The sequence below is a fragment of the Mesoplodon mirus genome (assembly GCF_964341445.2).
Source record: "Mesoplodon mirus genome assembly, contig: HAP1_SCAFFOLD_34, whole genome shotgun sequence".
In the NCBI taxonomy this organism is placed as follows: Eukaryota; Metazoa; Chordata; class Mammalia; order Artiodactyla; family Ziphiidae; genus Mesoplodon; species Mesoplodon mirus.
In genome coordinates this window covers 3,395,336-3,467,424 of record NW_028295813.1, presented here as the reverse complement: position 1 = coordinate 3,467,424, position 72,089 = coordinate 3,395,336, and positions in this window count along the sequence as shown.

Genomic DNA, 72,089 nt, shown 5'->3' with positions numbered 1-72,089 from the left:
ATGCCCTTGTAATCACAATGCTCCATGCTCCTTGAAATCAAAATGATCCATGACCTCTGTCCTCACAATGCTCCTAACCCTTGTGATCAAAATGTTCCATAACACTTGTCATCACAACGCTCCATGATGCCTGTCATCACAATACTCCATGCACTTTTATCAGAATGCTCCATGACCTTTGTCATCACAATTCTCAATACACTTGTCATCACAATGCTCCCTGACACTTGTCATCAAAATGCTCCTTGAACCCTGTCACGAAAATGCTCCATGCCTTTTTCATCACAATGCCCTATGCCGTTTTCATCACAATGCTCCATGCCACTGTAATCAAAATACTCCACAAGCTTGTCATGAGAATGCTCCATGACACTTGTCATCACAATTCGCCATGCACTTGTCATCACAAGCCTCCATGACCCTTCTCATCACAATGATCCAAGACCCCGTAATCACAATGCTCCATGCCCATTTTTCATCTCAATGATCCATGAACCCTGTCATCACAATGCACCATGCCCATCATCATAATGCTTCATGCTATTGTCATCACAATGAAATCAAAATGCTCCATGACCTCTGTCATAACAATGCTCCAAACCCTTGTGATCACAATATTCCATAACACTTGTCATCACAGTGCCCCATGACACTCGTCATCACAATTATCCATGGTCTTCTCATCACAATGCTCCATGACCTTTGTCATCACAATGCTCAATACACTTGTCATCAAAATGCTCCCTGACACTTGTTGTCTGTATGCTCCTTGAACCCTGTCATGACAAGGCTCCATGCCTTTTTCATCACAATGATCCATGCCCTTTTCCTCACAATGCTCCAAGACCCCTTTAAACACAATGCTCCATGCCCTTGTCATCACAAAGCTCAATGAAACATGCCTTCATATGCTCCTTGGCCTTCTCCTCACAATGCTCCAAGCCCATGTCATCACGATGTTCCAAGACCCCTGTAATCACAATGGTCCATGCCCCTTTTCATCAGTATGCTCCATGAGATTTATCATCACAAGTCTCTATGGATTTCTCATCACAATGCTCCAGGACCTTGTCATCACAATTCTTCACGACCTTGTTCTGAACATTCTCAATGGCCCTTGTCATCATAATGCTCCAAGCCCTAGTCATCACAATGCTCCATTATATTTGTCATCAAAATCCTCCATTACATTTGGCATCACAATGCTCCCTGCCATTGTCATTGCAATGGACCATGACATATGTCATCACAATGCTCACTGACACCTGTCTTCACAATACTCCATGACCTTCTCATCACAATGATCCATGCCCTTGTCATCACAATGCACCATGTCCAATGTCATCACAATAATCTATGAAACTTGTCAGACCAATGCTCCATGCCCCTGTCACCACAATGCTCCATGCCCTTGTCATCACAATGCTCCATGACCCCTGTCATCACAATGCTCCGTGACTCCAGTCATCACAATGCTTCATAACATTTCTCATCACAATGGTCCATGCCCGGGTCATCACAAGGCTCTGTGACCTTTATAAACACAATGCTCCATGAACTTTTCATCACAATGCTCCATGACCCTTGTCATCAAAATGCTCCATGCGTTTGTCAGAAAAATGCTCCATGACCCTTGTCATCACAATGTGCTACGTGATTTTCATCAAAACGATCCAAAAATTTGTCATGGTAATGCTCCATAAACCTTGTAATCACAATGCTCCATGCCCTTCTCATCACAATGCTCCATTACGCCTGTCATAACAATGCTCCATGACCCCTGCCATCACAATATTCCACGGCCTTGTCATCACAAGGCTCCATGACACTTGTCATCACAATGCTCCAAGACCCCTGTAATCACAATGCTCCATGCCCTTGTCATCACAAAGCTCCATGACACATGCCATCAGAATGTTCCATGTCCTTCTCATCAAAATGCTCCATGCCCTTGTCATCACAGTGCTCCAAGATCCCAGTAATCACAATGCTCCATGCCCCATTTCATCTCAATGCTCCATGAAACCTGTCATCACAATGCACCATGCCCATCATCATAATGCTTCCGGCTATTGTCAGCACAATGAAATCAAAATTCTCCATGACCTCAGTCATCACAATGCTCCATGACCCCTGTCATCACAATACTCCATGAACATTTTCAGCCCAATGTTCCATGAACCTTGTCATCACAATGATCCATGCCCTTGTCATCCCAATGCTCCATGACCCCTGTATGCACAATGCTCCGTGACGCTTTTCATCACAGTGCTCCATGACACCAGTCATCATAATGCTCCATGCCCTTGTCATCCCAATGCTCCATGACCCCTGTATTCACAATGCTCCGTGACGCTTGTCATCACAGTGCTCCATGACACCTGTCATCACAATGTTCCATACCTTTGTCAGCAAAATGCTACATGACTTTGTCATTACCATGCTCTATGCGCTTGTCATCACAATACTCCATTACCATTGTCATCACAATCCTCCATGAATCTTGGGATCACATTGTTACATGCCCTTGTCATCACAATGCTCCATGCTCCTTGAAATCAAAATGATCCATGACCACTGTCATCACAATGCTCCAAACACTTGTGATCACAGTGTTCCATAAAACTTGTCATCACAACGCTCCATGATGCCTGTCATCACAATACTGCATGCACTTTTCATCACAATGCTCCATGACCTTTGCCATCACAATTCTCAATACACATGTCATCACAATGCTCCCTGACACTTGTCGCCAGAATGCTCCTTGAACCCTGTCACGAAAAGGCTCCATGACTTTACAACACAATGCCCCATGCCGTTTTCATCACAATGCTCCACGCCACTGTCAGCAAAAAACTCCACAAGCTTATCATGAGAAAGTTCCATGACCCTTGTCATCACAATTCTCCATGCACTTTTCAGCACAATGCTCCCAGACCTTGTCATCTCAATGCTCCAAGCCACTGTCAGCACAATGCACCATTACCTTTGTCATCAGAATCCTCCATGACACCTGGCATCACAATGCTCCATGCGATTGTCATCACAATGGGCCATTATATATGTTATCACAATGCTCCCTGATACCTCTCTTCACAATACTGCATGAACTGGTCATCACAATGCTCCATGCCCTTGTCCCCACAATGCACCATTCCAACAGTCATCGCAATAATCCATGAAACTTATTAGACCAATGCTCAATGCCCTTGTCATCACAATGCACCATGACCCTTGTAATCACAATGCTCCATGAACTTTTCATCACAGTGCTCTTTGATCCTTGTCATCACAATGCTCTATGTCTTTCTCAGCGCAATGCTACGTGACCCTTGTCATCACAGTGCTCCATGCGCTTGTCAGCACGATGCTCCATGACACATGTCATCATAATGCACCATGCGCTTGTCATCACAGTGCTCCACAAGCTTGTCATCACAATGCTCCATAAACCTTGTCATCACAATGCTCCATGCACTTCTCATCAAAATGCTCTCTCACCACAGATATCACAATGTTACATCACTATTCATCACAATACTCACTCACCCCTGTTATCACAGTGTTCCATGACTGCTGTCATCACAATGCTACATGCACTTATCATCACAATGTTCGATGACCCATGACATCACAATGCTCCATAACCCCTGTCATCAAATTGTTCCATGACCCTTTTCATCAAATTGCTCCATGACCCTGTCATCACAATGCTCCCTGCCCTTCTCATCACAATGCACAACGCCCTTGTCATCAAAATCCTCCATGACCTTTGTCATCACAAAGATCCATGACCCTTGGCATCACAATGCTCCATGTCATTGTCATCACAATCCTCCATGAACACTCTCATCACATTGCTCCATGTCCTTGTCATCACATAGCTCCATGACACATGTCATCAGAATGCTCCATGGCCTTCTCATCACAATTCTCCATGCCCTTGCAGTCACAATGCTCCATTACCCCTGTCATAACAATGCTCCATGATCCCTGCCATCACGATGTTCGGTGGCCTTGTCATCACAGTGCTCCATGACACCTGTCATCACAATGCTCCATGACTTTGTCAGCAAAATGCTACATGACCTTGTCATTACAATGCTCTATGCGCTTGTCATCACAATACTCCATTTCCATTGTCATCACAATCCTCCATGAACCTTGAGAGCACATTGCTTCCTGCCCTTGTCATCACAATGCTCCATGCTCCTTGAAATCAAAATGATCCATGTCCTCTGTCATCACAATGCTCCAAACCCTTGTGATCCCAGTGTTCCATAACACTTGTCATCACAATGCTCAGTACACTTGTCATCACAATGCTCCCTGACACTTGTCATCAGAATGCTCTTTGAACCCTGTCACGAAAAGGCTCCATGCCTTTTTCATCACAATTCCCCATTCCGTTTTCATCACAATGCTCCGTGACCATTTTCATCAAAATGCTCCATGACTTTGTCTGAAAAATGTTCCATGACCCTTGTCATCACAATGTGCCATTCGCTTTTCATCACAACGGTCCAGAAAATTGTCATTGCAATGCTCCATAAACCTTGTAATCACAATGCGCCATACAGTTCTCTTCAAAATGCTCTCTCACCAGAGATATCACAGTGTTCCATCACTAGTTGTCACAATACTCCCTCACTACTGTAATCACAATGTCCCATGACCCCTGTCATCACAATGCTACATCCCTTTATCATCACAATGTTCCATGACCCCTGACATCACAATATTCTATAACCCCTGTCATCAAAATGTTCCAATACACTTTCCATCATATTGCTGCATGACCCTGTCATCAAAATACTCCCTGCCCTTATCATCACAATGCACCATGCACTTGTCTTCAAAATGCTCCATGACATTGGTTATCACAAAGCGCCATGACCCTTGGCATCACAATACTCCTTGTCATTGTCATCACAGTGCTCCATGAACCCTCTCATCACATTGCTCCATGCCCTTGTCATCACAAAGCTCCATGACACTTGCCATCAAAATGCTCTGTGCCCTTCTCATCACAATGCCCCATGACCTTGTCATTATAATCCTTCATGACCCATGTATCACAGTGTTCCATGCCCTTATCATCACAATGCTCTATGCCCACTCTCATCACAATAATCCATGAAACTTATTAGACCAATGCTCCATTCCCTTGTCATCACAATGCTCCATGCCCTTGTTATCACAACGGTCCATGACCCCTGTCATCACAATGCTCCATGCCTCCATTCATCACAATGCTTCATGACCTTTGTCATCACAATGGTCCATGCCCTCGTCATCAGCAGTCTCTGTGACATATTTAACCACAATGCTCCATGAAATTTTCATCACAATGCTCTTTGACCCTTGTCATCACAATGCTCTATGCCTTTCTCAGCACAATGCTCCATGACCCTTGTCATCACAATGCTCCATGCGCTTGTCAGCACAATGCTCCATGATCCATGTCATCACAATGCACCCTGCACTTTTCATCACAGTGCTCCACAATCTTGTCACCACAATGCTCCATAAAACTTGTCATCACAATTCTCCATGCACTTCTCCTCAAAATGCTCTCTCAACACTGATATCACAATGTTACATCACAATTCATCACAATACTCCCTCACCCCTGTCATCACAATATTCCATGACTTCTGTCTTTGCAATGCTACATGCACATATCATCACAAAGTTCGATGACCCCTGACATCACAATGTTCCATAACCCCTGTCATCAAAATGCTCCATAACAATTTTCCTCAAAATGCTCAATGACCCCTGACATCACAATGTTCCATAACACCTGTCATCAAAATATTCCATGACCCTTTTCATCAAATTGCTCTATAACCCTGTCATCACAATACTCCCTGCCCTTCTCATCACAATGTACCACGCCCTTGTCATCAAAATGCTCCATGACCTTTGTCATCACAAGGATCCATGACCCTTGGCATTTCAATGCTCCATGCCATTGTCATCACAATGCTCCGTGAACCCTCTAATCACAATGCTCCATGCACATTTGCATCTCAATGCTCCATGAACCCTGTCATCAAAATGCACCATGCCCATCATCATAATGCTTCAGGCTATTGTTATCACAATGAAATCAAAATATTTGATGATCTATCTCATCACAATGCTCCAAAACCTTGTGATCACAATGTTCCAACACTTATCCTCACAATGTCCCATGACGCTCATCATCACAATTATCCATGGTCTTCTCATCACAGTGCTCCATGACCTTTGTCATCACAGTGCTCTATACACTTGTCATCACAATGCTCCCTGACACTTGTCATCAGTATGCTCCTGGAACCCTGTCATGACAAAGCTCCATACCATTTTCATAACAATGATCCGTGCCAATTTCATCACAATGCTCCAAGACACCAGTAATCACAAGGCTCCATGCCCTTGTCATCACAATGCCCCAAGACCCCTGTAATCACAATACTTCAAGCCCCTTTTCATCAGAATGCTCCATGAAACATGTTATTACAAGGCTCCATGGTCTTCTCATCACAATTCTCCAGGAACTTTTCATCCCAGTGCTCCATTCCCTTGTCATCAAAATCCTCCATGACCTTTGTCATCACAAAGATCCATGACCCTTGGCATCACAATGCTCCATGTCATTGTCATCACAATCCTCCATGAACACTCTCATCACATTGCTCCATGTCCTTGTCATCACATAGCTCCATGACACATGTCATCAGAATGCTCCATGGCCTTCTCATCACAATTCTCCATGCCCTTGCCGTCACAATGCTCCATTACCCCTGTCATAACAATGCTCCATGATCCCTGCCATCACGATGTTCGGTGGCCTTGTCATCACAGTGCTCCATGACACCTGTCATCACAATGCTCCATGACTTTGTCAGCAAAATGCTACATGACCTTGTCATTACAATGCTCTATGCGCTTGTCATCACAATACTCCATTTCCATTGTCATCACAATCCTCCATGAACCTTGAGAGCACATTGCTTCCTGCCCTTGTCATCACAATGCTCCATGCTCCTTGAAATCAAAATGATCCATGTCCTCTGTCATCACAATGCTCCAAACCCTTGTGATCCCAGTGTTCCATAACACTTGTCATCACAATGCTCAGTACACTTGTCATCACAATGCTCCCTGACACTTGTCATCAGAATGCTCTTTGAACCCTGTCACGAAAAGGCTCCATGCCTTTTTCATCACAATTCCCCATTCCGTTTTCATCACAATGCTCCGTGACCATTTTCATCAAAATGCTCCATGACTTTGTCTGAAAAATGTTCCATGACCCTTGTCATCACAATGTGCCATTCGCTTTTCATCACAACGGTCCAGAAAATTGTCATTGCAATGCTCCATAAACCTTGTAATCACAATGCGCCATACAGTTCTCTTCAAAATGCTCTCTCACCAGAGATATCACAGTGTTCCATCACTAGTTGTCACAATACTCCCTCACTACTGTAATCACAATGTCCCATGACCCCTGTCATCACAATGCTACATCCCTTTATCATCACAATGTTCCATGACCCCTGACATCACAATATTCTATAACCCCTGTCATCAAAATGTTCCAATACACTTTCCATCATATTGCTGCATGACCCTGTCATCAAAATACTCCCTGCCCTTATCATCACAATGCACCATGCACTTGTCTTCAAAATGCTCCATGACATTGGTTATCACAAAGCGCCATGACCCTTGGCATCACAATACTCCATGTCACTGTCATCACAATGCTCCCTGAACCCTCTCATCACATTGCTCGATGTCCTTGTCATCACAAAGCTCCATGACACTTGTCATCACAATGCTCGATGCCCTTCTCATCACAATGCTCCATGCCTTGTCATTACAATCCAGCATGACCCATGTATCATAGTGTTCCGTACCCTTGTCATCAGAAGGCTCCATGCCCACTCTCATCACAATCATCCACGAAATATTTCAGACCAATGTTCCATGCCCTTATCATCCCAATGCTCCATGACCCCTGTATTCACAATGCTCCGTGACGCTTGTCATCACAGTGCTCCATGACACATGTCATCACAATGCTCCATGCATTTGTCAGCAAAATACTACATGACCTTGTCATTACAATGCTTTGTGCGCTTGTCATCACAATACTCCATGACCCTTGTCATCACAATGTGCCACGGGCTTTTCATCATAATGATCCACAACCTTGTCATCGTTCTCCGCCATAAACCTTGTAATCACAATGCTCCATTCACTTCTCATCCAAATGCTCTCTCACCTGAGATATCACAATGTTCCGTCACCAGTTATCACAATCCTCGCTCTCCCCGGTAATCACAATGTTCCATGACCACAGTCATCACAATGCTACATCCCCATATCAGCACAATGTTCCATAACCCCTGACATCACAATCTTCCATAACCCCTGTAATCAAAATGCTCCATGACCCTTTTCATCCCAAAGCTCCATGACCCCTGGCATCAAAATGTTCTATAACCCCTGTCATCAAAATGTTCCATTACACTTTTCATCAAAATGCTGCATGACCCTGTCATCAAAATGCTCCCTGCCCTTCTCATCACAATGCAAAACACCCTTGTCATCAAAATGTTCTATGACCTTTGTCATCACAAAGCTCCATGACCATTGGCATCACATTGCTCCATGTCATTGTCATCACAGTGCTCCATAAACGCTCTCATCACATTGCTCCATGCCCTTGTCATTACAAAGCTCCATGAGACTTGTCATCACAATGCTCGATGCCCTTCTCATCACAATGCTCCATTCCCTTGTCATTACAATCCTCCATGACCCATGTATCACAGTGTTCCGTGCCCTTGTCATCACAATGCTCCATGCCCACTCTCATCACAATAATCCTTGAAACATTTCAGACCAATGCTCAATGCCCTTCTCATCAAAATGCTCCATTACCTCTGTCATAACAATGCTCCATGACCACTGCCATCACAATGTTCCATTACACTTTTCATCAAATTGCTGCATGACCCGGTCATCAAAATGCTTCCTGCCCTTGTCATCACAATGCACCATGCCCTTGTCAACAAAATGCTCCATGATTTGTCATCACAAAGCTCCATGACAACTGTCATCACAATGCTCCATGCATTTGTCAGCAAAATTCTACATGAACTTGTCATTAGAAAGCTCTATGCGCTTGTCATTACAATGCTCCAAGAACTCTGTAATCACAATGCTCCATGCCCCTTTTCATCTCAATGCTCCATGAACCGTGTCATCACAATGCACCATGCCCATCATCATAATGCTTCAGGCTATTGTCATCAAAATGAAATCAAAATTCTCCAGGAACTCTGTCATCATAATGCTCCAAACCCTTGTGATCACAATGTTTCATAACACTTATCATCACAACACCGCATGACGATCATCATCACAGTTATCCATGGTCTTCTCATCACAATGCTCCATGATCTTTGTCATCACAATGCTCAATACACTTGTCATCACAATGCTCCCTGACACTTGTCGTCAGTATGCTCCTTGAACCCTGTCATGACAAGGCTCCATGCCTTTTTCATCACAGTGATCCATTCCCTTTTCATCACAATGCTCCAAGACCCCTGTAATCACAAAGCTCTATGCCCTTGTCATCACAAAGCTCCATGACGCAAGACATCAGAATGCTCCATGGCCTTCTCCTCACAACGCTCGATGTCATTGTCATCACAGTGCTCCATGAACCCTCTCATCACATTGCTTCTTGCCCTTGACATTACAATCCTCCATGACCCATGTATCACAGTGTTCCGTGCCCTTTTCATCACAATGCTCCATGCCCAATCTCATCACAATAATCCATGAAATATTTCAGACCAATGCTCAATTCACTTCTCATAAAAATGCTCCATTATCTCTGTCATAACAATGCTCCATGACCATTGCCATCACAATGTTCCACGGCCTTGTCATCACAAGGCTCCATTACCCATGTCTTCTAAATGCTCCAAGACACCTGTAATCAAAATGCTCCATGACCTTATCATAACAAAGCTCCATGACGCATGTCATCAGTAGGTTCCATGGCCTTCTCTTCACAATGATCCATGCCCTTGTCATCACAGTGTTCCAAGACCCCTGTAATCACAATGCTCCATGCCCCTTTTCATCTCAATGATCCATGAACCCTGTCATCACAATGCACCATGCCCATCATCATAATGCTTCATGCTATTGTCATCACAATGAAATCAAAATGCTCCATGACCTCTGTCATAACAATGCTCCAAACCCTTGTGATCACAATATTCCATAACACTTGTCATCACAGTGCCCCATGACACTCGTCATCACAATTATCCATGGTCTTCTCATCACAATGCTCCATGACCTTTGTCATCACAATGCTCAATACACTTGTCATCAAAATGCTCCCTGACACTTGTTGTCTGTATGCTCCTTGAACCCTGTCATGACAAGGCTCCATGCCTTTTTCATCACAATGATCCATGCCCTTTTCCTCACAATGCTCCAAGACCCATTTAAACACAATGCTCCATGTCATTGTCATCACAAAGCTCAATGAAATATGTCTTCAGAATGCTCCTTGGCCTTCTCCTCACAATGCTCCAAGCCCATGTCATCACAATGTTCCAAGACCCCTGTAATCACAATGGTCCATGCCCCTTTTCATCAGTATGCTCCATGAGATTTATCATCACAAGTCTCTATGGATTTCTCATCACAATGCTCCAGGACCTTGTCATCACAATGCTTCACGACCTTGTTCTGAACATTCTCAATGGCCCTTGTCATCATAATGCTCCAAGCCCTAGTCATCACAATGCTCCATTATATTTGTCATCAAAATCCTCCATTACATTTGGCATCACAATGCTCCCTGCCATTGTCATTGCAATGGACCATGACATATGTCATCACAATGCTCCCTGACACTTGTCTTCACAATACTCCATGACCTTCTCATCACAATGATCCATGCCCTTTTCATCACAATGCTCCAAGACCCATGTATTCACAATGCTCCATGCCCTTGTCATCACAAAACTCAATGATGCTTGCCATCAGGATTCTCCTTTGTCTTCTACTCACTATGCTCCATGCCCTTGTCATCACAATGTTCCAAGACCCCTGTAATCACAATACTCCATGCCCCTTTTCTTCAGTATGCTCCATGAGACTTGTCATCACAAGGATCCATGGTTTTGTCATCACAATGCTCCAGGACATTGTCATCACAATGCTTCACGACCTTGTCATGAAAATTTCCAATGGCCCTTGTCATCATAATGCTCCAAGCCCTAATCATCACAATGCTCTATTATATTTGTCATCACAATTCTCCATTATATTTGGCATCACAATGCTCCATGCCATTTTCATCGCAATGGCCCATGACATATGTCATCACAATGCTCCCTGACACCTGTCTTCACACTACTCCATGACCTTCTCATCACAATGCTCCATGCCCTTGTCATCACAATGCACCATGTCCGCTCTCATCACAATAATCTATGAAACGTCTCAGACCAATGCTCCATGCCCGTGTCATCACAATCGTCCATGACCCCTGTCATCACAATGCTCCGTGACTCCAGTCATCACAATGCTTCATAACGTTTGTCATCACAATGGTCCATGCCCGTGTCATCACAAGGCTCTGTGACCTTTGTAACCACAATGCTCCATGAAATTTTCATCACGATTCTCTGTGACACTTGTCATCACAGTGCTCCATGTCTTTGTCAGAACAATGCTCCATGACGATTTTCATCACAATGTGCCACGCGCATTTCATCACAACGGTCCACAAACTTGTCATTGCAATGCTCCATAAACGTTGTAATAACAATGGTCCATGCACTTCTCATCAAAATGCTCTCTCACCAGAGATATCACAATGTTCCATCACTAGTCATTACAATACTCGCTCACCCCTGTAATCACAAGGTTCCATGACACTGTCATCACAATGCTACATCCCCTTATCATCACAAAGTTCCATGACCCCTGCCATCACAATGTTCCATAACCCCTGTCATCAAAATGCTCCCTGACCCTTTCCACCCCAAAGCTCCAAGTCCCCTGACATCACAAAGGTCTATAAACCCTGCCATCAAAATGTTCCATTACACTTTTTATCAAATTGCTGCATGACCCGGTCATCAAAATGCTCCCTGCCCTTCTCATTACAATGCACCATGCCCTTGTCATCAAAATGCTCCATGACTTGTCATCACAAGGCTCCATGACCCTTGGCATCACAATGCTCCATGTCATTGTCATCACAATGCTCCATGAACACTCTCATCACATTGCTCCATGCCCTTGTCATCACAAAGATCCATGACACTTGTCATCACAATGCTCGATGCCATTCTCATCACAATGCTCCATTCCCTTGTCATTACAATCCTGCATGACCCATGTATCACAGTGTTCCTTGCCCTTGTCATCACAATGCTCCATGCCCACTCTCATCACAATAATCCATGAAACATTTCAGACCAAAGTTCCATACCCTTCTCATCACAATGATCCATTACTCCTGTCATAACAATGCACCATGACCCCTGCCATCACAATCTTCCATGGCCTAGTCATCACAAGGTTCCATGACACTTCTCATCACAATGCTCAAAACCCCTGAAATCACAATGCTCCATGCCCTTGTCATCACAAAGCTCCATGACGCATGTCATCAGAGTATTCCATGGCCTTCTCATCACAATGTTCCATGCCCTTGTCAGCACAATGCTACAAGACCCTTGTAATCACAATTCTCCATGCCACTTTTCCTCTCAATGCCCCATGAACCCTGTAATCACAATGCACCATGCACATCATCATAATGCTTCAGGCTATTGTCATCACAATGAAATCAATATTCTGCATGTCCTCTGTCATCATAATGCTCCAAACCCTTGTGATCACAATTTTGCATAACACAAATCATCACAACACCCCATGATGCTCATCATCACAATTATCCATGGTCTTCTCATCACAATGCTCCATGATCTTTGTCATCACAATGCTCAATACACTTGTCATCACAATGCTCCCTGACACTTGTCGTCAGTATGCTCCTTGAACCCTGTCATGACAAGGCTCCATGCCTTTTTCATCACAATGATCCATGCCCTTTTCATCACAATGCTCCAAGATCCCTCTAATCACAATGCTCCATGCCCTTGTCATCACAAAACGCCATGACACATGTCATCAGAATGCTCCATGGCCTTCTCATCACAATGCTCCATGCCCTAGTCTTCACAATGCTCCAAGACCCCTGTAATCACAATGCTCCATGCCCCTTTTCATCAGAATGCTCCATAAGATTTGTCATCACAAGTCTCCATGGTCTTCTCATCACAATGCTCCAGGACCTCGTCATCACCATGCTTCATTTACTTGTCATCACAATGCTCCAGGACCCCTATCATCACAATACTCCATGCACATTTTCAGCCCAATGCTCCACGACCTACTCATCACAATGCTCCATGGCCAATATCATCCCAATGCTCCATGACCACTGTCATCACAGCATTCCATGACACCTCACAACACAATGATCCGGGATTCTTGTCATCACAGTGATCCATGCCCTTATCATCCCAATGCTCCATGACCCCTGTATTCACAATGCTCCGTGACGCTTGTCATCACAGTGCTCCATGACACATGTCATCACAATGCTCCATGCCTTTGTCAGCAAAATGCTACATGACCTTGTCATTACAATGCTTTGTGCGCTTGTCATCACAATACTCCATTTCCATTGTCATCACAATACTCCATGAACCTTGGGATCACATTGCTTCATGCCCTTGTTATCACAATGCTCCATGCTCCTTGAAATCAAAATGATCCATGACCTCTGTCATCACAATGCTCCAAATCCTTGTGATCACATTGTTCCATAACACTTGTCATCACAATGCTCCATGATGCCTGTCATCACAATACTCCATGGACTTTACATCACAATGCTCCATGACCTTTGTCATCACAATTCTCAATATACATGTCATCACAATGCTCCCTGACACTTGTCATCAGAATGTTCCTTGAACCCTGTCACAAAAAGTCTCCATGCCTTTTTCATCACAAAGCCCCATACCGTTTTCATCACAATGCTCCATGCCATTGTCATCAAAATACTCCACAAGCTTGTCATCAGAATGCTCCATGACCCTTGTCATCACAATTCTCCATGCACTTGTCAGCTCAGTGCTCCCTGACCCTTGTCATCACAATGCTCCAAGCCATTGTCATCACAATGCTCCATTACCTTTGTCATCAGAATCCTCCATGACACTTGGCATCACAATGCTCCATGCCATTGTCATCACAATGGGCCATTACATATGTCATCACAATGCTCCCTGACAACTGTCTTCACAATACTGCATGATCTGGTCAACACAATGCTCCATGCCATTGTCAGCACAATGCGCCATTCCAACTGTCATCGCAATAATCCATGAAACTTATTAGACCAATGTTCCATGCCCTTGTCATCACAATGCTCCATGCCCTTGTTATCACAATGCTCCATGACCCCTGTCATCACAATGCTCCGTGACTCCAGTCATCACAATGCTTCATGACCTTTGTCATCACAATTGTCCATGCCTTCGTCATCAACAGTCTTTGTGACATTTTTATCCACAATGCTCCAAGAACTTTTCATCACAATGCTCTTTGACCCTTGTCATCACAATGCTCTATGCTTTTCTCAGCACAATGCTCCATGACCCTTGTCATCACAATATTCCAAGCCTTTCTCATCACAATGCTCCATTATATTTGTCATCAGAATCCTCCATGACACTTGTCATCACAATGCTCTTTGACAATTGTGATCAGACTCCTCCATGATACCTGGCATCACAATGCTCCATGCCATTTTCATCACAATGGGCCATTACATATGTCATCACAATGCTCCCTGACACCTGTCTTCACAATATTGCATGACCTGGTCATCACAATGCTCCATGCCCTTGTCATCACAATGCGCCATTCCATCTGTCATCACAATAATCCATGAAACGTATTAGACCAATGCTCCATGCCTTTGTCATCACAATGCTCCATGCACTTGTTATCACAATGTTTCAAGACCCCTGTAATCAGAATGTTCCATGCCCCTTTTCATCAGTATGCTCCATGAGACTTGTCTTCACAAGGCTCCATGGTTTTCTAATCACAAAGCTCCAGGACCTTGTCATCACAATGCTCTTCGACCTTGTCATGAAAATTCTCAATGGCCCTTGTCATCATAATGCTCCAAGCCCTAGTCATCACAATGCTCCATTATATTTGTCATCACAATCCTCCATTACATTTGGCATCTCAATGCTCCCTGACATTGTCATCGAAGTGGACCATGACATATGTCATCACAATGCTCCCTGACACCTGTCTTTACAGTACTCCATGAACTTCTCATCACAATGATCCATGCCCTTGTCATCCCAATGCTCCATGACCCGTGTATTCACAATGCTCCATGACCCTTGTCATCACAGTGCTCCATGACACCTGTCTTCACAATAATCCATGACCTTCTCATCACAATGCTCCATGCCCTTGTCATCACAATGCACCATGTCCACTGTCATCACAGTAATCTATGAAATTGTCAGACTAATGCTCCATGTCCCTGTCATCGCAATGCTCCATGCCCTTGTCATCACACTGCTCCATTACCCCTGTCATCACAATGCTCCCTGAATCCAGTCATCACAATTCTTCATAACGTTTGTCAACACAACGGTCCATGCTCGCGTCCTCAAAAGGCTCTGTGTCCTTTGTAACCTCAATGCTCCATGAAACTTTCATCACAATGCTCCGTGACCCTTGTCATCACAATGCTCCATGCCTTTGTCAGAACAATACTCCATGGCCCTTGTCATCACAATGTGCCACGCGCTTTTCATCACAATGATCCACAACCTTCTCATCGCTATCCGCCATACTCCTTGTAATCACAATGCTCCATGCACTTCTCATCCAAATGCTCTCTCACCTGAGATATCAAAATGTTCCGTCACCAGTTATCACAATCCTCCCTCACCCCGGTAATCACAATGTTCCATGACCCCAGTCATCACAATGCTTCATCCCCTTATCAGAACAATGTCCCATAACCCCTGACATCACAATCTTCCATAACCCCTGTCATCAAAATGCTCCATGACCCTTTTCATCCCAAAGCTCCATGACCCCTGGCATCAAAATGTTCTATAACCCCTGTCATCAAAATGTTCCATTACACTTTTCATCAAATTGCTGCATGACCCTGTCATCAAAATGCTCCCTGCCCTTCTCATCACAATGCACCACACACTTGTCATCAAAATGTTCTATGACCTTTGTCATCACAAAGCTCCATGACCATTGGCATCACATTGCTCCATGTCATTGTCATCACAGTGCTCCATAAACGCTCTCATCACATTGCTCCATGCCCTTGTCATTACAAAGCTCCATGACACTTGTCATCACAATGCTCGATGCCCTTCTCATCACAATGCTCCATGCTCTTGTCATTACAATCCTCCATGACCCATGTATCACAGTGTTCCGTGCCCTTGTCATCACAATGCTCCATGCCCACTCTCATCACAATAATCCTTGAAACATTTCAGACCAATGCTCAATGCCCTTCTCATCAAAATGCTCCATTACCTCTGTCATAACAATGCTCCATGACCACTGCCATCACAATGTTCCATTACACTTTTCATCAAATTGCTGCATGACCCGGTCATCAAAATGCTTCCTGCCCTTGTCATCACAATGCACCATGCCCTTGTCATCAAAATGCTCCATGACTTGTCATCACAAAGCTCCATGACACCTGTCATCACAATGCTCCATGCATTTGTCAGCAAAATTCTACATGACCTTGGCATTAGAAAGCTCTATGTGCTTGTCATTACAATGCTCCAAGAACTCTGTAATCACAATGCTCCATGCCCTTTTTCATCTCAATGCTCCATGAACCGTGTCATCACAATGCACCATGCCCATCATCATAATGCTTCAGGCTATTGTCATCACAATGAAATCAAAATTCTCCATGAACTCTGTCATCATAATGCTCCAAACCCTTGTGATCACAATGTTTCATAACACTTATCATCACAACACCGCATGACGATCATCATCACAATTATCCATGGTCTTCTCATCACAATGCTCCATGATCTTTGTCATCACAATGCTCAATACACTTGTCATCACAATGCTCCCTGACACTTGTCGTCAGTATGCTCCTTGAACCCTGTCATGACAAGGCTCCATGCCTTTTTCATCACAGTGATCCATTCCCTTTTCATCACAATGCTCCAAGACCCCTGCAATCACAAAGCTCTATGCCCTTGTCATCACAAAGCTCCATGACGCAAGACATCAGAATGCTCCATGGCCTTCTCCTCACAACGCTCGATGTCATTGTCATCACAGTGCTCCATGAACCCTCTCATCACATTGCTTCTTGCCCTTGACATTACAATCCTCCATGACCCATGTATCACAGTGTTCCGTGCCCTTTTCATCACAATGCTCCATGCCCAATCTCATCACAATAATCCATGAAATATTTCAGACCAATGCTCAATTCCCTTCTCATAACAATGCTCCATTACCTCTGTCATAACAATGCTCCATGACCATTGCCATCACAATGTACCACGGCCTTGTCATCACAAGGCTCCATTACCCATGTCTTTGCAATGCTCCAAGACACCTGTAATCAAAATGCTCCATGAACTTGTCATAACAAAGCTCCATGACGCATGTCATCAGTAGGTTCCATGGCCTTCTCTTCACAATGTTCCATGCCCTTGTCATCACAGTGTTCCAAGACCCCTGTAATCACAATGCTCCATGCCCTTTTCATCTCAATGATCCATGAACCCTGTCATCACAATGCACCATGCCCATCATCATAATGCTTCATGCTATTGTCATCACAATGAAATCAAAATGCTCCATGACCTCTGTCATAACAATGCTCCAAACCCTTGTGATCACAATATTCCATAACACTTGTCATCACAGTGCCCCATGACACTCGTCATCACAATTATCCATGGTCTTCTCATCACAATGCTCCATGACCTTTGTCATCACAATGCTCAATACACTTGTCATCAAAATGCTCCCTGACACTTGTTGTCTGTATGCTCCTTGAACCCTGTCATGACAAGGCTCCATGCATTTTTCATCACAATGATCAATGCCCTTTTCATCACAATGCTCCAAGAACCCTTTAAACACAATGCTCCATGCCCTTGTCATCACAAAGCTCAATGAAACATGTCTTCAGAATGCTCCTTGGAATTCTCCTCACAATGCTCCATGCCCATGTCATCACAATGTTCCAAGACCCCTGTAATCACAATGGTCCATGCCCCTTTTCATCAGTATGCAACATGAGATTTATCATCACAAGTCTCTATGGATTTCTCATCACAATGCTCTAGGACCTTGTCATCACAATGCTTCACGACCTTGTTCTGAAAATTCTCAATGGCCCTTGTCATCATAATGCTCCAAGCCCTAGTCATCACAATGCTCCATTATATTTGTCATGACAATCCTCCATTACATTTGGCATCACAATGCTCCATGCCATTGTCATTGCAATGGACCATGACATATATCATCACAATGCTCCCTGACACCTGTCTTCACAATACTCCATGACCTTCTCATCACAATGATCCATGCCCTTGTCATCACAATGCACCATGTCCAATGTCATCACAATAATCTATGAAACTTGTCAGACAAATGCTCCATGCCCCTGTCACCACAATGATCCATGCCCTTGTCATCACAATGCTCCATGACCCCTGTCATCACAATGCTCGGTGACTCCAGTCATCACAATGCTTCATAACATTTGTCATCACAATGGTCCATGCCCGCATCATCACAAGGCTCTGTGACCTTTATAACCACAATGCTCCATGAACTTTTCATCACAATGCTCCGTGACCCTTGTCATCAAAATGCTCCATGCGTTTGTCAGAAAAATGCTCCATGACCCTTGTCATCACAACGTGCTACGCAATTTTGATCACAACGGTCCACAAATTTGTCATTGTAATGCTCCATAAACCTTGTAATCACAATGCTCCATGCACTTCTCATCACAATGCTCCATTTCCCCTGTCATAACAATGCTCCATGACCCCTGCCATCACAATATTCCACGGCCTTGTCATCACAAGGCTCCATGACACTTGTCATCACAATGCTCCAAGACCCCTGTAATCACAATGCTCCATGCCCTTGTCATCACAAAGCTCCATGACACATGCCATCAGAATGTTCCATGTCCTTCTCATCAAAATGCTCCATGTCCTTGTCATCACAGTGCTCCCAGACCCCTGTAATCACAATTCTCCATTCCCCTTTTCATCTCAATGCTCCGTGAACCCTGTCATCACAATGCACCATGCCCATCATCATAATGCTTCCGGCTATTGTCAGCACAATGAAATCAAAATTCTCCATGACCTCTGTCATCACAATGCTCCATGACCCCTGTCATCACAATACTCCATGAACATTTTCAGCCCAATGCTCCATGACCCTTGTCATCACAGTGATCCATGACCTTGTCATCCCAATGCTCCATGACCCCTTTATTCACAATGCTCCGTGACGCTTGTCATCTCAGTGCTCCATGACACCTGTCATCACAATGCTCCATGCCTTTGTCAGCAAAATGCTACATGAACTTGTCATTACCATGCTCTATGCGCTTGTCATCACAATACTCCACTACCATTGTCATCACAATCCTCCATGAACCTTGGGATCACATTGCTTCATGCCCTTGTAATCACAATGCTCCATGCTCCTTGAAATCAAAATGATCCATGACCTCTGTCCTCACAATGCTCCTAACCCTTGTGATCAAAATGTTCCATAACACTTGTCATCACAACGCTCCATGATGCCTGTCATCACAATACTCCATGCACTTTTATCAGAATGCTCCATGACCTTTGTCATCACAATTCTCAATACACTTGTCATCACAATGCTCCCTGACACTTGTCATCAAAATGCTCCTTGAAACCTGTCACGAAAATGCTCCATGCCTTTTTCATCACAATGCCCTATGCCGTTTTCATCACAATGCTCCATGCCACTGTAATCAAAATACTCCACAAGCTTGTCATGAGAATGCTCCATGACACTTGTCATCACAATTCGCCATGCACTTGTCATCACAAGCCTCCATGACCCTTCTCATCACAGTGATCCAAGACCCCGTAATCACAATGCTCCATGCCCATTTTTCATCTCAATGATCCATGAACCCTGTCATCACAATGCACCATGCCCATCATCATAATGCTTCATGCTATTGTCATCACAATGAAATCAAAATGCTCCATGACCTCTGTCATAACAATGCTCCAAACCCTTGTGATCACAATATTCCATAACACTCGTCATCACAGTGCCCCATGACACTCGTCATCACAATTATCCATGGTCTTCTCATCACAATGCTCCATGACCTTTGTCATCACAATGCTCAATACACTTGTCATCAAAATGCTCCCTGACACTTGTTGTCTGTATGCTCCTTGAACCCTGTCATGACAAGGCTCCATGCCTTTTTCATCACAATGATCCATGCCCTTTTCCTCACAATGCTCCAAGACCCCTTTAAACACAATGCTCCATGCCCTTGTCATCACAAAGCTCAATGAAACATGCCTTCATATGCTCCTTGGCCTTCTCCTCACAATGCTCCATGCCCATGTCATCACAATGTTCCAAGACCCCTGTAATCACAATGGTCCATGCCCCTTTTCATCAGTATGCTCCATGAGATTTATCATCACAAGTCTCTATGGATTTCTCATCACAATGCTCCAGGACCTTGTCATCACAATTCTTCACGACCTTGTTCTGAACATTCTCAATGGCCCTTGTCATCATAATGCTCCAAGCCCTAGTCATCACAATGCTCCATTATATTTGTCATCAAAATCCTCCATTACATTTGGCATCACAATGCTCCCTGCCATTGTCATTGCAATGGACCATGACATATGTCATCACAATGCTCACTGACACCTGTCTTCACAATACTCCATGACCTTCTCATCACAATGATCCATGCCCTTGTCATCACAATGCACCATGTCCAATGTCATCACAATAATCTATGAAACTTGTCAGACCAATGCTCCATGCCCCTGTCACCACAATGCTCCATGCCCTTGTCATCACAATGCTCCATGACCCCTGTCATCACAATGCTCCGTGACTCCAGTCATCACAATGCTTCATAACATTTCTCATCACAATGGTCCATGCCCGGGTCATCACAAGGCTCTGTGACCTTTATAAACACAATGCTCCATGAACTTTTCATCACAATGCTCCATGACCCTTGTCATCAAAATGCTCCATGCGTTTGTCAGAAAAATGCTCCATGACCCTTGTCATCACAATGTGCTACGTGATTTTCATCAAAACGATCCAAAAATTTGTCATGGTAATGCTCCATAAACCTTGTAATCACAATGCTCCATGCCCTTCTCATCACAATGCTCCATTACGCCTGTCATAACAATGCTCCATGACCCCTGCCATCACAATATTCCACGGCCTTGTCATCACAAGGCTCCATGACACTTGTCATCACAATGCTCCAAGACCCCTGTAATCACAATGCTCCATGCCCTTGTCATCACAAAGCTCCATGACACATGCCATCAGAATGTTCCATGTCCTTCTCATCAAAATGCTCCATGCCCTTGTCATCACAGTGCTCCAAGATCCCAGTAATCACAATGCTCCATGCCCCATTTCATCTCAATGCTCCATGAAACCTGTCATCACAATGCACCATGCCCATCATCATAATGCTTCCGGCTATTGTCAGCACAATGAAATCAAAATTCTCCATGACCTCAGTCATCACAATGCTCCATGACCCCTGTCATCACAATACTCCATGAACATTTTCAGCCCAATGTTCCATGAACCTTGTCATCACAATGATCCATGCCCTTGTCATCCCAATGCTCCATGACCCCTGTATGCACAATGCTCCGTGACGCTTTTCATCACAGTGCTCCATGACACCAGTCATCATAATGCTCCATGCCCTTGTCATCCCAATGCTCCATGACCCCTGTATTCACAATGCTCCGTGACGCTTGTCATCACAGTGCTCCATGACACCTGTCATCACAATGTTCCATGCCTTTGTCAGCAAAATGCTACATGACTTTGTCATTACCATGCTCTATGCGCTTGTCATCACAATACTCCATTACCATTGTCATCACAATCCTCCATGAATCTTGGGATCACATTGTTACATGCCCTTGTCATCACAATGCTCCATGCTCCTTGAAATCAAAATGATCCATGACCACTGTCATCACAATGCTCCAAACACTTGTGATCACAATGTTCCATAAAACTTGTCATCACAACGCTCCATGATGCCTGTCATCACAATACTGCATGCACTTTTCATCACAATGCTCCATGACCTTTGCCATCACAATTCTCAATACACATGTCATCACAATGCTCCCTGACACTTGTCGCCAGAATGCTCCTTGAACCCTGTCACGAAAAGGCTCCATGACTTTACAACACAATGCCCCATGCCGTTTTCATCACAATGCTCCACGCCACTGTCAGCAAAAAACTCCACAAGCTTATCATGAGAAAGTTCCATGACCCTTGTCATCACAATTCTCCATGCACTTTTCAGCACAATGCTCCCAGACCTTGTCATCTCAATGCTCCAAGCCACTGTCAGCACAATGCACCATTACCTTTGTCATCAGAATCCTCCATGACACCTGGCATCACAATGCTCCATGCGATTGTCATCACAATGGGCCATTATATATGTTATCACAATGCTCCCTGATACCTCTCTTCACAATACTGCATGAACTGGTCATCACAATGCTCCATGCCCTTGTCCCCACAATGCACCATTCCAACAGTCATCGCAATAATCCATGAAACTTATTAGACCAATGCTCAATGCCCTTGTCATCACAATGCACCATGACCCTTGTAATCACAATGCTCCATGAACTTTTCATCACAGTGCTCTTTGATCCTTGTCATCACAATGCTCTATGTCTTTCTCAGCGCAATGCTACGTGACCCTTGTCATCACAGTGCTCCATGCGCTTGTCAGCACGATGCTCCATGACACATGTCATCATAATGCACCATGCGCTTGTCATCACAGTGCTCCACAAGCTTGTCATCACAATGCTCCATAAACCTTGTCATCACAATGCTCCATGCACTTCTCATCAAAATGCTCTCTCACCACAGATATCACAATGTTACATCACTATTCATCACAATACTCACTCACCCCTGTTATCACAGTGTTCCATGACTGCTGTCATCACAATGCTACATGCACTTATCATCACAATGTTCGATGACCCATGACATCACAATGCTCCATAACCCCTGTCATCAAAATGTTCCATGACCCTTTTCATCAAATTGCTCCATGACCCTGTCATCACAATGCTCCCTGCCCTTCTCATCACAATGCACAACGCCCTTGTCATCAAAATCCTCCATGACCTTTGTCATCACAAAGATCCATGACCCTTGGCATCACAATGCTCCATGTCATTGTCATCACAATCCTCCATGAACACTCTCATCACATTGCTCCATGTCCTTGTCATCACATAGCTCCATGACACATGTCATCAGAATGCTCCATGGCCTTCTCATCACAATTCTCCATGCCCTTGCAGTCACAATGCTCCATTACCCCTGTCATAACAATGCTCCATGATCCCTGCCATCACGATGTTCGGTGGCCTTGTCATCACAGTGCTCCATGACACCTGTCATCACAATGCTCCATGACTTTGTCAGCAAAATGCTACATGACCTTGTCATTACAATGCTCTATGCGCTTGTCATCACAATACTCCATTTCCATTGTCATCACAATCCTCCATGAACCTTGAGAGCACATTGCTTCCTGCCCTTGTCATCACAATGCTCCATGCTCCTTGAAATCAAAATGATCCATGTCCTCTGTCATCACAATGCTCCAAACCCTTGTGATCCCAGTGTTCCATAACACTTGTCATCACAATGCTCAGTACACTTGTCATCACAATGCTCCCTGACACTTGTCATCAGAATGCTCTTTGAACCCTGTCACGAAAAGGCTCCATGCCTTTTTCATCACAATTCCCCATTCCGTTTTCATCACAATGCTCCGTGACCATTTTCATCAAAATGCTCCATGACTTTGTCTGAAAAATGTTCCATGACCCTTGTCATCACAATGTGCCATTCGCTTTTCATCACAACGGTCCAGAAAATTGTCATTGCAATGCTCCATAAACCTTGTAATCACAATGCGCCATACAGTTCTCTTCAAAATGCTCTCTCACCAGAGATATCACAGTGTTCCATCACTAGTTGTCACAATACTCCCTCACTACTGTAATCACAATGTCCCATGACCCCTGTCATCACAATGCTACATCCCTTTATCATCACAATGTTCCATGACCCCTGACATCACAATATTCTATAACCCCTGTCATCAAAATGTTCCAATACACTTTCCATCATATTGCTGCATGACCCTGTCATCAAAATACTCCCTGCCCTTATCATCACAATGCACCATGCACTTGTCTTCAAAATGCTCCATGACATTGGTTATCACAAAGCGCCATGACCCTTGGCATCACAATACTCCTTGTCATTGTCATCACAGTGCTCCATGAACCCTCTCATCACATTGCTCCATGCCCTTGTCATCACAAAGCTCCATGACACTTGCCATCAAAATGCTCTGTGCCCTTCTCATCACAATGCCCCATGACCTTGTCATTATAATCCTTCATGACCCATGTATCACAGTGTTCCATGCCCTTATCATCACAATGCTCTATGCCCACTCTCATCACAATAATCCATGAAACTTATTAGACCAATGCTCCATTCCCTTGTCATCACAATGCTCCATGCCCTTGTTATCACAACGGTCCATGACCCCTGTCATCACAATGCTCCATGCCTCCATTCATCACAATGCTTCATGACCTTTGTCATCACAATGGTCCATGCCCTCGTCATCAGCAGTCTCTGTGACATATTTAACCACAATGCTCCATGAAATTTTCATCACAATGCTCTTTGACCCTTGTCATCACAATGCTCTATGCCTTTCTCAGCACAATGCTCCATGACCCTTGTCATCACAATGCTCCATGCGCTTGTCAGCACAATGCTCCATGATCCATGTCATCACAATGCACCCTGCACTTTTCATCACAGTGCTCCACAATCTTGTCACCACAATGCTCCATAAAACTTGTCATCACAATTCTCCATGCACTTCTCCTCAAAATGCTCTCTCAACACTGATATCACAATGTTACATCACAATTCATCACAATACTCCCTCACCCCTGTCATCACAATATTCCATGACTTCTGTCTTTGCAATGCTACATGCACATATCATCACAAAGTTCGATGACCCCTGACATCACAATGTTCCATAACCCCTGTCATCAAAATGCTCCATAACAATTTTCCTCAAAATGCTCAATGACCCCTGACATCACAATGTTCCATAACACCTGTCATCAAAATATTCCATGACCCTTTTCATCAAATTGCTCTATAACCCTGTCATCACAATACTCCCTGCCCTTCTCATCACAATGTACCACGCCCTTGTCATCAAAATGCTCCATGACCTTTGTCATCACAAGGATCCATGACCCTTGGCATTTCAATGCTCCATGCCATTGTCATCACAATGCTCCGTGAACCCTCTAATCACAATGCTCCATGCACATTTGCATCTCAATGCTCCATGAACCCTGTCATCAAAATGCACCATGCCCATCATCATAATGCTTCAGGCTATTGTTATCACAATGAAATCAAAATATTTGATGATCTATCTCATCACAATGCTCCAAAACCTTGTGATCACAATGTTCCAACACTTATCCTCACAATGTCCCATGACGCTCATCATCACAATTATCCATGGTCTTCTCATCACAGTGCTCCATGACCTTTGTCATCACAGTGCTCTATACACTTGTCATCACAATGCTCCCTGACACTTGTCATCAGTATGCTCCTGGAACCCTGTCATGACAAAGCTCCATACCATTTTCATAACAATGATCCATGCCAATTTCATCACAATGCTCCAAGACACCAGTAATCACAAGGCTCCATGCCCTTGTCATCACAATGCCCCAAGACCCCTGTAATCACAATACTTCAAGCCCCTTTTCATCAGAATGCTCCATGAAACATGTTATTACAAGGCTCCATGGTCTTCTCATCACAATTCTCCAGGAACTTTTCATCCCAGTGCTCCATTCCCTTGTCATCAAAATCCTCCATGACCTTTGTCATCACAAAGATCCATGACCCTTGGCATCACAATGCTCCATGTCATTGTCATCACAATCCTCCATGAACACTCTCATCACATTGCTCCATGTCCTTGTCATCACATAGCTCCATGACACATGTCATCAGAATGCTCCATGGCCTTCTCATCACAATTCTCCATGCCCTTGCCGTCACAATGCTCCATTACCCCTGTCATAACAATGCTCCATGATCCCTGCCATCACGATGTTCGGTGGCCTTGTCATCACAGTGCTCCATGACACCTGTCATCACAATGCTCCATGACTTTGTCAGCAAAATGCTACATGACCTTGTCATTACAATGCTCTATGCGCTTGTCATCACAATACTCCATTTCCATTGTCATCACAATCCTCCATGAACCTTGAGAGCACATTGCTTCCTGCCCTTGTCATCACAATGCTCCATGCTCCTTGAAATCAAAATGATCCATGTCCTCTGTCATCACAATGCTCCAAACCCTTGTGATCCCAGTGTTCCATAACACTTGTCATCACAATGCTCAGTACACTTGTCATCACAATGCTCCCTGACACTTGTCATCAGAATGCTCTTTGAACCCTGTCACGAAAAGGCTCCATGCCTTTTTCATCACAATTCCCCATTCCGTTTTCATCACAATGCTCCGTGACCATTTTCATCAAAATGCTCCATGACTTTGTCTGAAAAATGTTCCATGACCCTTGTCATCACAATGTGCCATTCGCTTTTCATCACAACGGTCCAGAAAATTGTCATTGCAATGCTCCATAAACCTTGTAATCACAATGTGCCATACAGTTCTCTTCAAAATGCTCTCTCACCAGAGATATCACAGTGTTCCATCACTAGTTGTCACAATACTCCCTCACTACTGTAATCACAATGTCCCATGAACCCTGTCATCACAATGCTACATCCCTTTATCATCACAATGTTCCATGACCCCTGACATCACAATATTCTATAACCCCTGTCATCAAAATGTTCCAATACACTTTCCATCATATTGCTGCATGACCCTGTCATCAAAATACTCCCTGCCCTTATCATCACAATGCACCATGCACTTGTCTTCAAAATGCTCCATGACATTGGTTATCACAAAGCGCCATGACCCTTGGCATCACAATACTCCTTGTCATTGTCATCACAGTGCTCCATGAACCCTCTCATCACATTGCTCCATGCCCTTGTCAACACAAAGCTCCATGACACTTGCCATCAAAATGCTCTGTGCCCTTCTCATCACAATGCCCCATGACCTTGTCATTATAATCCTTCATGACCCATGTATCACAGTGTTCCATGCCCTTATCATCACAATGCTCTATGCCCACTCTCATCACAATAATCCATGAAACTTATTAGACCAATGCTCCATTCCCTTGTCATCACAATGCTCCATGCCCTTGTTATCACAACGGTCCATGACCCCTGTCATCACAATGCTCCATGCCTCCATTCATCACAATGCTTCATGACCTTTGTCATCACAATGGTCCATGCCCTCGTCATCAGCAGTCTCTGTGACATATTTAACCACAATGCTCCATGAAATTTTCATCACAATGCTCTTTGACCCTTGTCATCACAATGCTCTATGCCTTTCTCAGCACAATGCTCCATGACCCTTGTCATCACAATGCTCCATGCGCTTGTCAGCACAATGCTCCATGATCCATGTCATCACAATGCACCCTGCACTTTTCATCACAGTGCTCCACAATCTTGTCACCACAATGCTCCATAAAACTTGTCATCACAATTCTCCATGCACTTCTCATCAAAATGCTCTCTCAACACTGATATCACAATGTTACATCACAATTCATCACAATACTCCCTCACCCCTGTCATCACAATATTCCATGACTTCTGTCTTTGCAATGCTACATGCACATATCATCACAAAGTTCGATGACCCCTGACATCACAATGTTCCATAACCCCTGTCATCAAAATGCTCCATAACAATTTTCCTCAAAATGCTCAATGACCCCTGACATCACAATGTTCCATAACACCTGTCATCAAAATATTCCATGACCCTTTTCATCAAATTGCTCTATAACCCTGTCATCACAATACTCCCTGCCCTTCTCATCACAATGTACCACGCCCTTGTCATCAAAATGCTCCATGACCTTTGTCATCACAAGGATCCATGACCCTTGGCATTTCAATGCTCCATGCCATTGTCATCACAATGCTCCGTGAACCCTCTAATCACAATGCTCCATGCACATTTGCATCTCAATGCTCCATGAACCCTGTCATCAAAATGCACCATGCCCATCATCATAATGCTTCAGGCTATTGTTATCACAATGAAATCAAAATATTTGATGATCTATCTCATCACAATGCTCCAAAACCTTGTGATCACAATGTTCCAACACTTATCCTCACAATGTCCCATGACGCTCATCATCACAATTATCCATGGTCTTCTCATCACAGTGCTCCATGACCTTTGTCATCACAGTGCTCTATACACTTGTCATCACAATGCTCCCTGACACTTGTCATCAGTATGCTCCTGGAACCCTGTCATGACAAAGCTCCATACCATTTTCATAACAATGATCCATGCCAATTTCATCACAATGCTCCAAGACACCAGTAATCACAAGGCTCCATGCCCTTGTCATCACAATGCCCCAAGACCCCTGTAATCACAATACTTCAAGCCCCTTTTCATCAGAATGCTCCATGAAACATGTTATTACAAGGCTCCATGGTCTTCTCATCACAATTCTCCAGGAACTTTTCATCCCAGTGCTCCATTCCCTTGTCATCAAAATCCTCCATGACCTTTGTCATCACAAAGATCCATGACCCTTGGCATCACAATGCTCCATGTCATTGTCATCACAATCCTCCATGAACACTCTCATCACATTGCTCCATGTCCTTGTCATCACATAGCTCCATGACACATGTCATCAGAATGCTCCATGGCCTTCTCATCACAATTCTCCATGCCCTTGCCGTCACAATGCTCCATTACCCCTGTCATAACAATGCTCCATGATCCCTGCCATCACGATGTTCGGTGGCCTTGTCATCACAGTGCTCCATGACACCTGTCATCACAATGCTCCATGACTTTGTCAGCAAAATGCTACATGACCTTGTCATTACAATGCTCTATGCGCTTGTCATCACAATACTCCATTTCCATTGTCATCACAATCCTCCATGAACCTTGAGAGCACATTGCTTCCTGCCCTTGTCATCACAATGCTCCATGCTCCTTGAAATCAAAATGATCCATGTCCTCTGTCATCACAATGCTCCAAACCCTTGTGATCCCAGTGTTCCATAACACTTGTCATCACAATGCTCAGTACACTTGTCATCACAATGCTCCCTGACACTTGTCATCAGAATGCTCTTTGAACCCTGTCACGAAAAGGCTCCATGCCTTTTTCATCACAATTCCCCATTCCGTTTTCATCACAATGCTCCGTGACCATTTTCATCAAAATGCTCCATGACTTTGTCTGAAAAATGTTCCATGACTCTTGTCATCACAATGTGCCATTCGCTTTTCATCACAACGGTCCAGAAAATTGTCATTGCAATGCTCCATAAACCTTGTAATCACAATGCGCCATACAGTTCTCTTCAAAATGCTCTCTCACCAGAGATATCACAGTGTTCCATCACTAGTTGTCACAATACTCCCTCACTACTGTAATCACAATGTCCCATGACCCCTGTCATCACAATGCTACATCCCTTTATCATCACAATGTTCCATGACCCCTGACATCACAATATTCTATAACCCCTGTCATCAAAATGTTCCAATACACTTTCCATCATATTGCTGCATGACCCTGTCATCAAAATACTCCCTGCCCTTATCATCACAATGCACCATGCACTTGTCTTCAAAATGCTCCATGACATTGGTTATCACAAAGCGCCATGACCCTTGGCATCACAATACTCCATGTCACTGTCATCACAATGCTCCCTGAACCCTCTCATCACATTGCTCGATGTCCTTGTCATCACAAAGCTCCATGACACTTGTCATCACAATGCTCGATGCCCTTCTCATCACAATGCTCCATGCCTTGTCATTACAATCCAGCATGACCCATGTATCATAGTGTTCCGTACCCTTGTCATCAGAAGGCTCCATGCCCACTCTCATCACAATCATCCACGAAATATTTCAGACCAATGTTCCATGCCCTTATCATCCCAATGCTCCATGACCCCTGTATTCACAATGCTCCGTGACGCTTGTCATCACAGTGCTCCATGACACATGTCATCACAATGCTCCATGCATTTGTCAGCAAAATACTACATGACCTTGTCATTACAATGCTTTGTGCGCTTGTCATCACAATACTCCATGACCCTTGTCATCACAATGTGCCACGGGCTTTTCATCATAATGATCCACAACCTTGTCATCGCTCTCCGCCATAAACCTTGTAATCACAATGCTCCATTCACTTCTCATCCAAATGCTCTCTCACCTGAGATATCACAATGTTCCGTCACCAGTTATCACAATCCTCGCTCTCCCCGGTAATCACAATGTTCCATGACCACAGTCATCACAATGCTACATCCCCATATCAGCACAATGTTCCATAACCCCTGACATCACAATCTTCCATAACCCCCGTAATCAAAATGCTCCATGACCCTTTTCATCCCAAAGCTCCATGACCCCTGGCATCAAAATGTTCTATAACCCCTGTCATCAAAATGTTCCATTACACTTTTCATCAAAATGCTGCATGACCCTGTCATCAAAATGCTCCCTGCCCTTCTCATCACAATGCAAAACACCCTTGTCATCAAAATGTTCTATGACCTTTGTCATCACAAAGCTCCATGACCATTGGCATCACATTGCTCCATGTCATTGTCATCACAGTGCTCCATAAACGCTCTCATCACATTGCTCCATGCCCTTGTCATTACAAAGCTCCATGAGACTTGTCATCACAATGCTCGATGCCCTTCTCATCACAATGCTCCATTCCCTTGTCATTACAATCCTCCATGACCCATGTATCACAGTGTTCCGTGCCCTTGTCATCACAATGCTCCATGCCCACTCTCATCACAATAATCCTTGAAACATTTCAGACCAATGCTCAATGCCCTTCTCATCAAAATGCTCCATTACCTCTGTCATAACAATGCTCCATGACCACTGCCATCACAATGTTCCATTACACTTTTCATCAAATTGCTGCATGACCCGGTCATCAAAATGCTTCCTGCCCTTGTCATCACAATGCACCATGCCCTTGTCAACAAAATGCTCCATGAATTGTCATCACAAAGCTCCATGACAACTGTCATCACAATGCTCCATGCATTTGTCAGCAAAATTCTACATGAACTTGTCATTAGAAAGCTCTATGCGCTTGTCATTACAATGCTCCAAGAACTCTGTAATCACAATGCTCCATGCCCCTTTTCATCTCAATGCTCCATGAACCGTGTCATCACAATGCACCATGCCCATCATCATAATGCTTCAGGCTATTGTCATCACAATGAAATCAAAATTCTCCATGAACTCTGTCATCATAATGCTCCAAACCCTTGTGATCACAATGTTTCATAACACTTATCATCACAACACCGCATGACGATCATCATCACAGTTATCCATGGTCTTCTCATCACAATGCTCCATGATCTTTGTCATCACAATGCTCAATACACTTGTCATCACAATGCTCCCTGACACTTGTCGTCAGTATGCTCCTTGAACCCTGTCATGACAAGGCTCCATGCCTTTTTCATCACAGTGATCCATTCCCTTTTCATCACAATGCTCCAAGACCCCTGTAATCACAAAGCTCTATGCCCTTGTCATCACAAAGCTCCATGACGCAAGACATCAGAATGCTCCATGGCCTTCTCCTCACAACGCTCGATGTCATTGTCATCACAGTGCTCCATGAACCCTCTCATCACATTGCTTCTTGCCCTTGACATTACAATCCTCCATGACCCATGTATCACAGTGTTCCGTGCCCTTTTCATCACAATGCTCCATGCCCAATCTCATCACAATAATCCATGAAATATTTCAGACCAATGCTCAATTCACTTCTCATAACAATGCTCCATTATCTCTGTCATAACAATGCTCCATGACCATTGCCATCACAATGTTCCACGGCCTTGTCATCACAAGGCTCCATTACCCATGTCTTCGCAATGCTCCAAGACACCTGTAATCAAAATGCTCCATGACCTTATCATAACAAAGCTCCATGACGCATGTCATCAGTAGGTTCCATGGCCTTCTCTTCACAATGATCCATGCCCTTGTCATCACAGTGTTCCAAGACCCCTGTAATCACAATGCTCCATGCCCCTTTTCATCTCAATGATCCATGAACCCTGTCATCACAATGCACCATGCCCATCATCATAATGCTTCATGCTATTGTCATCACAATGAAATCAAAATGCTCCATGACCTCTGTCATAACAATGCTCCAAACCCTTGTGATCACAATATTCCATAACACTTGTCATCACAGTGCCCCATGACACTCGTCATCACAATTATCCATGGTCTTCTCATCACAATGCTCCATGACCTTTGTCATCACAATGCTCAATACACTTGTCATCAAAATGCTCCCTGACACTTGTTGTCTGTATGCTCCTTGAACCCTGTCATGACAAGGCTCCATGCCTTTTTCATCACAATGATCCATGCCCTTTTCCTCACAATGTTCCAAGACCCATTTAAACACAATGCTCCATGTCATTGTCATCACAAAGCTCAATGAAATATGTCTTCAGAATGCTCCTTGGCCTTCTCCTCACAATGCTCCAAGCCCATGTCATCACAATGTTCCAAGACCCCTGTAATCACAATGGTCCATGCCCCTTTTCATCAGTATGCTCCATGAGATTTATCATCACAAGTCTCTATGGATTTCTCATCACAATGCTCCAGGACCTTGTCATCACAATGCTTCACGACCTTGTTCTGAACATTCTCAATGGCCCTTGTCATCATAATGCTCCAAGCCCTAGTCATCACAATGCTCCATTATATTTGTCATCAAAATCCTCCATTACATTTGGCATCACAATGCTCCCTGCCATTGTCATTGCAATGGACCATGACATATGTCATCACAATGCTCCCTGACACTTGTCTTCACAATACTCCATGACCTTCTCATCACAATGATCCATGCCCTTTTCATCACAATGCTCCAAGACCCATGTATTCACAATGCTCCATGCCCTTGTCATCACAAAACTCAATGATGCTTGCCATCAGGATTCTCCTTTGTCTTCTACTCACTATGCTCCATGCCCTTGTCATCACAATGTTCCAAGACCCCTGTAATCACAATACTCCATGCCCCTTTTCTTCAGTATGCTCCATGAGACTTGTCATCACAAGGATCCATGGTTTTGTCATCACAATGCTCCAGGACATTGTCATCACAATGCTTCACGACCTTGTCATGAAAATTTCCAATGGCCCTTGTCATCATAATGCTCCAAGCCCTAATCATCACAATGCTCTATTATATTTGTCATCACAATTCTCCATTATATTTGGCATCACAATGCTCCATGCCATTTTCATCGCAATGGCCCATGACATATGTCATCACAATGCTCCCTGACACCTGTCTTCACACTACTCCATGACCTTCTCATCACAATGCTCCATGCCCTTGTCATCACAATGCACCATGTCCACTCTCATCACAATAATCTATGAAACGTCTCAGACCAATGCTCCATGCCCGTGTCATCACAATCGTCCATGACCCCTGTCATCACAATGCTCCGTGACTCCAGTCATCACAATGCTTCATAACGTTTGTCATCACAATGGTCCATGCCCGTGTCATCACAAGGCTCTGTGACCTTTGTAACCACAATGCTCCATGAAATTTTCATCACGATTCTCTGTGACACTTGTCATCACAGTGCTCCATGTCTTTGTCAGAACAATGCTCCATGACGATTTTCATCACAATGTGCCACGCGCATTTCATCACAACGGTCCACAAACTTGTCATTGCAATGCTCCATAAACGTTGTACTAACAATGGTCCATGCACTTCTCATCAAAATGCTCTCTCACCAGAGATATCACAATGTTCCATCACTAGTCATTACAATACTCGCTCACCCCTGTAATCACAAGGTTCCATGACACTGTCATCACAATGCTACATCCCCTTATCATCACAAAGTTCCATGACCCCTGCCATCACAATGTTCCATAACCCCTGTCATCAAAATGCTCCCTGACCCTTTCCACCCCAAAGCTCCAAGTCCCCTGACATCACAAAGGTCTATAAACCCTGCCATCAAAATGTTCCATTACACTTTTTATCAAATTGCTGCATGACCCGGTCATCAAAATGCTCCCTGCCCTTCTCATTACAATGCACCATGCCCTTGTCATCAAAATGCTCCATGACTTGTCATCACAAGGCTCCATGACCCTTGGCATCACAATGCTCCATGTCATTGTCATCACAATGCTCCATGAACACTCTCATCACATTGCTCCATGCCCTTGTCATCACAAAGATCCATGACACTTGTCATCACAATGCTCGATGCCATTCTCATCACAATGCTCCATTCCCTTGTCATTACAATCCTGCATGACCCATGTATCACAGTGTTCCTTGCCCTTGTCATCACAATGCTCCATGCCCACTCTCATCACAATAATCCATGAAACATTTCAGACCAAAGTTCCATACCCTTCTCATCACAATGCTCCATTACTCCTGTCATAACAATGCACCATGACCCCTGCCATCACAATCTTCCATGGCCTAGTCATCACAAGGTTCCATGACACTTCTCATCACAATGCTCAAGACCCCTGAAATCACAATGCTCCATGCCCTTGTCATCACAAAGCTCCATGACGCATGTCATCAGAGTATTCCATGGCCTTCTCATCACAATGTTCCATGCCCTTGTCAGCACAATGCTACAAGACCCTTGTAATCACAATGCTCCATGCCACTTTTCCTCTCAATGCCCCATGAACCCTGTAATCACAATGCACCATGCACATCATCATAATGCTTCAGGCTATTGTCATCACAATGAAATCAATATTCTGCATGTCCTCTGTCATCATAATGCTCCAAACCCTTGTGATCACAATTTTGCATAACACAAATCATCACAACACCCCATGATGCTCATCATCACAATTATCCATGGTCTTCTCATCACAATGCTCCATGATCTTTGTCATCACAATGCTCAATACACTTGTCATCACAATGCTCCCTGACACTTGTCGTCAGTATGCTCCTTGAACCCTGTCATGACAAGGCTCCATGCCTTTTTCATCACAATGATCCATGCCCTTTTCATCACAATGCTCCAAGATCCCTCTAATCACAATGCTCCATGCCCTTGTCATCACAAAACGCCATGACACATGTCATCAGAATGCTCCATGGCCTTCTCATCACAATGCTCCATGCCCTAGTCTTCACAATGCTCCAAGACCCCTGTAATCACAATGCTCCATGCCCCTTTTCATCAGAATGCTCCATAAGATTTGTCATCACAAGTCTCCATGGTCTTCTCATCACAATGCTCCAGGACCTCGTCATCACCATGCTTCATTTACTTGTCATCACAATGCTCCAGGACCCCTATCATCACAATACTCCATGCACATTTTCAGCCCAATGCTCCACGACCTACTCATCACAATGCTCCATGGCCAATATCATCCCAATGCTCCATGACCACTGTCATCACAGCATTCCATGACACCTCACAACACAATGATCCGGGATTCTTGTCATCACAGTGATCCATGCCCTTATCATCCCAATGCTCCATGACCCCTGTATTCACAATGCTCCGTGACGCTTGTCATCACAGTGCTCCATGACACATGTCATCACAATGCTCCATGCCTTTGTCAGCAAAATGCTACATGACCTTGTCATTACAATGCTTTGTGCGCTTGTCATCACAATACTCCATTTCCATTGTCATCACAATACTCCATGAACCTTGGGATCACATTGCTTCATGCCCTTGTTATCACAATGCTCCATGCTCCTTGAAATCAAAATGATCCATGACCTCTGTCATCACAATGCTCCAAATCCTTGTGATCACATTGTTCCATAACACTTGTCATCACAATGCTCCATGATGCCTGTCATCACAATACTCCATGGACTTTACATCACAATGCTCCATGACCTTTGTCATCACAATTCTCAATATACATGTCATCACAATGCTCCCTGACACTTGTCATCAGAATGTTCCTTGAACCCTGTCACAAAAAGTCTCCATGCCTTTTTCATCACAAAGCCCCATACCGTTTTCATCACAATGCTCCATGCCATTGTCATCAAAATACTCCACAAGCTTGTCATCAGAATGCTCCATGACCCTTGTCATCACAATTCTCCATGCACTTGTCAGCTCAGTGCTCCCTGACCCTTGTCATCACAATGCTCCAAGCCATTGTCATCACAATGCTCCATTACCTTTGTCATCAGAATCCTCCATGACACTTGGCATCACAATGCTCCATGCCATTGTCATCACAATGGGCCATTACATATGTCATCACAATGCTCCCTGACAACTGTCTTCACAATACTGCATGATCTGGTCAACACAATGCTCCATGCCATTGTCAGCACAATGCGCCATTCCAACTGTCATCGCAATAATCCATGAAACTTATTAGACCAATGTTCCATGCCCTTGTCATCACAATGCTCCATGCCCTTGTTATCACAATGCTCCATGACCCCTGTCATCACAATGCTCCGTGACTCCAGTCATCACAATGCTTCATGACCTTTGTCATCACAATTGTCCATGCCTTCGTCATCAACAGTCTTTGTGACATTTTTATCCACAATGCTCCAAGAACTTTTCATCACAATGCTCTTTGACCCTTGTCATCACAATGCTCTATGCCTTTCTCAGCACAATGCTCCATGGCCCTTGTCATCACAATATTCCAAGCCTTTCTCATCACAATGCTCCATTATATTTGTCATCAGAATCCTCCATGACACTTGTCATCACAATGCTCTTTGACAATTGTGATCAGACTCCTCCATGATACCTGGCATCACAATGCTCCATGCCATTTTCATCACAATGGGCCATTACATATGTCATCACAATGCTCCCTGACACCTGTCTTCACAATATTGCATGACCTGGTCATCACAATGCTCCATGCCCTTGTCATCACAATGCGCCATTCCATCTGTCATCACAATAATCCATGAAACGTATTAGACCAATGCTCCATGCCTTTGTCATCACAATGCTCCATGCACTTGTTATCACAATGTTTCAAGACCCCTGTAATCAGAATGTTCCATGCCCCTTTTCATCAGTATGCTCCATGAGACTTGTCTTCACAAGGCTCCATGGTTTTCTAATCACAAAGCTCCAGGACCTTGTCATCACAATGCTCTTCGACCTTGTCATGAAAATTCTCAATGGCCCTTGTCATCATAATGCTCCAAGCCCTAGTCATCACAATGCTCCATTATATTTGTCATCACAATCCTCCATTACATTTGGCATCTCAATGCTCCCTGACATTGTCATCGAAGTGGACCATGACATATGTCATCACAATGCTCCCTGACACCTGTCTTTACAGTACTCCATGACCTTCTCATCACAATGATCCATGCCCTTGTCATCCCAATGCTCCATGACCCGTGTATTCACAATGCTCCATGACCCTTGTCATCACAGTGCTCCATGACACCTGTCTTCACAATAATCCATGACCTTCTCATCACAATGCTCCATGCCCTTGTCATCACAATGCACCATGTCCACTGTCATCACAGTAATCTATGAAATTGTCAGACTAATGCTCCATGTCCCTGTCATCGCAATGCTCCATGCCCTTGTCATCACACTGCTCCATTACCCCTGTCATCACAATGCTCCCTGAATCCAGTCATCACAATTCTTCATAACGTTTGTCAACACAACGGTCCATGCTCGCGTCCTCAAAAGGCTCTGTGTCCTTTGTAACCTCAATGCTCCATGAAACTTTCATCACAATGCTCCGTGACCCTTGTCATCACAATGCTCCATGCCTTTGTCAGAACAATACTCCATGACCCTTGTCATCACAATGTGCCACGCGCTTTTCATCACAATGATCCACAACCTTCTCATCGCTATCCGCCATACTCCTTGTAATCACAATGCTCCATGCACTTCTCATCCAAATGCTCTCTCACCTGAGATATCAAAATGTTCCGTCACCAGTTATCACAATCCTCCCTCACCCCGGTAATCACAATGTTCCATGACCCCAGTCATCACAATGCTTCATCCCCTTATCAGAACAATGTCCCATAACCCCTGACATCACAATCTTCCATAACCCCTGTCATCAAAATGCTCCATGACCCTTTTCATCCCAAAGCTCCATGACCCCTGGCATCAAAATGTTCTATAACCCCTGTCATCAAAATGTTCCATTACACTTTTCATCAAATTGCTGCATGACCCTGTCATCAAAATGCTCCCTGCCCTTCTCATCACAATGCACCACACACTTGTCATCAAAATGTTCTATGACCTTTGTCATCACAAAGCTCCATGACCATTGGCATCACATTGCTCCATGTCATTGTCATCACAGTGCTCCATAAACGCTCTCATCACATTGCTCCATGCCCTTGTCATTACAAAGCTCCATGACACTTGTCATCACAATGCTCGATGCCCTTCTCATCACAATGCTCCATGCTCTTGTCATTACAATCCTCCATGACCCATGTATCACAGTGTTCCGTGCCCTTGTCATCACAATGCTCCATGCCCACTCTCATCACAATAATCCTTGAAACATTTCAGACCAATGCTCAATGCCCTTCTCATCAAAATGCTCCATTACCTCTGTCATAACAATGCTCCATGACCACTGCCATCACAATGTTCCATTACACTTTTCATCAAATTGCTGCATGACCCGGTCATCAAAATGCTTCCTGCCCTTGTCATCACAATGCACCATGCCCTTGTCATCAAAATGCTCCATGACTTGTCATCACAAAGCTCCATGACACCTGTCATCACAATGCTCCATGCATTTGTCAGCAAAATTCTACATGACCTTGGCATTAGAAAGCTCTATGTGCTTGTCATTACAATGCTCCAAGAACTCTGTAATCACAATGCTCCATGCCCTTTTTCATCTCAATGCTCCATGAACCGTGTCATCACAATGCACCATGCCCATCATCATAATGCTTCAGGCTATTGTCATCACAATGAAATCAAAATTCTCCATGAACTCTGTCATCATAATGCTCCAAACCCTTGTGATCACAATGTTTCATAACACTTATCATCACAACACCGCATGACGATCATCATCACAATTATCCATGGTCTTCTCATCACAATGCTCCATGATCTTTGTCATCACAATGCTCAATACACTTGTCATCACAATGCTCCCTGACACTTGTCGTCAGTATGCTCCTTGAACCCTGTCATGACAAGGCTCCATGCCTTTTTCATCACAGTGATCCATTCCCTTTTCATCACAATGCTCCAAGACCCCTGCAATCACAAAGCTCTATGCCCTTGTCATCACAAAGCTCCATGACGCAAGACATCAGAATGCTCCATGGCCTTCTCCTCACAACGCTCGATGTCATTGTCATCACAGTGCTCCATGAACCCTCTCATCACATTGCTTCTTGCCCTTGACATTACAATCCTCCATGACCCATGTATCACAGTGTTCCGTGCCCTTTTCATCACAATGCTCCATGCCCAATCTCATCACAATAATCCATGAAATATTTCAGACCAATGCTCAATTCCCTTCTCATAACAATGCTCCATTACCTCTGTCATAACAATGCTCCATGACCATTGCCATCACAATGTACCACGGCCTTGTCATCACAAGGCTCCATTACCCATGTCTTTGCAATGCTCCAAGACACCTGTAATCAAAATGCTCCATGAACTTGTCATAACAAAGCTCCATGACGCATGTCATCAGTAGGTTCCATGGCCTTCTCTTCACAATGTTCCATGCCCTTGTCATCACAGTGTTCCAAGACCCCTGTAATCACAATGCTCCATGCCCTTTTCATCTCAATGATCCATGAACCCTGTCATCACAATGCACCATGCCCATCATCATAATGCTTCATGCTATTGTCATCACAATGAAATCAAAATGCTCCATGACCTCTGTCATAACAATGCTCCAAACCCTTGTGATCACAATATTCCATAACACTTGTCATCACAGTGCCCCATGACACTCGTCATCACAATTATCCATGGTCTTCTCATCACAATGCTCCATGACCTTTGTCATCACAATGCTCAATACACTTGTCATCAAAATGCTCCCTGACACTTGTTGTCTGTATGCTCCTTGAACCCTGTCATGACAAGGCTCCATGCATTTTTCATCACAATGATCAATGCCCTTTTCATCACAATGCTCCAAGAACCCTTTAAACACAATGCTCCATGCCCTTGTCATCACAAAGCTCAATGAAACATGTCTTCAGAATGCTCCTTGGAATTCTCCTCACAATGCTCCATGCCCATGTCATCACAATGTTCCAAGACCCCTGTAATCACAATGGTCCATGCCCCTTTTCATCAGTATGCTCCATGAGATTTATCATCACAAGTCTCTATGGATTTCTCATCACAATGCTCTAGGACCTTGTCATCACAATGCTTCACGACCTTGTTCTGAAAATTCTCAATGGCCCTTGTCATCATAATGCTCCAAGCCCTAGTCATCACAATGCTCCATTATATTTGTCATGACAATCCTCCATTACATTTGGCATCACAATGCTCCATGCCATTGTCATTGCAATGGACCATGACATATATCATCACAATGCTCCCTGACACCTGTCTTCACAATACTCCATGACCTTCTCATCACAATGATCCATGCCCTTGTCATCACAATGCACCATGTCCAATGTCATCACAATAATCTATGAAACTTGTCAGACAAATGCTCCATGCCCCTGTCACCACAATGATCCATGCCCTTGTCATCACAATGCTCCATGACCCCTGTCATCACAATGCTCGGTGACTCCAGTCATCACAATGCTTCATAACATTTGTCATCACAATGGTCCATGCCCGCATCATCACAAGGCTCTGTGACCTTTATAACCACAATGCTCCATGAACTTTTCATCACAATGCTCCGTGACCCTTGTCATCAAAATGCTCCATGCGTTTGTCAGAAAAATGCTCCATGACCCTTGTCATCACAACGTGCTACGCAATTTTGATCACAACGGTCCACAAATTTGTCATTGTAATGCTCCATAAACCTTGTAATCACAATGCTCCATGCACTTCTCATCACAGTGCTCCATTTCCCCTGTCATAACAATGCTCCATGACCCCTGCCATCACAATATTCCACGGCCTTGTCATCACAAGGCTCCATGACACTTGTCATCACAATGCTCCAAGACCCCTGTAATCACAATGCTCCATGCCCTTGTCATCACAAAGCTCCATGACACATGCCATCAGAATGTTCCATGTCCTTCTCATCAAAATGCTCCATGTCCTTGTCATCACAGTGCTCCCAGACCCCTGTAATCACAATTCTCCATTCCCCTTTTCATCTCAATGCTCCGTGAACCCTGTCATCACAATGCACCATGCCCATCATCATAATGCTTCCGGCTATTGTCAGCACAATGAAATCAAAATTCTCCATGACCTCTGTCATCACAATGCTCCATGACCCCTGTCATCACAATACTCCATGAACATTTTCAACCCAATGCTCCATGACCCTTGTCATCACAGTGATCCATGACCTTGTCATCCCAATGCTCCATGACCCCTTTATTCACAATGCTCCGTGACGCTTGTCATCTCAGTGCTCCATGACACCTGTCATCACAATGCTCCATGCCTTTGTCAGCAAAATGCTACATGAACTTGTCATTACCATGCTCTATGCGCTTGTCATCACAATACTCCATTACCATTGTCATCACAATCCTCCATGAACCTTGGGATCACATTGCTTCATGCCCTTGTAATCACAATGCTCCATGCTCCTTGAAATCAAAATGATCCATGACCTCTGTCCTCACAATGCTCCTAACCCTTGTGATCAAAATGTTCCATAACACTTGTCATCACAACGCTCCATGATGCCTGTCATCACAATACTCCATGCACTTTTATCAGAATGCTCCATGACCTTTGTCATCACAATTCTCAATACACTTGTCATCACAATGCTCCCTGACACTTGTCATCAAAATGCTCCTTGAACCCTGTCACGAAAATGCTCCATGCCTTTTTCATCACAATGCCCTATGCCGTTTTCATCACAATGCTCCATGCCACTGTAATCAAAATACTCCACAAGCTTGTCATGAGAATGCTCCATGACACTTGTCATCACAATTCGCCATGCACTTGTCATCACAAGCCTCCATGACCCTTCTCATCACAATGATCCAAGACCCCGTAATCACAATGCTCCATGCCCATTTTTCATCTCAATGATCCATGAACCCTGTCATCACAATGCACCATGCCCATCATCATAATGCTTCATGCTATTGTCATCACAATGAAATCAAAATGCTCCATGACCTCTGTCATAACAATGCTCCAAACCCTTGTGATCACAATATTCCATAACACTTGTCATCACAGTGCCCCATGACACTCGTCATCACAATTATCCATGGTCTTCTCATCACAATGCTCCATGACCTTTGTCATCACAATGCTCAATACACTTGTCATCAAAATGCTCCCTGACACTTGTTGTCTGTATGCTCCTTGAACCCTGTCATGACAAGGCTCCATGCCTTTTTCATCACAATGATCCATGCCCTTTTCCTCACAATGCTCCAAGACCCCTTTAAACACAATGCTCCATGCCCTTGTCATCACAAAGCTCAATGAAACATGCCTTCATATGCTCCTTGGCCTTCTCCTCACAATGCTCCATGCCCATGTCATCACAATGTTCCAAGACCCCTGTAATCACAATGGTCCATGCCCCTTTTCATCAGTATGCTCCATGAGATTTATCATCACAAGTCTCTATGGATTTCTCATCACAATGCTCCAGGACCTTGTCATCACAATTCTTCACGACCTTGTTCTGAACATTCTCAATGGCCCTTGTCATCATAATGCTCCAAGCCCTAGTCATCACAATGCTCCATTATATTTGTCATCAAAATCCTCCATTACATTTGGCATCACAATGCTCCCTGCCATTGTCATTGCAATGGACCATGACATATGTCATCACAATGCTCACTGACACCTGTCTTCACAATACTCCATGACCTTCTCATCACAATGATCCATGCCCTTGTCATCACAATGCACCATGTCCAATGTCATCACAATAATCTATGAAACTTGTCAGACCAATGCTCCATGCCCCTGTCACCACAATGCTCCATGCCCTTGTCATCACAATGCTCCATGACCCCTGTCATCACAATGCTCCGTGACTCCAGTCATCACAATGCTTCATAACATTTCTCATCACAATGGTCCATGCCCGGGTCATCACAAGGCTCTGTGACCTTTATAAACACAATGCTCCATGAACTTTTCATCACAATGCTCCATGACCCTTGTCATCAAAATGCTCCATGCGTTTGTCAGAAAAATGCTCCATGACCCTTGTCATCACAATGTGCTACGTGATTTTCATCAAAACGATCCAAAAATTTGTCATGGTAATGCTCCATAAACCTTGCAATCACAATGCTCCATGCCCTTCTCATCACAATGCTCCATTACGCCTGTCATAACAATGCTCCATGACCCCTGCCATCACAATATTCCACGGCCTTGTCATCACAAGGCTCCATGACACTTGTCATCACAATGCTCCAAGACCCCTGTAATCACAATGTTCCATGCCCTTGTCATCACAAAGCTCCATGACACATGCCATCAGAATGTTCCATGTCCTTCTCATCAAAATGCTCCATGCCCTTGTCATCACAGTGCTCCAAGATCCCAGTAATCACAATGCTCCATGCCCCATTTCATCTCAATGCTCCATGAAACCTGTCATCACAATGCACCATGCCCATCATCATAATGCTTCCGGCTATTGTCAGCACAATGAAATCAAAATTCTCCATGACCTCAGTCATCACAATGCTCCATGACCCCTGTCATCACAATACTCCATGAACATTTTCAGCCCAATGTTCCATGAACCTTGTCATCACAATGATCCATGCCCTTGTCATCCCAATGCTCCATGACCCCTGTATGCACAATGCTCCGTGACGCTTTTCATCACAGTGCTCCATGACACCAGTCATCATAATGCTCCATGCCCTTGTCATCCCAATGCTCCATGACCCCTGTATTCACAATGCTCCGTGACGCTTGTCATCACAGTGCTCCATGACACCTGTCATCACAATGTTCCATGCCTTTGTCAGCAAAATGCTACATGACTTTGTCATTACCATGCTCTATGCGCTTGTCATCACAATACTCCATTACCATTGTCATCACAATCCTCCATGAATCTTGGGATCACATTGTTACATGCCCTTGTCATCACAATGCTCCATGCTCCTTGAAATCAAAATGATCCATGACCACTGTCATCACAATGCTCCAAACACTTGTGATCACAATGTTCCATAAAACTTGTCATCACAACGCTCCATGATGCCTGTCATCACAATACTGCATGCACTTTTCATCACAATGCTCCATGACCTTTGCCATCACAATTCTCAATACACATGTCATCACAATGCTCCCTGACACTTGTCGCCAGAATGCTCCTTGAACCCTGTCACGAAAAGGCTCCATGACTTTACAACACAATGCCCCATGCCGTTTTCATCACAATGCTCCACGCCACTGTCAGCAAAAAACTCCACAAGCTTATCATGAGAAAGTTCCATGACCCTTGTCATCACAATTCTCCATGCACTTTTCAGCACAATGCTCCCAGACCTTGTCATCTCAATGCTCCAAGCCACTGTCAGCACAATGCACCATTACCTTTGTCATCAGAATCCTCCATGACACCTGGCATCACAATGCTCCATGCGATTGTCATCACAATGGGCCATTATATATGTTATCACAATGCTCCCTGATACCTCTCTTCACAATACTACATGAACTGGTCATCACAATGCTCCATGCCCTTGTCCCCACAATGCACCATTCCAACAGTCATCGCAATAATCCATGAAACTTATTAGACCAATGCTCAATGCCCTTGTCATCACAATGCACCATGACCCTTGTAATCACAATGCTCCATGAACTTTTCATCACAGTGCTCTTTGATCCTTGTCATCACAATGCTCTATGTCTTTCTCAGCGCAATGCTACGTGACCCTTGTCATCACAGTGCTCCATGCGCTTGTCAGCACGATGCTCCATGACACATGTCATCATAATGCACCATGCGCTTGTCATCACAGTGCTCCACAAGCTTGTCATCACAATGCTCCATAAACCTTGTCATCACAATGCTCCATGCACTTCTCATCAAAATGCTCTCTCACCACAGATATCACAATGTTACATCACTATTCATCACAATACTCACTCACCCCTGTTATCACAGTGTTCCATGACTGCTGTCATCACAATGCTACATGCACTTATCATCACAATGTTCGATGACCCATGACATCACAATGCTCCATAACCCCTGTCATCAAAATGTTCCATGACCCTTTTCATCAAATTGCTCCATGACCCTGTCATCACAATGCTCCCTGCCCTTCTCATCACAATGCACAACGCCCTTGTCATCAAAATCCTCCATGACCTTTGTCATCACAAAGATCCATGACCCTTGGCATCACAATGCTCCATGTCATTGTCATCACAATCCTCCATGAACACTCTCATCACATTGCTCCATGTCCTTGTCATCACATAGCTCCATGACACATGTCATCAGAATGCTCCATGGCCTTCTCATCACAATTCTCCATGCCCTTGCAGTCACAATGCTCCATTACCCCTGTCATAACAATGCTCCATGATCCCTGCCATCACGATGTTCGGTGGCCTTGTCATCACAGTGCTCCATGACACCTGTCATCACAATGCTCCATGACTTTGTCAGCAAAATGCTACATGACCTTGTCATTACAATGCTCTATGCGCTTGTCATCACAATACTCCATTTCCATTGTCATCACAATCCTCCATGAACCTTGAGAGCACATTGCTTCCTGCCCTTGTCATCACAATGCTCCATGCTCCTTGAAATCAAAATGATCCATGTCCTCTGTCATCACAATGCTCCAAACCCTTGTGATCCCAGTGTTCCATAACACTTGTCATCACAATGCTCAGTACACTTGTCATCACAATGCTCCCTGACACTTGTCATCAGAATGCTCTTTGAACCCTGTCACGAAAAGGCTCCATGCCTTTTTCATCACAATTCCCCATTCCGTTTTCATCACAATGCTCCGTGACCATTTTCATCAAAATGCTCCATGACTTTGTCTGAAAAATGTTCCATGACCCTTGTCATCACAATGTGCCATTCGCTTTTCATCACAACGGTCCAGAAAATTGTCATTGCAATGCTCCATAAACCTTGTAATCACAATGCGCCATACAGTTCTCTTCAAAATGCTCTCTCACCAGAGATATCACAGTGTTCCATCACTAGTTGTCACAATACTCCCTCACTACTGTAATCACAATGTCCCATGACCCCTGTCATCACAATGCTACATCCCTTTATCATCACAATATTCCATGACCCCTGACATCACAATAATCTATAACCCCTGTCATCAAAATGTTCCAATACACTTTCCATCATATTGCTGCATGACCCTGTCATCAAAATACTCCCTGCCCTTATCATCACAATGCACCATGCACTTGTCTTCAAAATGCTCCATGACATTGGTTATCACAAAGCGCCATGACCCTTGGCATCACAATACTCCTTGTCATTGTCATCACAGTGCTCCATGAACCCTCTCATCACATTGCTCCATGCCCTTGTCATCACAAAGCTCCATGACACTTGCCATCAAAATGCTCTGTGCCCTTCTCATCACAATGCCCCATGACCTTGTCATTATAATCCTTCATGACCCATGTATCACAGTGTTCCATGCCCTTATCATCACAATGCTCTATGCCCACTCTCATCACAATAATCCATGAAACTTATTAGACCAATGCTCCATTCCCTTGTCATCACAATGCTCCATGCCCTTGTTATCACAACGGTCCATGACCCCTGTCATCACAATGCTCCATGCCTCCATTCATCACAATGCTTCATGACCTTTGTCATCACAATGGTCCATGCCCTCGTCATCAGCAGTCTCTGTGACATATTTAACCACAATGCTCCATGAAATTTTCATCACAATGCTCTTTGACCCTTGTCATCACAATGCTCCATGCGCTTGTCAGCACAATGCTCCATGATCCATGTCATCACAATGCACCCTGCACTTTTCATCACAGTGCTCCACAATCTTGTCACCACAATGCTCCATAAAACTTGTCATCACAATTCTCCATGCACTTCTCATCAAAATGCTCTCTCAACACTGATATCACAATGTTACATCACAATTCATCACAATACTCCCTCACCCCTGTCATCACAATATTCCATGACTTCTGTCTTTGCAATGCTACATGCACATATCATCACAAAGTTCGATGACCCCTGACATCACAATGTTCCATAACCCCTGTCATCAAAATGCTCCATAACAATTTTCCTCAAAATGCTCAATGACCCCTGACATCACAATGTTCCATAACACCTGTCATCAAAATATTCCATGACCCTTTTCATCAAATTGCTCTATAACCCTGTCATCACAATACTCCCTGCCCTTCTCATCACAATGTACCACGCCCTTGTCATCAAAATGCTCCATGACCTTTGTCATCACAAGGATCCATGACCCTTGGCATTTCAATGCTCCATGCCATTGTCATCACAATGCTCCATGAACCCTCTAATCACAATGCTCCATGCACATTTGCATCTCAATGCTCCATGAACCCTGTCATCAAAATGCACCATGCCCATCATCATAATGCTTCAGGCTATTGTTATCACAATGAAATCAAAATATTTGATGATCTATCTCATCACAATGCTCCAAAACCTTGTGATCACAATGTTCCAACACTTATCCTCACAATGTCCCATGACGCTCATCATCACAATTATCCATGGTCTTCTCATCACAGTGCTCCATGACCTTTGTCATCACAGTGCTCTATACACTTGTCATCACAATGCTCCCTGACACTTGTCATCAGTATGCTCCTGGAACCCTGTCATGACAAAGCTCCATACCATTTTCATAACAATGATCCATGCCAATTTCATCACAATGCTCCAAGACACCAGTAATCACAAGGCTCCATGCCCTTGTCATCACAATGCCCCAAGACCCCTGTAATCACAATACTTCAAGCCCCTTTTCATCAGAATGCTCCATGAAACATGTTATTACAAGGCTCCATGGTCTTCTCATCACAATTCTCCAGGAACTTTTCATCCCAGTGCTCCATTCCCTTGTCATCAAAATCCTCCATGACCTTTGTCATCACAAAGATCCATGACCCTTGGCATCACAATGCTCCATGTCATTGTCATCACAATCCTCCATGAACACTCTCATCACATTGCTCCATGTCCTTGTCATCACATAGCTCCATGACACATGTCATCAGAATGCTCCATGGCCTTCTCATCACAATTCTCCATGCCCTTGCCGTCACAATGCTCCATTACCCCTGTCATAACAATGCTCCATGATCCCTGCCATCACGATGTTCGGTGGCCTTGTCATCACAGTGCTCCATGACACCTGTCATCACAATGCTCCATGACTTTGTCAGCAAAATGCTACATGACCTTGTCATTACAATGCTCTATGCGCTTGTCATCACAATGCTCAGTACACTTGTCATCACAATGCTCCCTGACACTTGTCATCAGAATGCTCTTTGAACCCTGTCACGAAAAGGCTCCATGCCTTTTTCATCACAATTCCCCATTCCGTTTTCATCACAATGCTCCGTGACCATTTTCATCAAAATGCTCCATGACTTTGTCTGAAAAATGTTCCATGACCCTTGTCATCACAATGTGCCATTCGCTTTTCATCACAACGGTCCAGAAAATTGTCATTGCAATGCTCCATAAACCTTGTAATCACAATGCGCCATACAGTTCTCTTCAAAATGCTCTCTCACCAGAGATATCACAGTGTTCCATCACTAGTTGTCACAATACTCCCTCACTACTGTAATCACAATGTCCCATGAACCCTGTCATCACAATGCTACATCCCTTTATCATCACAATGTTCCATGACCCCTGACATCACAATATTCTATAACCCCTGTCATCAAAATGTTCCAATACACTTTCCATCATATTGCTGCATGACCCTGTCATCAAAATACTCCCTGCCCTTATCATCACAATGCACCATGCACTTGTCTTCAAAATGCTCCATGACATTGGTTATCACAAAGCGCCATGACCCTTGGCATCACAATACTCCATGTCACTGTCATCACAATGCTCCCTGAACCCTCTCATCACATTGCTCGATGTCCTTGTCATCACAAAGCTCCATGACACTTGTCATCACAATGCTCGATGCCCTTCTCATCACAATGCTCCATGCCTTGTCATTACAATCCAGCATGACCCATGTATCATAGTGTTCCGTACCCTTGTCATCAGAAGGCTCCATGCCCACTCTCATCACAATCATCCACGAAATATTTCAGACCAATGTTCCATGCCCTTATCATCCCAATGCTCCATGACCCCTGTATTCACAATGCTCCGTGACGCCTGTCATCACAGTTCTCCATGACACATGTCATCACAATGCTCCATGCATTTGTCAGCAAAATACTACATGACCTTGTCATTACAATGCTTTGTGCGCTTGTCATCACAATACTCCATGACCCTTGTCATCACAATGTGCCACGGGCTTTTCATCATAATGATCCACAACCTTGTCATCGCTCTCCGCCATAAACCTTGTAATCACAATGCTCCATTCACTTCTCATCCAAATGCTCTCTCACCTGAGATATCACAATGTTCCGTCACCAGTTATCACAATCCTCGCTCTCCCCGGTAATCACAATGTTCCATGACCCCAGTCATCACAATGCTACATCCCCATATCAGCACAATGTTCCATAACCCCTGACATCACAATCTTCCATAAACCCTGTCATCAAAATGCTCCATGACCCTTTTCATCCCAAAGCTCCATGACCCATGGCATCAAAATGTTCTATAACCCTTGTCATCAAAATGTTCCATTACACTTTTCATCAAAATGCTGCATGACCCTGTCATCAAAATGCTCCCTGCCCTTCTCATCACAATGCACCACACCCTTGTCATCAAAATGTTCTATGACCTTTGTCATCACAAAGCTCCATGACCATTGGCATCACATTGCTCCATGTCATTGTCATCACAGTGCTCCATAAACGCTCTCATCACATTGCTCCATGCCCTTGTCATTACAAAGCTCCATGAGACTTGTCATCACAATGCTCGATGCCCTTCTCATCACAATGCTCCATTCCCTTGTCATTACAATCCTCCATGACCCATGTATCACAGTGTTCCGTGCCCTTGTCATCACAATGCTCCATGCCCACTCTCATCACAATAATCCTTGAAACATTTCAGACCAATGCTCAATGCCCTTCTCATCAAAATGCTCCATTACCTCTGTCATAACAATGCTCCATGACCACTGCCATCACAATGTTCCATTACACTTTTCATCAAATTGCTGCATGACCCGGTCATCAAAATGCTTCCTGCCCTTGTCATCACAATGCACCATGCCCTTGTCAACAAAATGCTCCATGATTTGTCATCACAAAGCTCCATGACAACTGTCATCACAATGCTCCATGCATTTGTCAGCAAAATTCTACATGAACTTGTCATTAGAAAGCTCTATGTGCTTGTCATTACAATGCTCCAAGAACTCTGTAATCACAATGCTCCATGCCCCTTTTCATCTCAATGCTCCATGAACCGTGTCATCACAATGCACCATGCCCATCATCATAATGCTTCAGGCTATTGTCATCACAATGAAATCAAAATTCTCCATGAACTATGTCATCATAATGCTCCAAACCCTTGTGATCACAATGTTTCATAACACTTATCATCACAACACCGCATGACGATCATCATCACAGTTATCCATGGTCTTCTCATCACAATGCTCCATGATCTTTGTCATCACAATGCTCAATACACTTGTCATCACAATGCTCCCTGACACTTGTCGTCAGTATGCTCCTTGAACCCTGTCATGACATGGCTCCATGCCTTTTTCATCACAGTGATCCATTCCCTTTTCATCACAATGCTCCAAGACCCCTGTAATCACAAAGCTCTATGCCCTTGTCATCACAAAGCTCCATGACGCAAGACATCAGAATGCTCCATGGCCTTCTCCTCACAACGCTCGATGTCATTGTCATCACAGTGCTCCATGAACCCTCTCATCACATTGCTTCTTGCCCTTGACATTACAATCCTCCATGACCCATGTATCACAGTGTTCCGTGCCCTTTTCATCACAATGCTCCATGCCCAATCTCATCACAATAATCCATGAAATATTTCAGACCAATGCTCAATTCACTTCTCATAACAATGCTCCATTATCTCTGTCATAACAATGCTCCATGACCATTGCCATCACAATGTTCCACGGCCTTGTCATCACAAGGCTCCATTACCCATGTCTTCGCAATGCTCCAAGACACCTGTAATCAAAATGCTCCATGACCTTATCATAACAAAGCTCCATGACGCATGTCATCAGTAGGTTCCATGGCCTTCTCTTCACAATGATCCATGCCCTTGTCATCACAGTGTTCCAAGACCCCTGTAATCACAATGCTCCATGCCCCTTTTCATCTCAATGATCCATGAACCCTGTCATCACAATGCACCATGCCCATCATCATAATGCTTCATGCTATTGTCATCACAATGAAATCAAAATGCTCCATGACCTCTGTCATAACAATGCTCCAAACCCTTGTGATCACAATATTCCATAACACTTGTCATCACAGTGCCCCATGACACTCGTCATCACAATTATCCATGGTCTTCTCATCACAATGCTCCATGACCTTTGTCATCACAATGCTCAATACACTTGTCATCAAAATGCTCCCTGACACTTGTTGTCTGTATGCTCCTTGAACCCTGTCATGACAAGGCTCCATGCCTTTTTCATCACAATGATCCATGCCCTTTTCCTCTCAATGCTCCAAGACCCATTTAAACACAATGCTCCATGTCATTGTCATCACAAAGCTCAATGAAATATGTCTTCAGAATGCTCCTTGGCCTTCTCCTCACAATGCTCCAAGCCCATGTCATCACAATGTTCCAAGACCCCTGTAATCACAATGGTCCATGCCCCTTTTCATCAGTATGCTCCATGAGATTTATCATCACAAGTCTCTATGGATTTCTCATCACAATGCTCCAGGACCTTGTCATCACAATGCTTCACGACCTTGTTCTGAACATTCTCAATGGCCCTTGTCATCATAATGCTCCAAGCCCTAGTCATCACAATGCTCCATTATATTTGTCATCAAAATCCTCCATTACATTTGGCATCACAATGCTCCCTGCCATTGTCATTGCAATGGACCATGACATATGTCATCACAATGCTCCCTGACACCTGTCTTCACAATACTCCATGACCTTCTCATCACAATGATCCATGCCCTTTTCATCACAATGCTCCAAGACCCATGTATTCACAATGCTCCATGCCCTTGTCATCACAAAACTCAATGACACTTGCCATCAGGATTCTCCTTTGTCTTCTACTCACTATGCTCCATGCCCTTGTCATCACAATGTTCCAAGACCCCTGTAATCACAATACTCCATGCCCCTTTTCTTCAGTATGCTCCATGAGACATGTCATCACAAGGATCCATGGTTTTGTCATCACAATGCTCCAGGACATTGTCATCACAATGCTTCACGACCTTGTCATGAAAATTTCCAATGGCCCTTGTCATCATAATGCTCCAAGCCCTAATCATCACAATGCTCTATTATATTTGTCATCACAATTCTCCATTATATTTGGCATCACAATGCTCCATGCCATTTTCATCGCAATGGCCCATGACATATGTCATCACAATGCTCCCTGACACCTGTCTTCACACTACTCCATGACCTTCTCATCACAATGCTCCATGCCCTTGTCATCACAATGCACCATGTCCACTCTCATCACAATAATCTATGAAACGTCTCAGACCAATGCTCCATGCCCGTGTCATCACAATCGTCCATGACCCCTGTCATCACAATGCTCCGTGACTCCAGTCATCACAATGCTTCATAACGTTTGTCATCACAATGGTCCATGCCCGTGTCATCACAAGGCTCTGTGACCTTTGTAACCACAATGCTCCATGAAATTTTCATCACGATTCTCTGTGACACTTGTCATCACAGTGCTCCATGTCTTTGTCAGAACAATGCTCCATGACGATTTTCATCACAATGTGCCACGCGCATTTCATCACAACGGTCCACAAACTTGTCATTGCAATGCTCCATAAACGTTGTAATAACAATGGTCCATGCACTTCTCATCAAAATGCTCTCTCACCAGAGATATCACAATGTTCCATCACTAGTCATTACAATACTCGCTCACCCCTGTAATCACAAGGTTCCATGACACTGTCATCACAATGCTACATCCCCTTATCATCACAAAGTTCCATGACCCCTGCCATCACAATGTTCCATAACCCCTGTCATCAAAATGCTCCCTGACCCTTTCCACCCCAAAGCTCCAAGTCCCCTGACATCACAAAGGTCTATAAACCCTGCCATCAAAATGTTCCATTACACTTTTTTATCAAATTGCTGCATGACCCGGTCATCAAAATGCTCCCTGCCCTTCTCATTACAATGCACCATGCCCTTGTCATCAAAATGCTCCATGACTTGTCATCACAAGGCTCCATGACCCTTGGCATCACAATGCTCCATGTCATTGTCATCACAATGCTCCATGAACACTCTCATCACATTGCTCCATGCCCTTGTCATCACAAAGATCCATGACACTTGTCATCACAATGCTCGATGCCATTCTCATCACAATGCTCCATTCCCTTGTCATTACAATCCTGCATGACCCATGTATCACAGTGTTCCTTGCCCTTGTCATCACAATGCTCCATGCCCACTCTCATCACAATAATCCATGAAACATTTCAGACCAAAGTTCCATACCCTTCTCATCACAATGCTCCATTACTCCTGTCATAACAATGCACCATGACCCCTGCCATCACAATCTTCCATGGCCTAGTCATCACAAGGTTCCATGACACTTCTCATCACAATGCTCAAGACCCCTGAAATCACAATGCTCCATGCCCTTGTCATCACAAAGCTCCATGACGCATGTCATCAGAGTATTCCATGGCCTTCTCATCACAATGTTCCATGCCCTTGTCAGCACAATGCTACAAGACCCTTGTAATCACAATGCTCCATGCCACTTTTCATCTCAATGCCCCATGAACCCTGTAATCACAATGCACCATGCACATCATCATAATGCTTCAGGCTATTGTCATCACAATGAAATCAATATTCTGCATGTCCTCTGTCATCATAATGCTCCAAACCCTTGTGATCACAATTTTGCATAACACAAATCATCACAACACCCCATGATGCTCATCATCACAATTATCCATGGTCTTCTCATCACAATGCTCCATGATCTTTGTCATCACAATGCTCAATACACTTGTCATCACAATGCTCCCTGACACTTGTCGTCAGTATGCTCCTTGAACCCTGTCATGACAAGGCTCCATGCCTTTTTCATCACAATGATCCATGCCCTTTTCATCACAATGCTCCAAGATCCCTCTAATCACAATGCTCCATGCCCTTGTCATCACAAAACGCCATGACACATGTCATCAGAATGCTCCATGGCCTTCTCATCACAATGCTCCATGCCCTAGTCTTCACAATGCTCCAAGACCCCTGTAATCACAATGCTCCATGCCCCTTTTCATCAGAATGCTCCATAAGATTTGTCATCACAAGTCTCCATGGTCTTCTCATCACAATGCTCCAGGACCTCGTCATCACCATGCTTCATTTACTTGTCATCACAATGCTCCAGGACCCCTATCATCACAATACTCCATGCACATTTTCAGCCCAATGCTCCACGACCTACTCATCACAATGCTCCATGGCCAATATCATCCCAATGCTCCATGACCACTGTCATCACAGCATTCCATGACACCTCACAACACAATGATCCGGGATTCTTGTCATCACAGTGATCCATGCCCTTATCATCCCAATGCTCCATGACCCCTGTATTCACAATGCTCCGTGACGCTTGTCATCACAGTGCTCCATGACACATGTCATCACAATGCTCCATGCCTTTGTCAGCAAAATGCTACATGACCTTGTCATTACAATGCTTTGTGCGCTTGTCATCACAATACTCCATTTCCATTGTCATCACAATACTCCATGAACCTTGGGATCACATTGCTTCATGCCCTTGTTATCACAATGCTCCATGCTCCTTGAAATCAAAATGATCCATGACCTCTGTCATCACAATGCTCCAAATCCTTGTGATCACATTGTTCCATAACACTTGTCATCACAATGCTCCATGATGCCTGTCATCACAATACTCCATGGACTTTACATCACAATGCTCCATGACCTTTGTCATCACAATTCTCAATATACATGTCATCACAATGCTCCCTGACACTTGTCATCAGAATGTTCCTTGAACCCTGTCACAAAAAGTCTCCATGCCTTTTTCATCACAAAGCCCCATACCGTTTTCATCACAATGCTCCATGCCATTGTCATCAAAATACTCCACAAGCTTGTCATCAGAATGCTCCATGACCCTTGTCATCACAATTCTCCATGCACTTGTCAGCTCAGTGCTCCCTGACCCTTGTCATCACAATGCTCCAAGCCATTGTCATCACAATGCTCCATTACCTTTGTCATCAGAATCCTCCATGACACTTGGCATCACAATGCTCCATGCCATTGTCATCACAATGGGCCATTACATATGTCATCACAATGCTCCCTGACAACTGTCTTCACAATACTGCATGATCTGGTCAACACAATGCTCCATGCCATTGTCAGCACAATGCGCCATTCCAACTGTCATCGCAATAATCCATGAAACTTATTAGACCAATGTTCCATGCCCTTGTCATCACAATGCTCCATGCCCTTGTTATCACAATGCTCCATGACCCCTGTCATCACAATGCTCCGTGACTCCAGTCATCACAATGCTTCATGACCTTTGTCATCACAATTGTCCATGCCTTCGTCATCAACAGTCTTTGTGACATTTTTATCCACAATGCTCCAAGAACTTTTCATCACAATGCTCTTTGACCCTTGTCATCACAATGCTCTATGCCTTTCTCAGCACAATGCTCCATGACCCTTGTCATCACAATATTCCAAGCCTTTCTCATCACAATGCTCCATTATATTTGTCATCAGAATCCTCCATGACACTTGTCATCACAATGCTCTTTGACAATTGTGATCAGACTCCTCCATGATACCTGGCATCACAATGCTCCATGCCATTTTCATCACAATGGGCCATTACATATGTCATCACAATGCTCCCTGACACCTGTCTTCACAATATTGCATGACCTGGTCATCACAATGCTCCATGCCCTTGTCATCACAATGCGCCATTCCATCTGTCATCACAATAATCCATGAAACGTATTAGACCAATGCTCCATGCCTTTGTCATCACAATGCTCCATGCACTTGTTATCACAATGTTTCAAGACCCCTGTAATCAGAATGTTCCATGCCCCTTTTCATCAGTATGCTCCATGAGACTTGTCTTCACAAGGCTCCATGGTTTTCTAATCACAAAGCTCCAGGACCTTGTCATCACAATGCTCTTCGACCTTGTCATGAAAATTCTCAATGGCCCTTGTCATCATAATGCTCCAAGCCCTAGTCATCACAATGCTCCATTATATTTGTCATCACAATCCTCCATTACATTTGGCATCTCAATGCTCCCTGACATTGTCATCGAAGTGGACCATGACATATGTCATCACAATGCTCCCTGACACCTGTCTTTACAGTACTCCATGACCTTCTCATCACAATGATCCATGCCCTTGTCATCCCAATGCTCCATGACCCGTGTATTCACAATGCTCCATGACCCTTGTCATCACAGTGCTCCATGACACCTGTCTTCACAATAATCCATGACCTTCTCATCACAATGCTCCATGCCCTTGTCATCACAATGCACCATGTCCACTGTCATCACAGTAATCTATGAAATTGTCAGACTAATGCTCCATGTCCCTGTCATCGCAATGCTCCATGCCCTTGTCATCACACTGCTCCATTACCCCTGTCATCACAATGCTCCCTGAATCCAGTCATCACAATTCTTCATAACGTTTGTCAACACAACGGTCCATGCTCGCGTCCTCAAAAGGCTCTGTGTCCTTTGTAACCTCAATGCTCCATGAAATTTTCATCAAAATGCTCCGTGACCCTTGTCATCACAATGCTCCATGCCTTTGTCAGAACAATACTCCATGACCCTTGTCATCACAATGTGCCACGCGCTTTTCATCACAATGATCCACAACCTTCTCATCGCTATCCGCCATACTCCTTGTAATCACAATGCTCCATGCACTTCTCATCCAAATGCTCTCTCACCTGAGATATCAAAATGTTCCGTCACCAGTTATCACAATCCTCCCTCACCCCGGTAATCACAATGTTCCATGACCCCAGTCATCACAATGCTTCATCCCCTTATCAGAACAATGTCCCATAACCCCTGACATCACAATCTTCCATAACCCCTGTCATCAAAATGCTCCATGACCCTTTTCATCCCAAAGCTCCATGACCCCTGGCATCAAAATGTTCTATAACCCCTGTCATCAAAATGTTCCATTACACTTTTCATCAAATTGCTGCATGACCCTGTCATCAAAATGCTCCCTGCCCTTCTCATCACAATGCACCACACACTTGTCATCAAAATGTTCTATGACCTTTGTCATCACAAAGCTCCATGACCATTGGCATCACATTGCTCCATGTCATTGTCATCACAGTGCTCCATAAACGCTCTCATCACATTGCTCCATGCCCTTGTCATTACAAAGCTCCATGACACTTGTCATCACAATGCTCGATGCCCTTCTCATCACAATGCTCCATGCTCTTGTCATTACAATCCTCCATGACCCATGTATCACAGTGTTCCGTGCCCTTGTCATCACAATGCTCCATGCCCACTCTCATCACAATAATCCTTGAAACATTTCAGACCAATGCTCAATGCCCTTCTCATCAAAATGCTCCATTACCTCTGTCATAACAATGCTCCATGACCACTGCCATCACAATGTTCCATTACACTTTTCATCAAATTGCTGCATGACCCGGTCATCAAAATGCTTCCTGCCCTTGTCATCACAATGCACCATGCCCTTGTCATCAAAATGCTCCATGACTTGTCATCACAAAGCTCCATGACACCTGTCATCACAATGCTCCATGCATTTGTCAGCAAAATTCTACATGACCTTGGCATTAGAAAGCTCTATGTGCTTGTCATTACAATGCTCCAAGAACTCTGTAATCACAATGCTCCATGCCCTTTTTCATCTCAATGCTCCACGAACCGTGTCATCACAATGCACCATGCCCATCATCATAATGCTTCAGGCTATTGTCATCACAATGAAATCAAAATTCTCCATGAACTCTGTCATCATAATGCTCCAAACCCTTGTGATCACAATGTTTCATAACACTTATCATCACAACACCGCATGACGATCATCATCACAATTATCCATGGTCTTCTCATCACAATGCTCCATGATCTTTGTCATCACAATGCTCAATACACTTGTCATCACAATGCTCCCTGACACTTGTCGTCAGTATGCTCCTTGAACCCTGTCATGACAAGGCTCCATGCCTTTTTCATCACAGTGATCCATTCCCTTTTCATCACAATGCTCCAAGACCCCTGTAATCACAAAGCTCTATGCCCTTGTCATCACAAAGCTCCATGACGCAAGACATCAGAATGCTCCATGGCCTTCTCCTCACAACGCTCGATGTCATTGTCATCACAGTGCTCCATGAACCCTCTCATCACATTGCTTCTTGCCCTTGACATTACAATCCTCCATGACCCATGTATCACAGTGTTCCGTGCCCTTTTCATCACAATGCTCCATGCCCAATCTCATCACAATAATCCATGAAATATTTCAGACCAATGCTCAATTCCCTTCTCATAACAATGCTCCATTACCTCTGTCATAACAATGCTCCATGACCATTGCCATCACAATGTACCACGGCCTTGTCATCACAAGGCTCCATTACCCATGTCTTTGCAATGCTCCAAGACACCTGTAATCAAAATGCTCCATGAACTTGTCATAACAAAGCTCCATGACGCATGTCATCAGTAGGTTCCATGGCCTTCTCTTCACAATGTTCCATGCCCTTGTCATCACAGTGTTCCAAGACCCCTGTAATCACAATGCTCCATGCCCTTTTCATCTCAATGATCCATGAACCCTGTCATCACAATGCACCATGCCCATCATCATAATGCTTCATGCTATTGTCATCACAATGAAATCAAAATGCTCCATGACCTCTGTCATAACAATGCTCCAAACCCTTGTGATCACAATATTCCATAACACTTGTCATCACAGTGCCCCATGACACTCGTCATCACAATTATCCATGGTCTTCTCATCACAATGCTCCATGACCTTTGTCATCACAATGCTCAATACACTTGTCATCAAAATGCTCCCTGACACTTGTTGTCTGTATGCTCCTTGAACCCTGTCATGACAAGGCTCCATGCATTTTTCATCACAATGATCAATGCCCTTTTCATCACAATGCTCCAAGAACCCTTTAAACACAATGCTCCATGCCCTTGTCATCACAAAGCTCAATGAAACATGTCTTCAGAATGCTCCTTGGAATTCTCCTCACAATGCTCCATGCCCATGTCATCACAATGTTCCAAGACCCCTGTAATCACAATGGTCCATGCCCCTTTTCATCAGTATGCTCCATGAGATTTATCATCACAAGTCTCTATGGATTTCTCATCACAATGCTCTAGGACCTTGTCATCACAATGCTTCACGACATTGTTCTGAAAATTCTCAATGGCCCTTGTCATCATAATGCTCCAAGCCCTAGTCATCACAATGCTCCATTATATTTGTCATGACAATCCTCCATTACATTTGGCATCACAATGCTCCATGCCATTGTCATTGCAATGGACCATGACATATATCATCACAATGCTCCCTGACACCTGTCTTCACAATACTCCATGACCTTCTCATCACAATGATCCATGCCCTTGTCATCACAATGCACCATGTCCAATGTCATCACAATAATCTATGAAACTTGTCAGACAAATGCTCCATGCCCCTGTCACCACAATGATCCATGCCCTTGTCATCACAATGCTCCATGACCCCTGTCATCACAATGCTCGGTGACTCCAGTCATCACAATGCTTCATAACATTTGTCATCACAATGGTCCATGCCCGCATCATCACAAGGCTCTGTGACCTTTATAACCACAATGCTCCATGAACTTTTCATCACAATGCTCCGTGACCCTTGTCATCAAAATGCTCCATGCGTTTGTCAGAAAAATGCTCCATGACCCTTGTCATCACAACGTGCTACGCAATTTTGATCACAACGGTCCACAAATTTGTCATTGTAATGCTCCATAAACCTTGTAATCACAATGCTCCATGCACTTCTCATCACAATGCTCCATTTCCCCTGTCATAACAATGCTCCATGACCCCTGCCATCACAATATTCCACGGCCTTGTCATCACAAGGCTCCATGACACTTGTCATCACAATGCTCCAAGACCCCTGTAATCACAATGCTCCATGCCCTTGTCATCACAAAGCTCCATGACACATGCCATCAGAATGTTCCATGTCCTTCTCATCAAAATGCTCCATGTCCTTGTCATGACAGTGCTCCCAGACCCCTGTAATCACAATTCTCCATTCCCCTTTTCATCTCAATGCTCCGTGAACCCTGTCATCACAATGCACCATGCCCATCATCATAATGCTTCCGGCTATTGTCAGCACAATGAAATCAAAATTCTCCATGACCTCTGTCATCACAATGCTCCATGACCCCTGTCATCACAATACTCCATGAACATTTTCAGCCCAATGCTCCATGACCCTTGTCATCACAGTGATCCATGACCTTGTCATCCCAATGCTCCATGACCCCTTTATTCACAATGCTCCGTGACGCTTGTCATCTCAGTGCTCCATGACACCTGTCATCACAATGCTCCATGCCTTTGTCAGCAAAATGCTACATGAACTTGTCATTACCATGCTCTATGCGCTTGTCATCACAATACTCCACTACCATTGTCATCACAATCCTCCATGAACCTTGGGATCACATTGCTTCATGCCCTTGTAATCACAATGCTCCATGCTCCTTGAAATCAAAATGATCCATGACCTCTGTCCTCACAATGCTCCTAACCCTTGTGATCAAAATGTTCCATAACACTTGTCATCACAACGCTCCATGATGCCTGTCATCACAATACTCCATGCACTTTTATCAGAATGCTCCATGACCTTTGTCATCACAATTCTCAATACACTTGTCATCACAATGCTCCCTGACACTTGTCATCAAAATGCTCCTTGAACCCTGTCACGAAAATGCTCCATGCCTTTTTCATCACAATGCCCTATGCCGTTTTCATCACAATGCTCCATGCCACTGTAATCAAAATACTCCACAAGCTTGTCATGAGAATGCTCCATGACACTTGTCATCACAATTCGCCATGCACTTGTCATCACAAGCCTCCATGACCCTTCTCATCACAATGATCCAAGACCCCGTAATCACAATGCTCCATGCCCATTTTTCATCTCAATGATCCATGAACCCTGTCATCACAATGCACCATGCCCATCATCATAATGCTTCATGCTATTGTCATCACAATGAAATCAAAATGCTCCATGACCTCTGTCATAACAATGCTCCAAACCCTTGTGATCACAATATTCCATAACACTTGTCATCACAGTGCCCCATGACACTCGTCATCACAATTATCCATGGTCTTCTCATCACAATGCTCCATGACCTTTGTCATCACAATGCTCAATACACTTGTCATCAAAATGCTCCCTGACACTTGTTGTCTGTATGCTCCTTGAACCCTGTCATGACAAGGCTCCATGCCTTTTTCATCACAATGATCCATGCCCTTTTCCTCACAATGCTCCAAGACCCCTTTAAACACAATGCTCCATGCCCTTGTCATCACAAAGCTCAATGAAACATGCCTTCATATGCTCCTTGGCCTTCTCCTCACAATGCTCCATGCCCATGTCATCACAATGTTCCAAGACCCCTGTAATCACAATGGTCCATGCCCCTTTTCATCAGTATGCACCATGAGATTTATCATCACAAGTCTCTATGGATTTCTCATCACAATGCTCCAGGACCTTGTCATCACAATTCTTCACGACCTTGTTCTGAACATTCTCAATGGCCCTTGTCATCATAATGCTCCAAGCCCTAGTCATCACAATGCTCCATTATATTTGTCATCAAAATCCTCCATTACATTTGGCATCACAATGCTCCCTGCCATTGTCATTGCAATGGACCATGACATATGTCATCACAATGCTCACTGACACCTGTCTTCACAATACTCCATGACCTTCTCATCACAATGATCCATGCCCTTGTCATCACAATGCACCATGTCCAATGTCATCACAATAATCTATGAAACTTGTCAGACCAATGCTCCATGCCCCTGTCACCACAATGCTCCATGCCCTTGTCATCACAATGCTCCATGACCCCTGTCATCACAATGCTCCGTGACTCCAGTCATCACAATGCTTCATAACATTTCTCATCACAATGGTCCATGCCCGGGTCATCACAAGGCTCTGTGACCTTTATAAACACAATGCTCCATGAACTTTTCATCACAATGCTCCATGACCCTTGTCATCAAAATGCTCCATGCGTTTGTCAGAAAAATGCTCCATGACCCTTGTCATCACAATGTGCTACGTGATTTTCATCAAAACGATCCAAAAATTTGTCATGGTAATGCTCCATAAACCTTGTAATCACAATGCTCCATGCCCTTCTCATCACAATGCTCCATTACGCCTGTCATAACAATGCTCCATGACCCCTGCCATCACAATATTCCACGGCCTTGTCATCACAAGGCTCCATGACACTTGTCATCACAATGCTCCAAGACCCCTGTAATCACAATGCTCCATGCCCTTGTCATCACAAAGCTCCATGACACATGCCATCAGAATGTTCCATGTCCTTCTCATCAAAATGCTCCATGCCCTTGTCATCACAGTGCTCCAAGATCCCAGTAATCACAATGCTCCATGCCCCATTTCATCTCAATGCTCCATGAAACCTGTCATCACAATGCACCATGCCCATCATCATAATGCTTCCGGCTATTGTCAGCACAATGAAATCAAAATTCTCCATGACCTCAGTCATCACAATGCTCCATGACCCCTGTCATCACAATACTCGATGAACATTTTCAGCCCAATGTTCCATGAACCTTGTCATCACAATGATCCATGCCCTTGTCATCCCAATGCTCCATGACCCCTGTATGCACAATGCTCCGTGACGCTTTTCATCACAGTGCTCCATGACACCAGTCATCATAATGCTCCATGCCCTTGTCATCCCAATGCTCCATGACCCCTGTATTCACAATGCTCCGTGACGCTTGTCATCACAGTGCTCCATGACACCTGTCATCACAATGTTCCATGCCTTTGTCAGCAAAATGCTACATGACTTTGTCATTACCATGCTCTATGCGCTTGTCATCACAATACTCCATTACCATTGTCATCACAATCCTCCATGAATCTTGGGATCACATTGTTACATGCCCTTGTCATCACAATGCTCCATGCTCCTTGAAATCAAAATGATCCATGACCACTGTCATCACAATGCTCCAAACACTTGTGATCACAATGTTCCATAAAACTTGTCATCACAACGCTCCATGATGCCTGTCATCACAATACTGCATGCACTTTTCATCACAATGCTCCATGACCTTTGCCATCACAATTCTCAATACACATGTCATCACAATGCTCCCTGACACTTGTCGCCAGAATGCTCCTTGAACCCTGTCACGAAAAGGCTCCATGACTTTACAACACAATGCCCCATGCCGTTTTCATCACAATGCTCCACGCCACTGTCAGCAAAAAACTCCACAAGCTTATCATGAGAAAGTTCCATGACCCTTGTCATCACAATTCTCCATGCACTTTTCAGCACAATGCTCCCAGACCTTGTCATCTCAATGCTCCAAGCCACTGTCAGCACAATGCACCATTACCTTTGTCATCAGAATCCTCCATGACACCTGGCATCACAATGCTCCATGCGATTGTCATCACAATGGGCCATTATATATGTTATCACAATGCTCCCTGATACCTCTCTTCACAATACTGCATGAACTGGTCATCACAATGCTCCATGCCCTTGTCCCCACAATGCACCATTCCAACAGTCATCGCAATAATCCATGAAACTTATTAGACCAATGCTCAATGCCCTTGTCATCACAATGCACCATGACCCTTGTAATCACAATGCTCCATGAACTTTTCATCACAGTGCTCTTTGATCCTTGTCATCACAATGCTCTATGTCTTTCTCAGCGCAATGCTACGTGACCCTTGTCATCACAGTGCTCCATGCGCTTGTCAGCACGATGCTCCATGACACATGTCATCATAATGCACCATGCGCTTGTCATCACAGTGCTCCACAAGCTTGTCATCACAATGCTCCATAAACCTTGTCATCACAATGCTCCATGCACTTCTCATCAAAATGCTCTCTCACCACAGATATCACAATGTTACATCACTATTCATCACAATACTCACTCACCCCTGTTATCACAGTGTTCCATGACTGCTGTCATCACAATGCTACATGCACTTATCATCACAATGTTCGATGACCCATGACATCACAATGCTCCATAACCCCTGTCATCAAAATGTTCCATGACCCTTTTCATCAAATTGCTCCATGACCCTGTCATCACAATGCTCCCTGCCCTTCTCATCACAATGCACAACGCCCTTGTCATCAAAATCCTCCATGACCTTTGTCATCACAAAGATCCATGACCCTTGGCATCACAATGCTCCATGTCATTGTCATCACAATCCTCCATGAACACTCTCATCACATTGCTCCATGTCCTTGTCATCACATAGCTCCATGACACATGTCATCAGAATGCTCCATGGCCTTCTCATCACAATTCTCCATGCCCTTGCCGTCACAATGCTCCATTACCCCTGTCATAACAATGCTCCATGATCCCTGCCATCACGATGTTCGGTGGCCTTGTCATCACAGTGCTCCATGACACCTGTCATCACAATGCTCCATGACTTTGTCAGCAAAATGCTACATGACCTTGTCATTACAATGCTCTATGCGCTTGTCATCACAATACTCCATTTCCATTGTCATCACAATCCTCCATGAACCTTGAGAGCACATTGCTTCCTGCCCTTGTCATCACAATGCTCCATGCTCCTTGAAATCAAAATGATCCATGTCCTCTGTCATCACAATGCTCCAAACCCTTGTGATCCCAGTGTTCCATAACACTTGTCATCACAATGCTCAGTACACTTGTCATCACAATGCTCCCTGACACTTGTCATCAGAATGCTCTTTGAACCCTGTCACGAAAAGGCTCCATGCCTTTTTCATCACAATTCCCCATTCCGTTTTCATCACAATGCTCCGTGACCGTTTTCATCAAAATGCTCCATGACTTTGTCTGAAAAATGTTCCATGACCCTTGTCATCACAATGTGCCATTCGCTTTTCATCACAACGGTCCAGAAAATTGTCATTGCAATGCTCCATAAACCTTGTAATCACAATGCGCCATACAGTTCTCTTCAAAATGCTCTCTCACCAGAGATATCACAGTGTTCCATCACTAGTTGTCACAATACTCCCTCACTACTGTAATCACAATGTCCCATGACCCCTGTCATCACAATGCTACATCCCTTTATCATCACAATGTTCCATGACCCCTGACATCACAATATTCTATAACCCCTGTCATCAAAATGTTCCAATACACTTTCCATCATATTGCTGCATGACCCTGTCATCAAAATACTCCCTGCCCTTATCATCACAATGCACCATGCACTTGTCTTCAAAATGCTCCATGACATTGGTTATCACAAAGCGCCATGACCCTTGGCATCACAATACTCCTTGTCATTGTCATCACAGTGCTCCATGAACCCTCTCATCACATTGCTCCATGCCCTTGTCAACACAAAGCTCCATGACACTTGCCATCAAAATGCTCTGTGCCCTTCTCATCACAATGCCCCATGACCTTGTCATTATAATCCTTCATGACCCATGTATCACAGTGTTCCATGCCCTTATCATCACAATGCTCTATGCCCACTCTCATCACAATAATCCATGAAACTTATTAGACCAATGCTCCATTCCCTTGTCATCACAATGCTCCATGCCCTTGTTATCACAACGGTCCATGACCCCTGTCATCACAATGCTCCATGCCTCCATTCATCACAATGCTTCATGACCTTTGTCATCACAATGGTCCATGCCCTCGTCATCAGCAGTCTCTGTGACATATTTAACCACAATGCTCCATGAAATTTTCATCACAATGCTCTTTGACCCTTGTCATCACAATGCTCTATGCCTTTCTCAGCACAATGCTCCATGACCCTTGTCATCACAATGCTCCATGCGCTTGTCAGCACAATGCTCCATGATCCATGTCATCACAATGCACCCTGCACTTTTCATCACAGTGCTCCACAATCTTGTCACCACAATGCTCCATAAAACTTGTCATCACAATTCTCCATGCACTTCTCATCAAAATGCTCTCTCAACACTGATATCACAATGTTACATCACAATTCATCACAATACTCCCTCACCCCTGTCATCACAATATTCCATGACTTCTGTCTTTGCAATGCTACATGCACATATCATCACAAAGTTCGATGACCCCTGACATCACAATGTTCCATAACCCCTGTCATCAAAATGCTCCATAACAATTTTCCTCAAAATGCTCAATGACCCCTGACATCACAATGTTCCATAACACCTGTCATCAAAATATTCCATGACCCTTTTCATCAAATTGCTCTATAACCCTGTCATCACAATACTCCCTGCCCTTCTCATCACAATGTACCACGCCCTTGTCATCAAAATGCTCCATGACATTTGTCATCACAAGGATCCATGACCCTTGGCATTTCAATGCTCCATGCCATTGTCATCACAATGCTCCGTGAACCCTCTAATCACAATGCTCCATGCACATTTGCATCTCAATGCTCCATGAACCCTGTCATCAAAATGCACCATGCCCATCATCATAATGCTTCAGGCTATTGTTATCACAATGAAATCAAAATATTTGATGATCTATCTCATCACAATGCTCCAAAACCTTGTGATCACAATGTTCCAACACTTATCCTCACAATGTCCCATGACGCTCATCATCACAATTATCCATGGTCTTCTCATCACAGTGCTCCATGACCTTTGTCATCACAGTGCTCTATACACTTGTCATCACAATGCTCCCTGACACTTGTCATCAGTATGCTCCTGGAACCCTGTCATGACAAAGCTCCATACCATTTTCATAACAATGATCCATGCCAATTTCATCACAATGCTCCAAGACACCAGTAATCACAAGGCTCCATGCCCTTGTCATCACAATGCCCCAAGACCCCTGTAATCACAATACTTCAAGCCCCTTTTCATCAGAATGCTCCATGAAACATGTTATTACAAGGCTCCATGGTCTTCTCATCACAATTCTCCAGGAACTTTTCATCCCAGTGCTCCATTCCCTTGTCATCAAAATCCTCCATGACCTTTGTCATCACAAAGATCCATGACCCTTGGCATCACAATGCTCCATGTCATTGTCATCACAATCCTCCATGAACACTCTCATCACATTGCTCCATGTCCTTGTCATCACATAGCTCCATGACACATGTCATCAGAATGCTCCATGGCCTTCTCATCACAATTCTCCATGCCCTTGCCGTCACAATGCTCCATTACCCCTGTCATAACAATGCTCCATGATCCCTGCCATCACGATGTTCGGTGGCCTTGTCATCACAGTGCTCCATGACACCTGTCATCACAATGCTCCATGACTTTGTCAGCAAAATGCTACATGACCTTGTCATTACAATGCTCTATGCGCTTGTCATCACAATACTCCATTTCCATTGTCATCACAATCCTCCATGAACCTTGAGAGCACATTGCTTCCTGCCCTTGTCATCACAATGCTCCATGCTCCTTGAAATCAAAATGATCCATGTCCTCTGTCATCACAATGCTCCAAACCCTTGTGATCCCAGTGTTCCATAACACTTGTCATCACAATGCTCAGTACACTTGTCATCACAATGCTCCCTGACACTTGTCATCAGAATGCTCTTTGAACCCTGTCACGAAAAGGCTCCATGCCTTTTTCATCACAATTCCCCATTCCGTTTTCATCACAATGCTCCGTGACCATTTTCATCAAAATGCTCCATGACTTTTTCTGAAAAATGTTCCATGACCCTTGTCATCACAATGTGCCATTCGCTTTTCATCACAACGGTCCAGAAAATTGTCATTGCAATGCTCCATAAACCTTGTAATCACAATGCGCCATACAGTTCTCTTCAAAATGCTCTCTCACCAGAGATATCACAGTGTTCCATCACTAGTTGTCACAATACTCCCTCACTACTGTAATCACAATGTCCCATGACCCCTGTCATCACAATGCTACATCCCTTTATCATCACAATGTTCCATGACCCCTGACATCACAATATTCTATAACCCCTGTCATCAAAATGTTCCAATACACTTTCCATCATATTGCTGCATGACCCTGTCATCAAAATACTCCCTGCCCTTATCATCACAATGCACCATGCACTTGTCTTCAAAATGCTCCATGACATTGGTTATCACAAAGCGCCATGACCCTTGGCATCACAATACTCCATGTCACTGTCATCACAATGCTCCCTGAACCCTCTCATCACATTGCTCGATGTCCTTGTCATCACAAAGCTCCATGACACTTGTCATCACAATGCTCGATGCCCTTCTCATCACAATGCTCCATGCCTTGTCATTACAATCCAGCATGACCCATGTATCATAGTGTTCCGTACCCTTGTCATCAGAAGGCTCCATGCCCACTCTCATCACAATCATCCACGAAATATTTCAGACCAATGTTCCATGCCCTTATCATCCCAATGCTCCATGACCCCTGTATTCACAATGCTCCGTGACGCTTGTCATCACAGTGCTCCATGACACATGTCATCACAATGCTCCATGCATTTGTCAGCAAAATACTACATGACCTTGTCATTACAATGCTTTGTGCGCTTGTCATCACAATACTCCATGACCCTTGTCATCACAATGTGCCACGGGCTTTTCATCATAATGATCCACAACCTTGTCATCGCTCTCCGCCATAAACCTTGTAATCACAATGCTCCATTCACTTCTCATCCAAATGCTCTCTCACCTGAGATATCACAATGTTCCGTCACCAGTTATCACAATCCTCGCTCTCCCCGGTAATCACAATGTTCCATGACCCCAGTCATCACAATGCTACATCCCCATATCAGCACAATGTTCCATAACCCCTGACATCACAATCTTCCATAAAACCTGTCATCAAAATGCTCCATGACCCTTTTCATCCCAAAGCTCCATGACCCATGGCATCAAAATATTCTATAACCCCTGTCATCAAAATGTTCCATTACACTTTTCATCAAAATGCTGCATGACCCTGTCATCAAAATGCTCCCTGCCCTTCTCATCACAATGCACCACACACTTGTCATCAAAATGTTCTATGACCTTTGTCATCACAAAGCTCCATGACCATTGGCATCACATTGCTCCATGTCATTGTCATCACAGTGCTCCATAAACGCTCTCATCACATTGCTCCATGCCCTTGTCATTACAAAGCTCCATGAGACTTGTCATCACAATGCTCGATGCCCTTCTCATCACAATGCTCCATTCCCTTGTCATTACAATCCTCCATGACCCATGTATCACAGTGTTCCGTGCCCTTGTCATCACAATGCTCCATGCCCACTCTCATCACAATAATCCTTGAAACATTTCAGACCAATGCTCAATGCCCTTCTCATCAAAATGCTCCATTACCTCTGTCATAACAATGCTCCATGACCACTGCCATCACAATGTTCCATTACACTTTTCATCAAATTGCTGCATGACCCGGTCATCAAAATGCTTCCTGCCCTTGTCATCACAATGCACCATGCCCTTGTCAACAAAATGCTCCATGATTTGTCATCACAAAGCTCCATGACAACTGTCATCACAATGCTCCATGCATTTGTCAGCAAAATTCTACATGAACTTGTCATTAGAAAGCTCTATGCGCTTGTCATTACAATGCTCCAAGAACTCTGTAATCACAATGCTCCATGCCCCTTTTCATCTCAATGCTCCATGAACCGTGTCATCACAATGCACCATGCCCATCATCATAATGCTTCAGGCTATTGTCATCACAATGAAATCAAAATTCTCCATGAACTCTGTCATCATAATGCTCCAAACCCTTGTGATCACAATGTTTCATAACACTTATCATCACAACACCGCATGACGATCATCATCACAGTTATCCATGGTCTTCTCATCACAATGCTCCATGATCTTTGTCATCACAATGCTCAATACACTTGTCATCACAATGCTCCCTGACACTTGTCGTCAGTATGCTCCTTGAACCCTGTCATGACAAGGCTCCATGCCTTTTTCATCACAGTGATCCATTCCCTTTTCATCACAATGCTCCAAGACCCCTGTAATCACAAAGCTCTATGCCCTTGTCATCACAAAGCTCCATGACGCAAGACATCAGAATGCTCCATGGCCTTCTCCTCACAACGCTCGATGTCATTGTCATCACAGTGCTCCATGAACCCTCTCATCACATTGCTTCTTGCCCTTGACATTACAATCCTCCATGACCCATGTATCACAGTGTTCCGTGCCCTTTTCATCACAATGCTCCATGCCC